Genomic DNA, 72,089 nt, shown 5'->3' with positions numbered 1-72,089 from the left:
CCCCAGTTGAAATTGTCATAGATAAAACCAGATCTCTATATTAGCTCATTTTAGAGTTTTGCGCATGCACATTAAGGGTATTTTACAGTCCACCCTCTAATGTAAAATGAGAAGCTCTGGCCAAGTACGTCCATGTAAAATTCTTAGAAGTAGTGTTGAACTGCAAGGAGACGGGAAGCCGAGCGTTGGTATCAGCGGATGAGTTCCGCCAGTGTCAAGGGGAAAAAGTTACTAAAAGCCCAACCGGAACGGTCCAGACCAAAACAAAAGCGTGTAAGAAACAGTTATTCCGAAGTAAAACGGATGCAGTAGGATGTTGAAGGCGCGTCCTGGCACTGTATTCTTACCGTAATAAAGTCAGCATGTGTTGGTTGTACTCAGAGCCCAACCCGGACAGACTGATCTCAAACTAACTAGGTCGATCAAACGGAATGAGGAGGCTGGAACTTCAACTTATTGGGTAACAGGTTAATGTCTGCCTGTGAAACAACAGGAATTGCTTTGCAACTCCTAGCCTCTATCACTGCCACCACTTTAATGAATCTGATGTAGAACTCATAGTATTGACTATAAATATCAGTGGACGTATTACTACCCATAATCTGACCTACCCAAACAACATCTTAAGCCCTGACCTTCTCCATTCACTGGATTAATTTGTACGTATACATGAAGGTCGTATTCCCGCTGAGTAGATGCTTCAGCATGTACGTGAGTACCGCGATAAACTGCACAATAAAGTCACGCAGATGAGGGGCATGTGTCTGGTACTGTTGTGACTCTGACTTTGCTTTCTGTAACCTGTTTTTACTTTAATGAGAGTACAACTCCGTCTGTTGAGCTGCCAGTGCACGGCCTTGGTTAATCTCAAGAAATACTGTGTAGATAAATACATGTGTTTTTCGGAAAAGAAATTCCGATCGGACGCGAAATGGAAACCATTGCGAAAATCAAAAATGTTTTATTTGCGATAGTTAGTTACACCTTCCATTCATTTCTCTACATGGTCAACACACCCACTTAGACATTTGTGGTAGCGTTGTACTAACATTCCAATGCCCTCGTCATGGAAGGCAGCCGCCTGTGTTTTCCGCCAATTCTCTACACTCGTCTAAAGCTCGTTGTCTGTCCTAAAGCGTTGTCTCATAGCCAGCGTTACATGTCAGCAGAGACGAAACTCAGAACAAGCCAATTACGGGCTGTATTGTGGGTGATCAAACACTTCCCATCGAAACGCTGCAGGAGCATCTTCATTGACACTGCAGAGTGAGCCCGAGAATGGTCATGAAAAGTGGAATGCCTGACAGTTATGTCATGTGGGCTCCATGACATCAGGTGAAATCTCTCACTAGGGCCTCAAACTTGGCGGGAGACATTCTTTTCTAGGCATCATTAAGTGCCCACTGTGCGCTCAGAATTGAAAAGAGCGACTTGCCGCGATTGACAAGCATACTAAACACTACCCAATACATCTGCGCTAAACGTCATTATGTTTTCACAATGGTTTCCATTTCGCGACCGATCGGAGCTTACTTTCCGAATAGCCCTCGTAGAGAGTCAATGAACCATCTGGTTTACGTTAATGTAGAGTATGGTGAAGTGGAGAGACTTTCATTTTTTATGTCAACCCATGAAATACGTGTTAAGATCGCTTTTGTCCTGAAAATTAAACTTATAACACAGTGGAGACAGATTTCTTGTAAGGAAGCAGAAATATAGGGCGTCAGCCTAGCCCGGTGGAATGAACTGTTCAGCATAGAGTCAGATGAGCGACGTAGTTGAAGGAGAAACAACTGTCAGCACGAAGACCATGCACTATGAAGCAAGAAGTCGTATTGATGATGCAATATTAGTCATCTGGTAAGTTGATCCTATGGAATGCGCCAGCCTCTACCTCCAAAAACCGAAGTTGGGACACCATACAGCAGTTCAGAGATTCTGGAAAAGCTGACTAGACAGAAAAACATGGACAAATGGCATCAACTTTGCCTCAGGATTACGGCCTTATATTCCAACATAACAATGGTTTCTGGTCTGAAGTGCTGCAGTGGATGCAAGCTATAGCCAGCCTGTCTCACTTATGTGCCATCTAATTTGCACCCTGACTATCAGATGTCGCTTGTTCTCAGCAGTATGTACATGTGTACGGCACCCAGAGCGACATAGCTAAAGACCACATGATGGAGTCCACGGGCAGTACATGTATCAGTTAGCCACTATCCATGCACTTCGCCACCACTAGCTGCAGGCTTCTACCTAGTCTAAGGCCTGTAAGCGATCAAATTAGCGCCTATGCACCACTGTGTGACATTGTTCTGCTGACATCCAACACTCTGATGGGCCGTGACTTCGAGCATGGGCCAGCTAGTTGTCCAGCTAGACTGTAACTGAGGTCCAGCGTATGGAGGACTGCGCTGGTTTTGACCATCGCCCATGGTGGGCGAATGCCATCGTCCTGTCATAAAGGAAACCACAATTTAAACTCCATCTATCCCAGAGTGTTGCACACTGCAGTTACAAAGCAGGCAAGTACCTGTTGTCCGCCGCAATAGGCATACTGCCTTACTTCGGAACTCAGCAGCTGTGCAGTTTCTGGCTGCTGCAGCCACCGTCACATGTTACCTGACTAGTGGACAACTACTGACGCTCGCCTACCTTCTCACTGACTAAGACTATGTCCTTGCAACTGACAAGATTATAAGACATTAATATCCAGGGATATTTTACAAATGTCCACATTCAGGTGACCTGCCAGCAGCCAGTTCATCAACTACCACAGGGGTGAATTCGCAACCCCCATAGACCGTTAGAATAAGTTTATATATTGATATTTCGTAAACAACATAACGTAGGGGTGGCGTGCTCAAAAAATGCGGTCATATTCTTCCATGTTAGAGAACTACCGCCATGAAAGTGTATATGCTCTTGGATAGTCTAGGCAAAGTCGTTTTTCGGTGTTTATTACCTGTTATTGGATGAAAATAACTGTCACTCAGTGCAGTTGAGATAATCGACATAAAAACGTGTGTATGATGAACATTCAAATCACACTATCACATACAGGTTTTCTGTAGCTGATGTCTACCGCAATATATTTTAAAATATACTAATCTGGTCTGTGGAAGTGGGTTTGTCAACAAGTTAGCTTAACAGTATATACAGATGTGGCGGATAGTTCCTTTATTCTGATTCTTTGATGGAATGTAGACAAGTGTGGCGTCACTCGCATCGAGTTCGTTAGTAATGTTAATTGCAGCCTACACAGGGGCGATAATATCCTGGTTCAGCTGTCATATTCTGAAGTTGCTGTGTCAAATTTGTAAATGACATTTCTGTGTGCTTCACATTGATTGCTAAACATCTCATGCAGTTCATGTCCCATATAAGGCCTACCAGGCCAGGTAACGACACTAAACCCAAAAAAATATTAATGCACTCTTATAGCCATTCTACCAACCACAGAGACTGACAACACTAGTGGTTAACATAGCTGTTGCTACGTTCCCCAGGGCTGCTAGACGAATCCGTCCATATGTTGCGAGGCCACCAGTGGCCTACCTAGCAGGTGCTGCCATCTGGCAAGGGAAACATTCACAGCCTCCCCGTGAGGGCACTCTTGAAAGTGAAATCTGTTTTCACACGCCCTTTTCAGACACCAGTAAAACGTCAGATACCACTCGTCATTGCAGCTCGCAGCAGCCAATCACAGGGAGCGAGTGTACCGCTCCCCATTATATTACAATAGGCATGACTGCTCATAAGCGACAGTCTTCAGCGAGCCTGCAGCTGTAGTTGCAACATGTGTTGAAGCTGAGAATCTCTGGGATGGTTTCTCGAAAGTCTGCATGGTATCTATGGACTCAATACGTAACTAATACACTCCCAAAAAGTCGACCATTCGCCTTCTATACTAGAGTCGTTACATGCTTGTTCCATTTTATATCGCTTTGCAACGTTAAGCCTGCCTAATTAGTCGAACTGACTGTTTCACATAGCACACTACTAATATTATATTCGAACGTGACGTGATTGTTTCCCCTACTCATCTGCATTAACTTATATTTCTCTACATTTAAAGCTAGCTGCCATTCACCACACAAATTAGAAATTTCGTGTAGGTCAGCTTGAATTCTTCTATAGTCACTCAATGACGACACCTTCCTGTAAACTATAGTACCATCAGCAAACAGCTGCAGGTTCCTACTCATACAGTCCACTAGATTGCTTATGTATGTAGAGAATAAAACTGGTCTTATCACATTTTCCTGTGACACTCCTGACGTTACCCTTCTTTCTGATGAAGATGTTCTGTCGATTACGATATACTGTCGCTATACAGCTATGTATCCTGGACACACTGCTACATACCCTCCATCAGGCTGGATTCACCATCAGTTTCAACAAGGGCTTTTTCTTCCAGACAGTTCTGGATTACCTGGAATATGTCTTCTCAGCATCAGGTGTCCGGCCCATGGAGAAGCAACTGGGCACCATCACTCAGTTCCTTGTCCCAACTACGGTGAACCAGTTTCAATAGCTACTTGATAATATTGGGTATTATAATAAATTTATCCTAACGGTAGTTACACTCCTTTGCGTGCTGTAAAAGGGTGTACATCGGGAATGATCTTCTGAGTATCAGCAGGCATTCGTGGCAAACTTTTCATCATGGCCACCGATGCCTCTAATGTCAGAATTTGGCCTTCTCTTTCACACAAAAGTTGAACGACGGACAAACTAAATCCGTTACCTTCAAGATTCTGTCCCCTACTAAACATGGCACTCACTGAAAAAGAACGAAGCCCTCGCCATTACCTTTACCTTCAAGTAATTCCATCGCTACGTGTATGGACAAAATTTCCTTCCTCAAAGAGATTACAAACTGCTGGTCACCATTTGCCGCCCAAGTACTGGTCAAGATATAGCCACCTGTGCAATGTTGCACTCTTCTCCTCCTCTTGGCATATCAAATTCAACACGTCAGTTAAGTATGGCAATGCTAAAGTCCTCTCTCACCTTCCAGAAGCCGATGACACTTTCTTTGATGGCGGTCCAGAGGTCTGCTTCCAGATCAACGATATTTCTCAGTAGGTTGTCAGTTGGTTGCCTCTCCACACCTGTATCGTATACTGTCGCTATACAGCTATGTATCCTGGACACACTGCTACATACCCTCCTTTCCATAGACACTATCCTATCCCAAGTGCAGCAGTTCCATGAATGCATGGACCAACTGTGATGATGAACTTGTCTCGCCGGAACTCAACCAACTTGGAACCTCCGTTTGTAGCTCTCATTACACAAATGAGACATCGTCACTCCCACATTGTCATGAGCAAACGCATGGTCCATTAACAGGTATACTGGGAGTGTGTAGAGTGAGCTACTACTTCTTGGCTGTGCTCTCGACCACAAGTACCAGGCAGCTATTCCTCAGTCATGTTTCCCATGGTCAAAGCCATCAGCCCCATGGAACAGGCTTGACCAGGATTTGGGGGAACCTTTCTCAGGGTTTACTGGGTCGCCATGGAGGACACTCTCTGGTTACCCCTATGTTTCCCACACACACAGTACAAACTTAACGAACTTACAGTCCACATACTGTAGCACAATTTAATAGTGGAAGTTCTTCTTTTGTGGTAGTCACGGAAAATGGCACTCAATAGTAGCTGTAAGTTTGCTTTCTTTACAACTACTGTGGCATTCTGAGTGCCTCTCCACCCTGCATGCAATGGGATCGCTGAGCCATTTGTGCACATGTTCAAGGAGAAAATGCGTAAGATTGCAGCTACCCACCACCTTGAGGATGCCCTCGTCCCTTTTCTTACTTCTTATGAGTGCATACCAAACAGAGTGGTGTCACTGACGCAGCTTTTGTATGGCCATCTAGTGTGCTGTGTTGTTTCCCTCGTCGTAATCCGTGGGCAGGATGCCTTCCCAGCGACTGGAATCACTTCATAAAGAGGTCATTTCTCCATCGATTCCAAGGTGTAGTAGGTGGACTTATATTTCAGGAAACAAGATGGTCATGTCAAGGTGTAATAGGTGGACTTATATTTCAGGAAACAAGATGGTTGTGTCTTGAGCGGGCAATGCTATGTATATTATCGACACCTCTGACAGCTCGACATTATGGTAAGACTGGAACTAACTCTATTCATTGGTGGACATTATAATATTACAGTGGCAAACCATATTTAATTTTTCTTTCATTCTTTGGAATAAATTTATTGAATTTGATAAATTATTAATCCTTAAAAATTCTTCACAATTTGGCTGTCTATTTCTGGTAATATTTATTTGTTCTTGAAAGTATTTTATTTCCATTCGAATATTGTAGTAATCATAACTATAATTATAATTAATTTAATTTTAAAATATGAAATCTAGATCCTGAATTTTCATCAATTAAATGAGGAATAATTTATGGTAATATACTATTCATTTCTTCATTTCTTTAATGCATAGTTTCATGAGTTGTATCCAATTCTTCATATAACCTTATTATATAATTATCTTTAATTGATTTAGATGTATTAAGTAATTATTTGACCTTCATATCTGGTTCTACCTTAATCTTTATTTTATATACAACATATTTTCGAACTGATGGTAAGGCTTCTTCATAAACCTCTGCTTATGGATTTTTTATTTAATAATTAAACAATGCAAACCTGGTTCATGTATAAAATTTATGAATGTAAGTGTAGGTACAAACTACCACTTCATGCCGTATATTTCTTATGTATTTAATTCTATCTTTGCGTTACAAAGCATCTGTCAAAACAACATGTTATAAGATATCACAAATGTCTTTTGCTTTAAAACATAGAGTGATTTTTTCATTAGTAGTTATCATAATGTATAAGTTTGTCATATATATGATGTAACATCGACTACATTTATATATAATAAAATTTATTAGATTTTAGTTTTTTGTTCTAATAATTTTTTTCTTAGCAAATGGAAAGTGAAAATAAAATCGTATGTCCATTTAGCAAACAAGAAGAATATACTCTCAAAAAACAGAAATTGCAGTTACGGATATACCTCCAAAAATGGATGTTCTTTATTGTATAAAAAACAAACAAATTGATTTTGGAGAAAGTGAATGAGAACATACAAAAGAACTTACTAAGAGCTTCAACAAAGAAACATTTACTTGTGATACTTGTTCTGGTACCGCGTGCTGCAGAATTTGAATCCCCGCCAGATGTCATGGACGTTGAAGACCCATAGACGTCTCTGTACCATCGCGCCCTAAGCTGTGGCGGTGCGCGCCTCCTTGCCCACATTTAGATTGAGGGCGCCACAGTGGAACACTTGGTTGCAGTGGCCAATAGCGGCGTCCTCGATCTAGTGCTTAAGCGCCTGCCTGTCGCTCAGCCTGCCAGTCTAACCTCGCGTGAATCTCAGGACATATCACCTTGCATTAAACAGTGTATACACCTATGTGTTTTCTTTATGAGTGGACAAGGTTGTCTATTTTGGTTCGTGACGCTGTTGTCTGTTCATGTTGTGTTGTGAGGTCCTTCATTGGTCATGTCCGTCCTTCCCTTGTTGTGTTATTGTTCATGGGCCGCTCAACCGGTCCCGCCGCGTTTCTGTAAAAAAAAAAATGGTTCAAATGGCTCTGAGCACTATGGGACTTAACATCTGAGGTCATCAGTCCCCTAGAACTTAGAACTACTTAAACCTAACTAACCTAAGGACATCACACACATGCATGCCTGAGGCAGGATTCGAACCTGCGACAGTAGCAGTCGCGCAGTTCCGGACTGAAGCACCTAGAACCGCTTGGCCACCACGGCCGGTGTTTCCGTCACTACAACCCCGTGACCGTTCTGGTCACCATTACACCATTTGTCAAAAAGGATTTAAAAACTCTTAAGAATACATTAGGAAAATAATTATAAGCAACCAAAACAAAAAAGAGAAAAAGTTTCATTTGTCAGAAACATACAGAAAGCTATTATCATATAGTAGAATGTTTTTGAGGAAATTTTGTTTATTACACATGAAAACCTACCAATAAGTACATTATGAAAGAATATAGCGAACCTATCCGACATCTTATTAATTTTCATTTTATAAATTTTTAATTATATTAACATCTACTATGGTACTGGGAGATGAAGCAGCTTGCACAGGATAGAGTAGCATGGAGAGCTGCATCAAACCAGTCTCAGGACTGAAGACCACAACAACAACAACAACATCTACTATATTCTTTACACTGTTTTCCCAAATTAAAATTGTGTAATTTTTGTAATATCCATATGGTGAAGTGTTATTTCTACTTTGTAATGTGATATGAAATGTAATACCAGAATCTGAATCAATTTTATTACAGTCTGTAGTATAGAATTTGTCTTTAATTGATCAAATTAAATTCATTTCTCTATATTGTTTTATTTTATCATCTAGGAAATTTTTATAATCATTAAAGTAATTTTAGATTTTACAAAAAAATTTTCATCTCGTTTAGATATTTTTATATTCTTTACTGCCTACCATATAAGCACACATCTTAACCTTATATGACCTAAGATAATGTTTCCACAATTATCATTTTTCGTGTTTCCTAATACTTTCTTGTTCACTTGTGTAATTTCATAAATATTATCCACTGAGTAAACACTTGTGTCACATTAGTTTATCATAGAATTCATATCCTTATAAAAAGCTTCACTTTTATGTCATAAATAAAAGAACATGTACCTGCATAACATAAAACAATATTTTCACAATATTTCCAATTAATTACATTATAATGAATGTCATACATTTCTATTTTCGGAATATCTATTATACTCATACCAGTAAAAATTTGGTAATTTAATTATATTATTGTTATTTTTACAGTTACTACAACTAGATATTCTGAAAATATAGTAATATGTTCATTATCCTTTTGAAATATCTTTCATATAATTTTCTAGATCTCTCATTATTTTAATATTTCATGTATTTCCAATATTTTCCTCATTTTCCCAATACTGAATTTGACATTAGCTTACAGAAATCGTTTTCAGATTTGTTAGCTGCGTTTTCTCTCATATCTATCTTAAATCACTATATTTTTTCAAGCAATCTGATTGTTGAAATGATAATATTCTCAGAATTTTTGTGAATTTTAGGTGAAGTATTGATCATTTTTTAAGATTCCTTAATTCAGAAGATTTTTTTTATTATTTAAAGCTGTTAATTTGTGTAATTCGTGTAATTTATTAAAATATACTTAATGGACTTCTAAAATAGAGCCATATTTTTTATCATCTGATAATTGAAGCATTTTTCAGAAATAAACTATTTTGAACCTAGCCAATAAATATCTTTGTATGGAAAAAATTGCGACCTTACATAACCATATGAATTAGTTGGACATAATCACGTAGTAAATCATATTCAATTAATGTCATTTTTAACATTTACTCCCATAATACAGTAGATGCTAAACATTACCAAGATGGATTTTGTTTATAAGATTTTTAAAAAAATATCAGCTGGTATCAAATCAGTTTAACTATATAATTTTTGTAGTTCATCTAATTTACTAACACTGAATTTGTTTTCAAACTAGTTTTGCATGATTATAATTTTCATCAGATATTTTTGATTCATTAAGTCTAGAATAAAAATATTGATTCTTACATAATTTTGTTTCTGTTAATTTTCCTTCACAATTCATATATTAATAAAATGCTTCACTATCTCTTTAAATAATTCTTTTTTAAGATGTGATGATAATTTATCAGTACTGGACGCTATAAATTTAAATGTATCTAAGGATCCAATTGTTAATCCATCCTCAGCCTCTTTACTAAATGAAATAAATTTTGGGTTATTATCGGACTTGAGTCTTTGTGTCAACTTCCTTGAAATTTTACTGTTAAATGAGAATGATTTCATTTTTTCTTCTTTAGTAACATCCTATTCACAAATAAAACACATATTTGGATTTTACCATTTACTTCATCTTTATTTGTCATTATCATTGGAATGTTTTGGTCATATATTTCAGTAATTTCATTAGATTCTTGTTCTTATGTTTCAACAGAAATTATTTGCAGCATCTTTGGCAATATATATTACAGGTTTTTAATTACCATTAGAGTATTTAATATAATAACTAAGTAAAAAGGAAACTTGTTTTTGATATTTGTTAACAGAAGCTTTTTCTGGATTTCATTGACAAGTGTTAACATCTTTTAAAAGATATTCTAAATCTGCATAAATTACGAAAGTTACTTGTAATTATTTATTATTTTTTAATTAAATGTTTAAATTATAATAAATCATTACAAGTACCTTCTGTAATTTATGCAGATTTCGAATATCTTTCAAGAGATGGTAGCACTGGTCAACTAAACCCAGAAAAAACTTCTGTGGGGATATATAATTTTCATTGCAATCATTTTCATGCTTGTCTAATTTTTCTTCTGACTGAAAATATTTTAAACATCTGTCACAAGAATAAATTTGTCCATTTTGTTCACTTGTTTGTGATCTAAGTGATCTAAACACACTTTATATCCAACAATAACGAGAATTATTTTCTTCTCGAATGAAAAGGTGATAAAATGTTTGTCATTTTTAACATTTTTTGTCTACTTAAGTGGGTACACAATAAATTAAATGTCATAAGTGTAAACATTAATTGAAATATTTGACATCTTTCCACATATTGGGACATTTGATAACTGATTACGAAAATTAATTTTCTCTTTTTAAAAAATTTCACCTAATGCTGATTCAATATTTTTGTATTTACTAACTGTATCTCCATCAAAATCTACTTGATATAAAGCTAATTTTCTAGAATAAGAAAATCTTTTTTATCTTAGTTTTTACAGTTTTTATATCTATATTTTCGTTTGATAAATCTATATAAGAAGAAACGGAAATTGTTTGCATCTATGAACACTTAATTCTGAACTATTTATGTAAAACAAACACCAACCAGATTTTTTCCTTTGTATTTTTGTCCATTTCAGTTAGTAGTTTATTTGTTGATTTTTGATAATAATCTTCTGGGGTAGTTGTTCTTAATAAAACTGCATTAATTCTTTTAAAATTAAATTCTAGGATTTTGTGTAGTCTTAAAAATTTCATTATAACTTTAACCACAAATATTTGTAAATTAAGTGATTACTTCTGCTTTAATTAGATTAAAATATTCTTGTGATTCAACAATATTATCAACATCATGCATTTTGTAAGTTATTATTCCAGATTTAAAAGCAGGATATTTTCTGTTAAATAGTTTAGGTAATGTAAAATCTCGTAGCATGTAGGAAGTTATAACTTAAAAATTTGAAGAGAAATGTTTTTTCTTTAATTTCTTGCTATTTATCCACTAGAAGCTTTTGAAAATAATTTTCATTTTCAGTATTATCAACATAACACTCAGACATATTAATAAAAAAAATTAATTGTTGTTTATTAAGTTTAAAATACTTTTTTAATATTTTTCCTTTCACATTCTTCACAAATATCTTCTAAATATTTTTTATACAATTCATTATCATTTTTGCTTATATTGTCCTAAGAGCTTTCACTAAGTGTGATTAATTGTTGTTCATTATGTTTAGAATATTTTTTAAATCTTTAGTTTTTCAGATATCATATGGTTCTTTTAAAGATTTTTTTATTCAAATCATTATAATTGTTAATGATGCTGTCAACTTAATTTAGAATAAGTTCGATAAATTTTTCTTTCTTAAGTTTGTAATAATTCTTCAAATTTTTTTTTACTTTTATATTTTAGTTCTCTCTTTGCTTCCACTTCAAAATAATCTATAAATACCATATGATCTTGTGTCTACTTACACTTGATAACCATTTTTCCTACTGTAATTTTATAAATCTGTACAACTCAATACATGATTTTCTTTATAATAGTATTCTAAGTTTTGAAGTGGCTTAGCTCTGGAGTACATTTTGTTTCACTTTCATTTATATAGACCAATCTCGATTCTTAAAATATTAAAATGTTTACAGTTGAAATGTGCGCGTGCGGTTTTACATGAAAATTTCAGTTGTTGGTCTATATAGACAAGGTTTAAGGAACTTTATTTATAAAGAAACAAATTTATAAGATTTTTTCAAGTAAAATGAGAGTTATGTTTGTTGGTGTAGATAACCACAAGCTAGGAGAACTTTTTTATAAAGAAACAATTGATTTGATTTTTTAATTTTTTAAGTAAATGAAAATTTCCTTCATGGATATACATAAATTTTTAAATGGGGGAAACAACAAAAATAAAATCTGGTTTTTAAATTTTACAATTTTTGGAAAATATGCTCTTTACTCCAGAACTCTCATTTATATACCACTGCTATTACCCGATAAGTGGTACATAGTCTTCACAGAACTGTCATAGTTGACTGACATCACCCAAGTTAAGGGCGCCTAATGCATGCATCCTTCCAATATACACCATAGTCTGGCAAACCAACCCCCTAGTCACGGTCTCTACAACATGCACTTACTACCTATCGAGACATTGAGATAAGCGACTTTGACAAAGGACACATCATTCTAACTGAGAACCTGGGAACGAATATCTCGAAAACGGTGATACTGGTCGAATTTTCACGTGCTACTGTCTTGAGCATCTATGGAAAGATGTAGAACTATAGTGAAACTATCTCTAGACACTAAATGGTTGGACGTCCACGAATCTTCACAGAACGTGGATTTCAGATACTTGTCTGCACTGTAGAGTAGGATAGATGGTGATCTGTGAGATTTCTGACGAAAGTGGACATTGGTGACACATGCATAAGTGTTACAGAGCATACTGAACATCGTACATCGTTGAATGTGGAACTCCGCACCAGACCATACCTATGTGTACATATGTTGACCCAACGATACCGTTAATTGCGATTGTAGTGTGCATGGGATCATCAGGATTTGATCGTTGGTCAATGGAAACGCTAGTGTGATCGCAGCCATCATCGAGCATAGGGAGTCTCAAAACGCGTAGTGCGCCATGGGGGCAGGCATATAGGAACAGTATTGTGTTATGGGAGACATTTTCTTGCGCTTATGTGGGGTCTGTGGTAATAATCACAGACACACTGAAAGCTGGGAAACATCTGCATCCCTTTAGGCTTGATGTCTTTCCCAACGAAGATGTCATCTTGCAGCAGTATAATTGTCCATGTCCGGAGCTGGGAATGTGCTGCATTGGTGCGAAGAGCGTAGAACGAACTCCCGTTGATGTCACAGCTACCAAATTCACTTGTTGTAAATCCCATGGAACCCATCTGAAGCGCTATAGAGCGATATCACCATGTACGCAAATCAAAGGCCCTTTATTTAAGGGAACTACATGATCTGCGCGTAAACATACAATGCCACATACCTCCACAATCCTACCAACAAACAGTCAGATCGATGACACACAGAATCAGTGAACTATTTCGTTCCAAAGACGGAAAACAAGCTATTAAGCAGATGGTCATAAACACTCCTGGAAATGGAAAAAAGAACACATTGACACCGGTGTGTCAGACCCACCATACTTGCTCCGGACACTGCGAGAGGGCTGTACAAGCAATGATCACACGCACGGCACAGCGGATACACCAGGAACCGCGGTGTTGGCCGTCGAATGGCGCTAGCTGTGCAGCATTTGTGCACCGCCGCCGTCAGTGTCAGCCAGTTTGCCGTGGCATACGGAGCTCCATCGCAGTCTTTAACACTGGTAGCATGCCGCGACAGCGTGGACGTGAACCGTATGTGCAGTTGACGGACTTTGAGCGAGAGCGTATAGTGGGCATGCGGGAGGCCGGGTGGACGTACCGCCGAATTGCTCAACACGTGGGGCGTGAGGTCTCCACAGTACATCGATGTTGTCGCCAGTGGTCGGCGGAAGGTGCACGTGCCCGTCGACCTGGGACCGGACCGCAGCGACGCACGGATGCACGCCAAGACCGTAGGATCCTACGCAGTGCCGTAGGGGACCGCACCGCCACTTCCCAGCAAATTAGGGACACTGTTGCTCCTGGGGTATCGGCGAGGACCATTCGCAACCGTCTCCATGAGGCTGGGCTACGATCCCGCGCACTGTTAGGCCGTCTTCCGCTCACGCCCCAACATCGTGCAGCCCGCCTCCAGTGGTGTCGCGACAGGCGTGAATGGAGGGACGAATGGAGACGTGTCGTCTTCAGCGATGAGAGTCGCTTCTGCCTTGGTGCCAATGATGGTCGAATGCGTGTTTGGCGCCGTGCAGGTGAGCGCCACAATCAGGACTGCATACGACCGAGGCACACAGGGCCAACACCCGACATCATGGTGTGGGGAGCGATCTCCTACACTGGCCGTACACCACTGGTGATCGTCGAGGGGACACTGAATAGTGCACGGTACATCCAAACCGTCATCCAACCCATCGTTCTACCATTCCTAGACCGGCAAGGGAACTTGCTGTTCCAACAGGACAATGCACGTCCGCATGTATCCCGTGCCACCCAACGTGCTCTAGAAGGTGTAAGTCAACTACCCTGGCCACCAAGATCTCCGGATCTGTCCCCCATTGAGCATGTTTGGGACTGGGTGAAGCGTCGTCTCACGCGGTCTGCACGTCCAGCACGAACGCTGGTCCAACTGAGGCGCCAGGTGGAAATGGCATGGCAAGCCGTTCCACAGGACTACATCCAGCATCTCTACGATCGTCTCCATGGGAGAATAGCAGCCTGCATTGCTGCGAAAGGTGGATATTCACTGTACTAGTGCCGACATTGTGCATGCTCTGTTGCCTGTGTCTATGAGCCTGTGGTTCTGTCAGTGTGATCATGTGATGTATCTGACCCCAGGAATGTGTCAATAAAGTTTTCCCTTCCTGGGACAATGAATTCACGGTGTTCTTATTTCAATTTCCAGGAGTGTATTTGGCTCATCAATTTATGTCTTGTACACTGGTGAGGAAAACGTAAGGACGAAAGTAACATTTGCGTCGTGTGTCAATCCCAAGTAACATAGCTCAATGAACCGATTGAAGTGGTACTGAATGGCATATTTCATGACAGTTGAATTGGTCGCCGAAGCACCATATCATGGCCCGCACGTTCACCGCACCTGACGTCCCCAGATTTCTTTCTGTGGGGAAAGTTTAAGGATATTTGCTATCGTGATCCATGATGTTGGAAGTACATCGCCATTCTGTCATGCAACGAAACATCTTGTAGTAACATCGGTAGAACATTACGTAGGAAATCAGCATACATTGCACCATTTAGATTGCCTTCGATAAAATTGAGGCCAATTATCCTTCCTCCCATAATGCCGCACCATACATTACCACGCCAAGGTCGCTGATGTTCCACTTGTCGCAGCCAACGTGGATTTTCCGTTGCCCAGTAGTGCATATTATGCCGGTTTACGTTACCGCTGTTTGTGAATGACGCTTCGTCGCTAAACAGAGCAAGTGCAAAAAATCTGTCGTCGTCCCTTAATTTTTCTTGCGCTCAGCGGCAGAACTGTACACGACGTTCAAAGACGTCCCCATGCTATTTCTGGTGCATAGAAAAATGGTAGGGGTGCAATCGATGTTGATATAGCATTCTCAACCCCGACGTTTTTGAGATTCCCTATTCTCGCGCAATTTGTCTGCTACTGATGTGCGGATTAGCCGCAACAGCAGCTAAAACTCCTACTTGGGCATCATCATTTGTTGCAGGTCGTGGTTGACGTTTCACATGTGGCTGAACACTTCCTGTTTGCTTAAATAACATAACCATCCGGCGAACGGTCCGGACACTTGGATGATGTCGTCCAGGGTACCGAACAGCATACACTAATGGTCAATAAAATTGCTACACCACGAAGATGACGTGCTACCGACGCGACATTTATCCGACAGGAATAAGATGCTGTGATATGCAAATAATTAGCTTTTCAGAGCATGCACACCTACAACGTGCTGACATGAGGAAAGTTTCCAAACGATTTCTCATACACAAACAGCAGCTGACCAGCGTTGCCTGGTGAAACGTTGTTGTGATACCTCGGGTAAGGAGGAGAAATGCGTACCATCACGTTTCCGACTTTCATAAAGGTCGAATTGTAGCCTATCGCGATTGCGGTTTATCGTATCGCGACATTGCTGCTTGCATTGGTCGAGATTCAATGACTGTTAGCAGAATATGGAATGGGTGGGATCAGGAGGGTAATAGGGAACGCCGTGCTGGATCCCAACGGCCTTGTATCACTAGCAGTCGAGAAGACAGGCATCTTATCCGCATGGCTGTAACGGATCGTGCAGCCACGTCTCGATCCCTGAGTCAACAGATGGGAATGTTTGCAAGACAACAACCATCTGCACGAACAGTTCGACGACGTTTGCAGCAGCATGGACTATCAGCTCGGAGACCATGGCTGCGGTTACCCTTGACGCTGCATCAGAGCCAGGAGTGCCTGCGATGGTGTACTCAACGACGAACCTGGGTGCACGAATGTCAGAACGTCATTTTTTCGGATGAATCCAGGTTCTGTTTACAGCATCGTGATGGTCGCATCCGTGTTCTGCGACATCACGGTGAACGCACATTGGAAGCATGTATTCGTCATCGCCATACTGGCGTATCACCCGGCGTAATGGTATGTGGTGTCATTGGTTACACGTCTCGGTCACCTCTTCTTCGCATCGACGGCACTTTGAAGAGTGGACGTTACATTTGAGATGTGCTACGACCCGTGGATCTGCCCTTCATTCGATCTCTGCGAAACCCTACATTTCAGCAGGATAATGCACGACCTCATGTTGCTAGTCCTGTACGGGCCTTTCTGGATAGAGAAAATGTTCGACTGTTGCCCTGGCCAGCACATTCTCCAGATCTCTCACCAGTTGAAAACGTCTGGTCAACGGTGGCCGAGCAACTGGCTCGTCACAATACGCTAGTCACTACTCTTGATGAACTGTGGTATCGTGTTGAAGCCGCATGGGCAGCTGTACCTGTACACGCCATCGAAGCTCTGTTTGACTCAACGACCAGGCGTATCAAGGCCGTTCTTACGGCGGAAGGTGGTTGTTCTGGGTACTGATTTCTCAAGATCTATGCAGCCAAATTGCGTAAAAATGTAATCACACACCAGTTGTAGTATAATATATTCGTCCAATGAATACCCATTTCTCATCTGCATTTCTTCTTGGTGTAGCAGTTTTAATGGCCAGTAGTGTACATAGCACACCTCCGTTGGGCATTTTGATCACAATAGTTATACATCAACACGATATCGACCTTTTCCGTAATTGGTAAACGGTCTCGGGTAATGTATCACGAAGCAAATACCGTCCGCACTGGCTGAATGTTACGTGATACCGCGTACTTATACGTTTGTGACTATTACTGCGCCGTCTATCACAAAGCGAAAAAAAGTTTTCCAACTAAAACATTTATATTTCTTTACGTACTACACGAATATGTGATAAAAAAGGGGGGGTTTCCTATTTAAAAAGACGCCGTTGATATCCGTTTGACCTATGGCAGCGCCATCTAGCGGGCCAAACATGGCGCCATCTGGTTTCGCCCTTCAAGCTAGACGAGTTTCGTTCTTTGTAGTTTTTTCGTTTGATGCTCATTTCGTGAGATATTTGGCCCGGTCAGTATCAATGGACCACCCTGTATATAACGAATTCGTTAGCTACTTTAAATAAGCAAATATTTGTTTCTTATCCCTTATGGGAATTATGTTTTGTATCGTTGGAGCACTTCCTTTACAGCGTGTAGTCAGGTTTTGGACACCAATTTGATGTAATCGTTGGCCTTTTGCGTTCCCACAGCATTTCTCAGACATTGTAAAGGTGTTAAAAGAACAGTGTTATACTTGATAAGCACAGATGTGTAAAATAATGAATTTGTTTCTTTAGTATAAAGTTTTCTTCATTTGACGTCAGACTAGTTTTTCACGAGGGATTGACACCGATCACTTTCACTTGAATATGTACCTTACGATGGATCATTATGTGCGTTTGTCATTAAGGCGTGCTTACCATATTACGCCGAATGGACATGATATCAAGGCAAGACCTACTGGAAAAAGCTCAGTCACCAAGCCCAGTCTTGCCTCTGTCTGGTTATTTGACTATTGAAAATTGACAGCAATGCAGGTGTCGAAATGAATTGATTTGAGATTTGTTTTGATTTCCAAGTAAACACGTACTGCTTTCTGTAATTTATTTTGAATATGACGCAAAAATCTCTATCATTTAGATATTTTTGTGCACACTCTAAAGAACTCTGAAATACAGCGAGTTACACCTTCTATGTAACTTTTTGGGTGAATGCTTCCGTATTTGGCACCCCTCTGGGTAAATGTTTGCAAAAATTCTGTATTTTGAACATAGCGAAAAAAATCTGAACATTCAGACACTTTTAACACCCTTTAGAGTTCTATGAAATAATGCATGTTCCATTCTTTACGTATTATTTCGCCAAATACGTATGTGTTTGTTCAAGCTGCCACTTTGCACAGTTCAGTCGACACTTTCATAATTCTTTTAACTTCATACGAAATATTCAGAGTGTTTGAATACTTTTGAACACAGCCAAAATGGTTATATTGTGACCTTGTTTTTATTTTAATGGTCTGTGAAGTACGAAGCTGTGATTAACTCCTTAGTTTTAATAGCACAATGTGACTGATTGTAGAAGTTTAGTGGAAGGGGTGGGGTAGGGGATTGGAAGAGAAAGAGTGGCCACTGGGGAGTAGATTTAGACAAATAGATAGTAGGCAGTACAAATTACAGAAACATCACATGTGTTCAGATATTATACATTCTATAAGGAAAATATCTGCGCCTGTCTCCTTTACAGTATTAAATAGTACATCATAACCTGGGATTTATACCTCTAATTGTATAAACTTATCTACTAGGCCACTCACAGGTATTACATTAAGCTGTACAGCTTTGTCTCACAAATTACCTGGTTAATGCTTATCGAGACCATTTTGAATGTTTCGGTGTTGGCATTGTTCGTCGTCAAAGGTCTATGACTTCCTACCATATTGAACTCCTATTGCAGTCTGCATACTTGGCCATCTCCATAGGTGACGGTTTCTGACTGCTCCAGCTGATGTGTAGTATCTCCGCAACGCAAGTGTCAGCCATGGAGACATTCTCTGTCTATGTTTCTTCTTTACTATTTTTTCGGATCGATTTCCGTGTTCGTTGTTATCTTATCTCACTTTCAGTCGTATGCTGTTCGTTTTGCTTGTTGTTCTTTTCGGATGCCTCTGTTTTGGCATGCTAACTTCGGCTTCGGCAAAGTGTATCCCCTACAGTACTCACGCTACACACAAGAACAGAAATACAACGAAGTGTTTCTCACAATACCTGCGCACGACAGTTCGCTGATAGTGTCTCTAAGACTACGTTTCCCAGCGTTGTCGCTAATTTTTGCAATTGCGTCTATCGATTCCACGTCTGACGTTTCATCCGTTAATGATAACGCCGACTCTTGGTTCGGATCTATACTGACCGATTTTATTATATTTTTGGATTCATCGTCCTTCGAGGTATCTGTCCTTCAGTAGTCATCACACACTTTTTTGGGGTGATACACAGTCTTGCATGTCTTCTGACGTCATATTTATAAAAGCTAACAGCACAACAGCAAAACTAAACTGCTACTGACGTTTTTGGACAGTAATACCAAAGTCTCTTGTTTTATTCTAGGAATCCACTACAATTACTTTCTGGGGGAAACATCTACGAGTAGGTCCACTCTGACTTCTGAGTCCAGCAGAAAAGATACTTAAATATAAAAGCAACTAAATTCACATGCAAATCACGTAAGTTGCGTTGCGTCGAAAGGATTGTACCACGCAAGGTGACACACAACATTTATTTATTAGCACCAAACGTTTCAACTGTTATTTTTTCAAGTTAGAGAGTGAGACGCTTAACGTATTACGACAACGGATCTTACTTTTGACGGATTTCAGAGCAGTTCTATAGGATTCAGGTCTAGTTGCTATTGTAGCCGTAGGTCGGGAATCATTTTCTTGAAATTCTTCTCAGTTACATGGTTTCTGTTGAATAATCATAATGTGCTGGAAATGGAAATGTGAACTGGGAACCCTCAGGTCTTCTCAGCTGGGTCCGCAGTTAATTAATTATTTAGAGTGGCCGCCCGACTAAGTTGGGAAAATATAGTTATAAGAAAGGGAATTAATAACTGCTTCGATCCCCGTTAATTATATATAATTAATTGCCTCCAAAAGTTGGTCAGTTAAAGTCAAATTATTCATGAAGTAGATAACTTCCGGGTGAAAGTTAACAGGAGGTTAAGTCTCGAGACAATATCCTAAATTCTCACTTACAAACATAAAAGGACTTGGTCTACAAGAATTGTTGCGCTTAGGAAAACGCCAGACTGGATGTATTACGCTTATTATAACAACGAAGGGGTTTGAAGCCATTTTGACTATTTTTCGACTGTGACTGTTTCAAGAAACATGTAAAGATTTTTCTAAATTACCGCTACCAGTCACAAACTTTCTCAACTGTTGTATTACATATTTATTTAGTGACATGTTTCGAGGGAATACCTCATCTTCAGTTTAAATGGCATTACAAAAACAACTTTACCGTAAGATAACACTGATATTACATAGTCTTTTCGTAAATGCTGTGGTCATTTTTCTCCTTCTGGCGCGACAGGCTCTTTGTGATGCGCTGAGGTGTTTCCATTTCCGTGGCTCTCTTGGCTTTCTTGGTCACTGTTCACAAACTGTCACTAACATAACAGTAACTTAGAAACACGATCACAAACAATTCTGTATTTCGACCGCCATCTTTCCACTGCCATAAAGAATTATTTGTGAAAGTGTTTCCAAGTTACTGTTATGTTAGCGACAATTTGTGAACAGTGACCAAGAAAGTTGTAAAGTTGTTGTTGTAATGCCATTTAGCCTGAAAATCAGGTATTCCCTTGAAACATGTCGCTAAATAACTAAGTAATACATTAGTTGACACAGTTTGTGACTGGTAGCATTAATTTAAAAAAAAATCCTTATGGACGAAGGGGTTGCCTTGGAAACAGTCATCAACTTCTGACGATTTATTTTCATAGAAAGAAACAATTCAAATCACCCCATAAGAAATTATGTTAACTTAAAGTGACCGTTGCGTGTATTTACATACTGGTATCATTCAAACCAAAAGTGTATTAGATACTTACGAACATCATGAATTTAATTCATACAAAATGGGGGAAAGACATGGTAAATTCACAAGCTCTGTGTTCACATTAGAAGAATACAGACTGTAGGAGGTCAGCTCTTCACCATGTAAGTACACAAGACGTGGTCCGTGCCTTTCAGCAGATAGAGGTGGCGGTTAAAATGAAATGGCACCGAGCATTCACACACATGCAAGGCAATACACAAACGAATCACACACGAGGGCATGAAACGCTAGTGAATTTTCTGAATAATTAGCCAATAAATTAAACTGATAAATACGTGCCATAATAGGAAAAACCAAATAAAAATTAAATGATAAATATAAGGAGCTTAGGACACTACGGACTCATGCGTTCACGTAGCCTATGTGAAAATACCAAGAACTCGAACACCAAAGTTTAACATAATAAACGCACACGAAAACATTTAACTACACTGAATATCTACTGTCACACGTGGTCACCATAGAAAATAAAATGGTATAGTCATGAGGGCACATGGAAAGAATTTATGACTACGTGTTGTGCCATACAAAAGCAAATGTGCGTAGTTATTCGTAAAATTGAAACGGAAAAGTTTTTACAGAAGAAATGAAAATACATTCACACGAGAGTACATTCACACGCACATTCTAAACTAACGAAAACTATTCTCTCAAAATCTCGCCGTATCGTAGTGGAATGCATTCTCGCACCACAAGTTCTGGCACAGCATAGTAAGTCTCAGAAAAACTTAACAAAAGCAGAAAAATACAAGTTCTTACTCTGAATGAAGTATTAATTATGATTCTGGTACTACGGCTGTGAAATGAATTGAATTAGAATATTCCAGATAGCCTGAAGACTTTCACACTGCACATTCTATGATGTATTCCCAAGTCTCGTTCTTAAAGTTGCGATGTGCCCTCATCAACCGCCCAGTGACAAGTGCTTTAGCATACTCCCCGAATAACGAACCCCAGGTAAGCGGAACTCACCAGAATGGTTCCTTACACACCCAACGTAACCACTGTCGAAGGCACAAACCTCTTTGCCTTGGCTGAACCCACTAAGTCTGCCACCCTGTGTCTCCAGTAGATAAAAGATTGGTGCGATACTAATACTATTGAAATAGAAAGAGGGTACCCACATTCACTCACTCTTTCGCACAGAAGTTAAGGAAGGAAGGGAAATGTGGGAGCACAAAATATAAATAATAGAAATAGTACCAAGGGCTTGCATGGAACATGAGTAACCATGCATAAATATGTTACAGGGATGTATAACAGATAGTCTGCATCGCTCCATCAATTTATCATGAGATAAGCATGTCCCACTTCTCAGTTTTGTCAGGGGTCAGGCCAAGAAACGCACCGATAATCCGAGATGCCAGTAATGAATGAAATAATATTAAGTCCGAGAAAGGCTACATGAAACGTCTCCGATTGCGACGTTTCACAATAGAATAAAGAATGGTCAGAGCCCATTAATTAACACAGGAAATTCGACTTACTTTGTCCTTAGGTACTTCAAAATTTTAGCCGTCCATCTGTACATAATAGTCCAACAATTTCCTGTTATAGACACAGACAATAAAAACTTGTCTGGCATTATTGTCTGATAATACTCACCGGATACAATCATTTTGCAATAATTATTCAAAGTCTGACTGGTTTTAAAAAAGAAGTTACTGGCTAATTTCATTAGATGCTTAATGTTTATTAAAAATCTTATATACTATCCTGATTTTACAAGTAGGTTGTATCGTCCGCATATAATTACACGTTTATTCAGGCAGCTTTTTATTTGAAATTCCATGGATGGAACATAATTTCTCTGAGTTTCTTTGCTAGTCTGGAACTCCTGTATTGTGTGACTAACTCTGCGAAGGTTTTTCAAAGACGGTTTCCTTTGTATTATCCATTACATCGCGTAAACTTCTGTGTAACAATACCTGTATCTGTATCATCAATAAAATATTAAGTGTGTGAATTTTACTTGCTTTGCTTTGGGATAGATGCACGATTCTTGTTGAACTTGGCGTAATGCCCCTCATTCCACTACTTCTTCACCAATGATTTGCTTCATATTTGCTTGTTAACCCTAGAATCGCCAACGGAACATGTTTGTCCCATTGGAAAATATTTGCCCCCTCAGCCTGCTTTAATTGTTTTATGATGTGAATGAGGGTTCATGAGTGTCAATGTTTCTTAGCGTAGTTCAATTTGAAAGAAAAGTGAACAATGTCAGTTGTACAGGTTTTGAGAAACATAGTAAATACCTATAATCACAGACGTGAATATTTTGTCCCACTGAATAAATTAAACGCTGCAGATTGCTATAAATTGTTGGTAGTGTTTATCATGTCCGCTCCTACAGTGCAGATATTAAACTGTAAGTGTAGCATCATTGGCCGAATAAACATTTATATAAATAGAATAAAGAGGCACTGTGATGTACAGCAGCATGGCTGAGAGAATAGTAAGAATTGAGAGAATAGTTCAAAAGAAAAAGCTAGGCAGTGCATAGAAGAGTCAGTTTTGAAAAACTTTAGTCAGATTAAGTTTCACCTAACAACCTCCTGTGAAAAAAGTAAAATTATTAAATCTCTGAAAAATAAATGTCCTGTTGGAGTAGTTGACATCTCTAATAAGATATTAAAACAATGTGGAGCATTTACAGCTGATGTTCTGAGTCATATAGCTAATGCATCACTAACTCAAGGTATTTTCCCAGACAGGTTAAAATATGCCACTGTCAGGGGGAGACTACAGATGTCAATAATTATTGGCCAGTATCTTTGCTTACAGCATTTTCAAAAATCTTTGAGAAAGTAATGTACTCAAGAGTGGATAGCGATCTCAACAGTAATGGCGTAATATTTACTTAGTAAAATGTCTCCAATAGGAATTTTCTGTGACTTGTCCAAAGCATTTGATTGTGTGAACCATGACATGATGTTACAGAAATTACAATTTAATGGTATAACTGGAATAGTGTATGAGTGATTTATGTCATACCTACAGATCAGGAAACATAAAGTTTCTTTATATGGATGAAGTGATTTAAATAAGTTTGCCACTTCACCTAGCTGGGGTGAAATTACATTAGGTGTTCCACAGGGTTCAATCATGGGTCTCCTTCTTTTCTTGATATATAAGAACGACCTTGCTTCTTATCTGAAACAAGAAGCTGAACTGAAATTGTTTGCTGATGATACAAGCATCATTACTAATCCAGTAAAAGGAACTCCAGTTGAAAAGGGTACAAATAAGGTCTTTGGAAAAGTCATTAATGGTTTTCTGCAAATGGGCTTACTTTAACCTTTGAAAAAACGCAGTACATTCAATTTTCTGCTGCAAAAAGTGCAGTTCCTTCAATAAATGTAACACATTAACAGAATTCAGTAGACAAGATAGAGAATACAAAGTTTTTGTCTGTACATATAGATGAGAATCTGTATTGGAAAATTCATATTTTAGATATTCTAAAGCAACTAGGTTCAGTAACTTTTCCGATCAGAATAATTGCCAATTTTGAGGATATAGAAATTATTAAGCTAACATACTGGCATACTTTCACTCTCTGATGTCATACAGAATAATATTTTGGGGTAACTCAACACTTAGACAAAAAGTATTCACTGCTGAAAAGAAAGTGATCAGAATAATGTGTGGGGTTCGTAGTCGCACATCTTGTAGGCATCTTTTTAAAAGATTGGGAATTCTTACAACAGCCTCTCAGTACATTTACTCACTGATGACATTTGTTCTCAATAACATCGACCAGTTTAAAAACAACAGTGACATTCATGATTATAACACCAGGAAAAAGAAAGGTGCTATAAAATTGTAGACAAAGAAAGTTAATGAAAAAATTGAATAAGGCATTATCGAGGCTGATTTGGTTGATTTGAATGGTAGCCAGTAATAATATCGGTATAAGAATTTTATACGAAAATTCTGAATCCGTGTTTCCCACTATCATATTGTCAGAGTGAACAACCATCCCCTCATTATATAGATAAAATTTACAAAAAGATAGTAAAAAATACCAGAATGTAACTGAATTGTAGTCAGCAACGAAATATAAGGTACAGATATCAAATACATTTGTCTGTCATAGTATTGCAACTTCAGCACAAAAACATCATTGTTTTTCAAAAAACAAACTATAAAAGTTTGCTTCTCAACTAGAAGCAGACTTTGGCGTATTTTCGCCCATGGGGTTGATAAACGGAATATGCATCACGAATCAGCAGAGTATAGTGTGAAATGTCCAGACTGTAATACCTATTACGTTGGACATACAGATTGACAACTTGAGATCAAGTTGGGTGAGCCTGTAGCTTTGGAGAGGCGGGAGTTAGATGAGAGAGCTAACTTCACTGTCCACATAGTTGCGAATGGACACACCCTCCCCTCTCTGAGGTCATGTGTCAAGTTGTTGCACAGTGCTCAGGATGGCAGATTCATGGACCTCTTATAGGAGATGGAGATATACTGCCATGTGACGTGATCTGGCTCTCACCTGCTCAATAAGCAGGTGTCGGTGAAGAGCAACCTGTTTTGGGGCAACAGACATCACGAACCAGGGAGGTGCTTAAGAGCTGATTTCTTTTTCTTTATTGTCATTTCATTCCCCTAAATGGGGGGGGGGGGGGGGACAAGGAGGCAGCTGTGGTGTAGCCGTTGTTCAGCCTACAGATTGTTCATAATAATGGAATGGTTCAAAATTTAGAAAGGTGAAAAAAATATGAGTACTGAACACTTCTGGATGACAGTGATGTGTAGAGTTGGCGTTTCATGCCGAGCATCGAGTTGACGAGTTACAGAAGATGATGTTGATGTGGCGTCTACTTGATGACCAGCTTCAAGTAAGTGGCAGACAGAAGGGATTGTGGTATCACTGTGGAGAGTAAAACTAAAGATGAGGTTAGAGAGCTGGCATGAAGCTGTGGAGAAGGAGAAATTTTGTTTATGTGGTAGTGAAAGGGTTCGTTATGGAAGGGATTGAGGGTGCCAGGTGGTTGTAGGGTCTCCTCAAGTGTAGGATGAAATATGTTACACAAGGGCGTCTGCTTATGAGAAGAGGATATGGCAGTGGTTTTGGGAATATGTGGAAGTGGCATATAAATGAAATATGGAATGGGATGCTAGGGTGGCCTGATAAATGATGTCTGAACTCTCAGATGGTTGATACTTGGAAGGATAGTGGTGATGAATCGGATGACGACTTCAGCAATAGGAGTAGGATGTAGTGAGCAGTTTTGGTGGAGTGGTGTGTCAATAGGACGGATTGGGACAGTCAATTCAGGTTTCGTGGGTGTGGGTGTGGCTTTAAACTTACAGGAGTAGATGTGATGGGACTGATTGCAAGTGTTGCAGGTGCATGCAGTCTTCAGGCTGAGACAGGTGCAGTGGAGCAAGTGAGAGAATTATTTCATGCGGAAGTTAAATGATCGTTGTAGATGAGGCACTTGTGGCAACAGAATGCTTGGGCTTGGTATCTTGAAGGTTCAACGTTATGTTTGCGGTGATAGATAAAATCCTGAAGGAGGTGATTTATGGTTGAGGAATCTTTGAAAAATATGCAAATGAGGTACGTAAGACCATAATGATGATGAATTCGAAGAGTTTTTCGGATTTTTGAGTTAGGATTGGAATTTAGCTCCCAATCAACTTTCCCCACTGTGATCTCAGGGTCCACCATCTTGACCACAGCAATAAGAGGCGGCAGGTGGCGTGCGGTTGCGATTCTCTGGATCATGGTGGTTCATGGTGGGTTGAGGGGGACAGGGAGGCATGTGGAGCAAAGGTGATGAGACGGACACGTTTCAGTAGGTGAGTTTGAAAATCAGGATCAGATGATTTGACGAGTACATAGTCTTTGAGGGGTATGATTCATAACATGGTGAGTGTTGGAAGGTATTTTATTATTTCGAGGCAAAGTGTCTTAGGATTGCAGCATCTGACCTTGGGATGTGATAGGAGGAAGGAATGTGTTGGAGTAGATATGTGGGGTGAGCTGGGGGAGGACTCCATAGGTTCTGGTGTGTGGGTCTGGTGGGGCAGCAGTTGGCTATCAGGGATGGGTGGAGTACCTGCACTGGGTGGATTCCAGAGATAGTTTCATGATGGGAATTCGGAGGATATTGTCTATGGAGTGGGGTGGAGTTTACTACGACTTTCCTTAGTTGTCTTAGCTGGAGCTGGTAGGGTTGAAGCTCATACAGATGTGGTTGGTGTGACCACAACTGTTGCATATGTTATTGGTGCTGGTCCGTTTGTGGTTGGAGTAGCTGTGGCCGTTGCTTCTAGACGAAATGACGACAGTGGCAGCAATGGAGCAGCAAAAGCAGGAGCTCCTGGCACTGCTGGCTGGTGCAGGTCTAACATATCTGACGAGAGTGGCAGTGGTGGTGGCAACAACAGTGGCAATGGAGATACAGTATAAGTTGGAGGGATGACATCTGCAAATGACGAGGGAATTAATGCGCAATGTTTCAGATTGGGAAGAGGGATGGTGTCATCAGAGTAGTGGGGAATGAGGGAAGATGAGGAAAGTGCAGGGGGGAAATTGAATAGCGGGTAAAGAAGTAGGTGGAGGTGGAAATGGAGTACAGATGTGAGTAAATGACCAAGGATGTCGTAGTTGTAGGTTGATACATCCATGGATGAGGGTAGCGAGAGTGGTGGCTAGCTAACGGAGGTGAAGGCTGGCAGCAAACACTTCGGCTGTTGATCACTGGCGATGTTCAGCGGCGAGGAAAGCACTGGCAGTAATGACGATGATGGGCGGTGAGGTCTTGCAGTAATGATGATGTGTGGCAGTGAAGGCAATAACGATGACGAGCAGTAAAGACTGGTAGTAATTGCGTTGTCTCCCAGTGGAGACGATGACGATGATGATGAGGATGATGGACAGCAACGGGACGGAATCGGCCACAAACATGTCTCTATGGAATTTCATCTCTGAAGGCAGCTCAGGCAGTTGTGATATCTCAGGGGGGAGGGGTTCCAGCCCTCAGACGTTGAGCTAATATGGGAATTTAAAAAGACTGCAATTGGCATTGTAGTATGTGAGAACACAACTTATTAGTGAATTGTTTTGTCTTCCATTTTCCCAGTGTGCTATAAAATAATATATCTGTTTTACCACCAAACAAGTAAGTGACTGTTCACTTTAAGAGTATTGTAAGTTAGATATAATGGAAGCTTCCTTTATCATCTTTCCGCAAACAGCGTAACGTCATTGTTGCTATATCATATGTTTATTTATGAAATTTTACGTCAGTAGGGGGCAGTTGCATGTTTCGTTAAATGTACCTGGTTAAATCAGCTTTTTCGTATTGATCTTCATTATTTTACTGTGATGTTAACAGTATTCATAAAAATTATTTCTGAGGACTTCTATAATTCTTTCACATTAAATATGTAATGGATCACTTAACCACTACGATATGAGTGCTATTCTTGGCTTTAGACAACCGCCCCAGTTTCCTTCTGCTTCTGAACCAGTACGTTCATATGGTGACATATACTGCTGCGAGTTTATTGGATTTTAACATAAATTGTGGGTTGACTAGTATGGACGGATGCTGTTCGATAACATGGTGCTTACCTTATTGTTCTATACAAACTAAATTAATCCGTATTCCTTAATTGCTTGGTATTTTAGCGCTGAAGGTGGCTATTTACAGCCGAAGTTTAGATACGCAAGAGTAATGAAAATCAATGGGATTGCGACTCATTGCTGCTTGCCTCTTCTTCCTTATCAATGGTCACTGTGTACAACGGTACACTATGGAATCAAAGTTTTTTAATAGGTACAAATGTTTGTTGCAGTGGCTGACAAATTTGGAAAAGTGGAGTGGTCTAACTTATTTATGCTATGCGTCTTCGTACTGTTTAGTGTGCCCATGGTCAGTACCTTTCAGCTTTTTATCTTCAGCAGCCAGGGTGTATAAGTGAAGTGAATGATCTAGGTTCCTCCTCCAGAATTTTAGTGGGTCTTGGAGGTATACTTGGAATGAGATGCCTTGGAAATTGTATTGCACATGGACATCAAACATTTGGTAAGTATCCATACATCCTACATTTCTAGGGTAAGTGCCATTACTAGTCATAAGCGACAATGCAAAGCAGTATACATTCCGTTCATCAAGATTGTGGCCATTAGTGCATGCCTCTTGGCAGCAATATCATATGACGGATGAAACTGAACCCCCGGCACCCAAAATCAATATATTAAATACATGTGAGTATATATCGTGGTGGAGTACATCGCTGAGTACCTTCCTGCACCCTACTTCGTGCATTTCAGACTAATGGCACAGTATGACCCACTTCGTAAAAGTTTTAAACCAGGCCAGTATTGACTCACCCCACAGTAACACACCATTAGCCCCCAAAATTTGGATGATGCTCTTTTCCTCAACTGCATCACAGCACACTTTCTAGTGATGTGTAAGTGCAGAGTACAGAGCTGCTTTATGCTTAATGGCTGGTTACCGTGCGTCGTTAATGTATCCAGGGTGCTCTCTCTGCAGAACAACTTGGAAAGCATTAAGGGTAGTGGCAGAAACTCGATAGTATGTATTCGTGTAATCAGTGTGGACCAATGAGGCGGTGACCCCAAATGAGCCAGCAACCACACAATGGTCCAAAGAGACTGAAGGACCTACTTTGTGATCTGTAATAATGTGATATTGTGAACTCTTATGACGATGTTACGAGATGGTCCAGGAGACAGGGATTATGGCCTAGACTATGGCAAACGAGGAAAGGCTTTATTGCTGTTCCATCATGTCAGTGACTGACAGACTTGGGCGTCATAAACGAACTGGGCACATCATGACACGGGCACATCATCCTCAGACAAGCCTGACTGTGGCTCATATGTTCGTGACTAAACCATCACTGACCAACAGGTAGGCTATGGCATACCCAGCTGTGAGTTCATAATCGATGATGCGCTTGGATGAAGCATGATCAGCCGTAGGTGTATCATCATTGTCAACAATGGGTCAGTTGTTGCAATTGCAGGCGCCAGCCTCCTTAGGTATATCTCATCCTTATCAGCTGCAATGAATGAAAATATATCAACTATCACCCATAATTAAGTAAAAATACGTTATGATGTCTGTAGACATCTGCCCATGTTCAAAATTATCCGCATTCATATCAGTCGGTGGAACATTCTTCAAAGCATTATTGGCTGCTATCTCTAGTAACTTCGTCTCCAACACAGCCAGCAGTTCAACACTCCCCTGGCTCAAGGCGATATTCTCACTGAGTGTACCTAGAAACATACAAGAATATCTAAAATTTGCATGAATGCAGTTGTGTTGAGTAACAAGTGTATCGTTATTATTGAACTACTCACGTGTTCACCACTTCCTGAGTGCAGTCATAATCTATGAACTAATGCTGGAGAATGGAGAACGGATCTCAATTATAAGCTGTGTCGTTGAGTGGGTTAATTTGTTCTCTCGCGTGCACCTATAAATAGTAAAGATAGTTTCACTTTAGTGCTGCATGCAATTGTGTGGATAAGAAGCATATTATTATCAGTATTATTATTGCACAGGAACAGAAAGAATTAATAATCATGTATTTGCTCCTTGATGACTTGTGTCAGCCCCAATGGGCTCACGGTGGAGAAAGATGTGGCCTTAGATATGGTTATCTCTGGCTGTATTATCTGAACATCATCCGAATTAATTTTAGTGACCATCTGTGGCATTAAAAGAAATATTGTCGGAGTCAGCAGTACATCATAAATTACCATAGTGATGATGAATATCCTTCCGACGATTCCCTGAGTGTCTGTTAATGGTAGACACTCTATCAATGTACTCACACACCGGTTGCACCCAGCTGCTGCGAAGATGCTATCTGCAGAGTACTACCCACACTGTTGCTGGATGGTAATCTGTAGCTGCCTGGACAGACATAATCGCTGCTACTGCTCTGTGCCGAAGTCTGCTTTGCTGAACGGAGACTGGGTTGTGACGCTGTTGCACATGCACTTATATAATAAAGGTTTGTGATATAGAGATCGTACTGATGATTTCGGACGTCCACTCTCCAGATTAGTTGTATACCTCAGTTCACGTATTAAATGAGAGGCCTACGGGGTGGATAGGAATCGCTTCACCATACATATTGAGGGGGGTTCTAGGATTGTGACCCCGATACTCAATGAACAACACAGGCCATATTTAACGAATACTTACCTGAACCCTTCAAAACCTATAAGAGAATGTGAAAAAATTGAAAAGAGAAACAGTTTAAAATAAAATACAGTATCGTTTCTTGATGATCTAACTTAGAATTATTTGTTCTTTATCTGAGGCCAACATAAACTGAGGTGACATAAGTCATGGGATACCTTTTAAATATAGTGCTGGACCTCCTTTTGTCTGGTGTAGTGCTGCAACTCGACGTGGTACGGACTCAACAAGTTGTTCGAAGTACCCTGTGGAAATATTGAGCCACGTGCTCTTTATAGCTGCCCATAACTGTGAAAGTGTTGCTGAAACATGATTTTATGCACACAGTGACCTCTCGATTATGTCCTATAAATGTTTGATGGCATTCATGTCAGGCGATTTCGGTGGCCAGATCATTTACTCAGATTGTCCAGAACGTCCTTCAAACCAGTCGTGAACCATAATGGCGCTGTGACCTGGCGCATAGTCATTCACAAAAAGTCCATCGCTGAATGGCTGCGAATGACCTACAGTGCTCGAACATACCCGTCTCCAATCAATGATCGGTTGAGTTGGACCAGAGGCCCAGGATCATTACATGTAAACACAGCTCACAGCAGCTTGCACAGTGACTTGTTGACAACCTGGATCCATGGCACCGTGGGGCGACCGTCCACTCGAACCCTTCCATCAGCTCTTACCAACATAAATCAGGATTCATCTGACTAGGCCACGGTTCTCCAGTCGCCTACGCTGCACCCCGTATGGTTACGTGCCCAGGAGAGGCGCCGCAGGCGACGTCGTGCTGTTAGCAAAGGCACTCGAGACGGTCGTGTGCTGCCATAGCCTATTAACGGCAAATTTTGCAGCACTATCATAACGGATGCATTTGTAGTACGTCCCGGATTGATTTCTTCGGTTATTTGACGCAGTATTGCTTTTCTGGTAGCAGTGACAACGCTACGCAAACGGCACCGCTCTCGATTGTTAAGCGACGGGCGTCGGCCACTGCGTTGCCTATGGTGGGAGGCAATGCCTGGAATTTGGTATTGTCGGCACACTCTTAATGCTGTGGATTTCCGAAGTGGAATTCCCATGCGTCTAGTTCCATCTGCCATTACGCGTGCAAAGTCGGTTACTTCCAGTCGTGCGGTCATAATCACGTCGCTTCCGACCTTTCAACATGAATCACCTAAGTACTAATGACAGCTCCGCCAATGGCCCTGCCCTTTTATACGTTATGTATGCGATACTACCGCCATCTATATATGTGCATATCGGTGTCCCATAATTTCTGTCACCTCAGAGTATATTCACCTATGTGCACACCGTACGTTTTCCTAGGTCTCCAAATAGCTGAGCAGCTATTATCTTGAACATGCCTTATTGATGGACTTCTGAAAATGTCACGAAACAAAAAAAAAAGCTTTACACAGCCTTTGACATAAACAATGCAGTCGCATTGATTGTAGATTCCGAGGGATGTCGCCATTTCTTCAAGGTGCAATCTGTGGTTATTCCACCGCTGACCGTGGTGATTGCCGGTTAACAAGTCAGCTGTCTGTCGGGTATTGGCCCTCTGTAGTGTACGAAATAGTATGGGTGAATTGGCGATGCTGAAGAACATCGTCAGTTATGGTCCACCAACAACTTTAAACACAAATTGTCTCCATTTGCCATAAAAGCCCCGCATATCTGTGATGACGTTCACACTTTGTGGCGCCATCGTTTAATGTCTCTGGTGTGAAGCAGCACCATCGCATATACAGGGTGTTTGTCTTAATATGAGACAACTAAGTATCTCGAAAGGACGCATCGCACGAAGAAAAGGTTCTACTTCGTTCAAAAATGGTTCAAATGGCTCTGAGCACTATGGGACTTAACTGCTGTGGTCATCAGTCCCCTAGAACTTAGGACTACTTAAACCGAACTAACCTAAGGACATCACACAGATCCATGCCCGAGGCAGGATTCGAACCTGCGACCGTAGCGGTCGCGCGGTTCCAGACTGTAGCGCGTAGAACCGCTTGGCCACTCAGGCCAGCGGTTCTACTTGAAATGTGGATATTAGTAAAGGGGCAATCTGTCTCTACTACAACTGGCCACTCCCTCTCTGGCGTGGGTGGTGTCAGCTTTGTATTTTCAAATAGGAAACCACCCTTTCTTATACCATTTTCGAATTCTACCCAAAAAATTCGTATCGTTTACTCAAAATAGTGTTTCCCATTCGTGATAGATGACGTTTTAATCGACCTATAGCAAGTGTACTTGTTTTGGAATTAATAACTGGTACACTTGATTCTACATTTCATTTACAATGTAAATGTAGAATTTTGTTTTCTTAGGGTTGATATTCATACTCTAACGTTATTGGTGTTGCAAATGTAGTTGTACAATACAAATAATGTGGCTACAGATTAACATTTCTGGTTACGTAGTTTTCTGTTCCCTACGGGGCCAATTTTGGTAAGTCCCCAAACCATCGGAATGCTTGATTTCGGTGACCGCCTTCGTACCCTGCCATCCAGGTGACGGGTTCCGGTATGTTTCCATTCAACCACTGTAAACTCTCACAGAAGCCTATAGAAGGCCACTCGCGGAATACAAACGACAACCCTTGTAATAAGGTAAAATGTCCACGAAGTGACAGTGATTGGCGCACCAACCATAGGTACTCACCGAAACCATTCAGCAAAATGGTGGCTGGTAATGAGGCTCACTGAAATCAAACACATCAGTGGTCGGAGGCAAGAGGGCTCACCGATATCAAGCATACCGATGGAAACAGAGAACTATTACATCCACATGGTTGTTCCTGGATCATGGATATTTATAACTAGACACTGCAGTTGTTAGGCATATTGTATTCTACAACGAAATCTGCAACACTAAAGTCAATTTCGAATACAAATGTCAACCGTTAGAACACAAAGGTTTATATCTACATCATAAAAGAAATGTAGATTCAATTCCACCGGGTCTTAATTGCACATTTAATATTTGCTGACTACAGCTCGTCTACCACAAATGGAAAACAATTTTTTGAATAAACTATACGTACACAGTAAAATTGAAGGGTTCCCAGGTGAAAATTTGAGCTCACAAGGGAGATGGTTAGGAGGTGGTCAGTCGTAGCGCAGGCAGATGATTTCTATACTAACTTTTCACCTACAACAATTTTTTCCATACGCGGCGTCGTTGTCGAATTATTAGTTGACTCAAGTTAAAACAAACACCCAGTGTGCTAATCGCTGTACAATTCCTGAGAGGAATACAATTAATAACACATACATACAACAGTAATATGTATGCTGCACTTCTTGGAGGGAAAGGTTTTATGATTAAAATTCAATATGGATATCAATAGGCCTCGTCCTGTTACTCTCATTTCGCTTCAAAGAATTAATCATGACCGCTGGTGATAATTCTTTAAATTTCCGTAAGCTACCATACATCGAAATTCACTGCCCTCATAGAAATCCTGATGATTGTTGTTATTGTCACTGTCGCATTCGTATAGTGGATTATTCTATGGGTAATATACAGAATACAGTAACACTTTTGCTTTCGTTATGCTACAGTTGTCGTTTACAGTGGAATCCTCAATCACATTTCCTCTCATGGCTGTCTGCAGCTCCTAAAAAACGGGTCAAGGTGAACATACTTGAACAGATGTCTTAACCGATCAGAAGTCATTGGTGTAACACGATACTCAGAGAGACCCCAAGATTGGAAAGTTAATGAAAGCTCAGCTGCAGAATTTAGCACACAAAAAATTCTCATCTGGTACAGATATGTGTGGTACTTTCCTCATCACTTCAGCCAAAACAATGTTTCCTTCAGCTGTTTGAACTTCTTCACTGTACTCATTATTAACTGTAGCACTTCGGACTAGAATCAGTCACTGTCTGGCGTTTATAATGGTGTATTTATTATCTTTAAAGAACTCCATGAAATTTTGAGAGGGATGCACATGTGAAACTGATTACCTAACGCTCCATCAGTGGATAATCCAACGTTTTGTAGAAAATTCAGAACATTTGTAGAAGATTTTATGCAGAGACCAAAGTTCTTGAGTGGTGATTTGATTCCAATCTTTCCTTTGTGGTCATTAAATGTCTTTCGTTTCATATACTATTTCTTGAAACAGAAGGGAGAAAGCACTATGTCTAAATCACGATATTTCTGCTGGAGTGCTTCCTTCAGTCTTTATAAATGTTCCTTCCAAGTATAGGAAACTGCTCCTTGAAACTGATAAATCATCTTGATGCTGAATAAAAATTCTTATCTAGCCATTATTATTGAACATCACTATAGCAAATGGTGTGTGGGAGATGTATTGTGGATGAGTGGTTTGTTCAAAATACTTAAATGGTGTTATTTTGAATGATGTTAGTCTGAGATTTCAGTTCTATCGACTCGAGAAACAGTTAATTCTGATGTGTTATCACCCTGTCCTTCAGCTGCAGAGTAGAGTACTGACTGGTGTGTGGGCTGATTTTGTACTATACATCCAAAATGCTGAAGACGTACCACTACTTCTTCTCAAAATTCAATTAGGTTGCTGTCCTGGCCGGCACTGTTCAGCCTGAGATGTTCTAGTATCTGAACAGTCACTAAGAGATATTTTGGACTGATCGGCTACTCAACGAGTTTGTATACTGGTCCCATTGTAGGAAAAATCTGTGGATAGTATGTACTGATCGGTCGTTGAGGTTTGAAGCCCAGCGCGGGTCATGTCAACAGGAAGAATATCAGCTGGTTCATCCGACTTTGAACGTTTCGCGATATTATTAGCCTAAACTTGACTCTTCGAGAAACCAAGTAATGACCCTATTACGCGTTCCTGGCTAGATATGTTGTATGTTATGTCGTTTTTATTTCCCTTTCAAACGTATGTTTGCACAAAAGACAATACCTTTTACATATCGTTTTACAATATTGTATTTAGAACATCTTTGTCACGTATGCCAGGAGGAATCTTCACAACTTCGTCACCTCCTACATAAAGTTCAATTTTTCGCCTCAGTCATGTTTGGATTCCTATTACAAGTTTCCAGCATCCAGTCTAAGTTTTCATTAATAGAAAATGCTAGAATATTTATTTATTTAGCTTTATTGGCTAAAATTCTGTCTGCAGCATGATACTCTGCGAAACTTTTTTTATAGAGCATGCTAAATTACGCTCCTTGTAGCCATCATCAAGTAGATTAATTGCTTTATAGCCAACAATCAGATGCCTTTTAATTTCATTCCAGGTGAACAGAAGCTGTATGCAGGGATAAGGAGTTAGCTGACAGTTTGATGGGAGTATCACCACCACCTCTGATGTGCTTCTAAGCACTTATAGCACTCAGCAGTCCGAGGTATGTGGAGCCTCTTATATATCTGATTGGGACCATCCACGCAACTGTTTTACGATGATGCAAAGCCAAACAATTTCACTAAGGCCTTGATCTTATGACACCTCATGAAATGCAACACGAGACACACATCTTGTTCCTCTGTGTAAAAACTCCCTGCTTTGTTGTCCTTTAAGACGGAAGTTCTCACGTTTGTCCACTGCTCTTTGACCAGCTCAGAATGAAAGACTTCTCAAACACAGCTTTCTATTTTGAAATACGCATCGTATTACATACTTTAAACTTCAGCTTGCATGGATGCGCTTGTTAATATGACTGCCTGTAGTATTTAGAAGTCCATTGCCACGTATATCAATAGGTCTTATCTTAATCGTATGTTGTTAAGGTCGATCGCACTTACCTGTAATTTATAGAAGAGCAACTATCCATGTTTATGAACAATGTTGATTGAATCAGATCCACAAGTGGCTTTCAGTGATTCAGTTCAGACACTTCACCATACTCATTGTTAAATGAGAGACTGTTGAGTTATGGTTTATTCCATATCGCTTCATTACTAACCTGAAAAAGCTTATTGCAAAATCCACTTACATGGTCGGTGTGTTGTTGGGATACTGATAAGTTCCAGTGTGCAGCAATTCTTCAAACACCCACTCGACTCCCCCTCCAGTCTTTGCCTTCACAGGATTGGTCCAGGAAAATTTGTAATACGTAGCTATGACTGTTACAATAATTTTCAACCCTTTATTCTAGTATGAGTATTCATGGTATCCATGACATCAGCCTAAATAAATCAGCCAAACCTCACATTATGACTCACCTGCACTGGAACGTTCTGCGAGCAGGCCTCTGGAGTTCACGGATTGCGGTCTCCATTGTTTAACAACGCATCTTTCTCGGAGGTTCAATATGATTGACTTACTTAGTTCATGTGATCTGTATTCCTAGCAGTGGCAGATGTTATTAGTTGACATAATAAGTCTATGGCTTAATTTGGACCATCAGAATACGAGGGTTGTAATTTAAATCGTGGCAACTATTTATTCACAACCGATACAAAAGAGTTACATGTTTGCACCTGTTACTGTTCTTCAAAGTAGTCACCAGCGTTGTGTAGGGCCCGTTACCAGCGTTGTGGAATGCGTAGTATACCGTTAGCAGAGCCTATTCTGTTGATGCTGCGAATGGAGCGGTCTACTGCCTGTCGAATCTTTGGAACAGTTCTTAAGCGAATGCCACGAAGTGGTTCCTTCATCTTTCTAATCAAATCAAAGTCACGAGGACTTCTCTTCTTTCACCACCATACGCTGCCATGTGTGAAAACCTTTTAATACTTCCTGTTACTGGTCTAAACATTTCAGTGAAATGTGGTTTATACTCCAGCTGTCCCACTCTTAAGACTCATAGTTTAGACGAATAGCTCTCCGCACTTCAACGACTCTGCGTTTTGTCGACATGCTGTCGCGTACTGATCACATTTCGAGATACTACACATCTTATACAGAGATACACACGCTTTTCTTAAGCTCGTCAATTATTTGATTTATTGCATTGGGTTCATTGCCTTTTTCTTGCGCTTTCCTTCCATGATATTTACAGGAGGAGATTTTTACCCCTGCTAACGTTTTAGGACATTACCATTCACTAAAAGAGTCTGATTTATGTCTGCTTTTGTTGCCCCATTGTGTGATTGTACTCTATCATTGGACAACCAAATCTGAGATCCACCTTTTGTGGTTGCTGTTATCCAGTTCCATTGGGTTGATTGCTTGCTCACATCGATGGATTCCATTAATGAGCTGGTTCATCTGAGACTCGCCTTTTACAGCTGCTGCCTTAACATCACTACATAATTCCGTTAATTTTGCATTGATTGTCTCGATAACTCTGTTGCTTGATAAACGTATGTTTGGTTTCTGCTTTATGCCATCAGAATGAGACCATTGCATACATGTAAATTTCTCCATAGTCTACAATATACTGAGGAAATTACATTTTCGTACACTGGGTTATATGCGGAATCTCATCGAAGTTTCGGCTGTATCAGTCTTCATTCAGGTTCCTCGTTTTATCAATAACTAAACAGTTATACTGCAAGTTATTCCAGGAATCACTGCATGTGGTGATGAATTCACTAAATGACATGTCAGCATGAGGTTGGTAAATATGCTTTAAATTCAGATTGTCCTTCCTGAAGTTGGTAAGAAGATTCGCTTTATCCCTGACCAACTCCTACATGTTAAAAAAAAAGGTTCAAATGGCTGTAAGCACTATGGGACTTAGCATCTGAGGTCATCAGTCCCCTAGACTTAGAACTACTTAAACCTAACTAACCTAAGGACATCACACACATCCATTCCCGAGGCAGGATTCGAACCTGCACCCGTAGCAGCTGTGCGGTTCCAGAGTGAAGCGCCTAGAACCGCTCGGCCTCAGCGGCCGGCCCTACATGTAACTTCAATATGTCTGGCTCAAATAGAAGATACCGACTTCTGTGTGGCAACCTAAGCAGACGTATTTCTGGATCTCATTCTTGTTTTCCACTGTGACGTCTTGAAATATTTTGGCTTTATTTTTGCATATGGTGTAAGATTGCTACTTCCGCTGAAAGTGGAGTATGTTTCTTCATCGATACAACTCTTGGCTTTATTTTTGCATATGGTGTAAGATTGCTACTTCCGCTGAAAGTGGAGTATGTTTCTTCATCGATACAACGCAGTATCTCCTTGCAATGATTGACATTTTGGCTGAAATACGGCTTGTGAAGAAATGTATACATAATCAAAGTGGACCCGATCAGTATGTGCTAACTCTGTTAAAACAATATTAGTCTTCCCGTAATCTGAAGGTCCAGCAATTAAAGCATGTTTATTACCAGAAAGTGATAAGCCATTCTTTTTCTGCTTGTTTCAGATTCCAGCAGCATTGCAGGACCATTCGGTTACCACAAGACTCCTTTGATGGGGATGTTTTGTCCACTCCGTCATGTCGATGATTGCGTGCTCACATTGGCATGTAGTGTACTTTACAGAGTACACACACCTGTAGCTCTTAAAAATGTATTTATAAACACTTACAAATTGCTAGGTATATGAAAAGCTAAAACACGTTCGCAGTTCTGTGAATGTATCTGGCATACTTGTCACATATATTTATACTTCCACAGAAGCACAACATAAATCATACTCGTCACGCTGAGTGATGGTTTCTTTCTATGGGCAGAGAGCTTGTCAGGCTAACTACAACAATATACTCCACAATATCTCGTAGGATCGGTGGACATACGACTGTCAGCTTACGTTAGTCGGCAGTGCACGACATACTTTACAGAATAACTAGTGTATATTAGTTCCTGAAACATCTGTTCCTACAGATGTGTGCTTTCTTTCCTGTTAAATATTTTAATTGCACCATGGAAGCGTCCTGCTCAGACCGTATGATCTCCCAGCGTTACTGACGGCTAGTGAACTTCACTGTGAAACAAAGCAGAACTATGCGTAGATATACTGCATAGTGAAAACCATTTATCTGTCGATAATATCATTTAAGCTTCACAAGTTTGCGGACTTTCAAGTACAAGTACCAGATAAAACTCAGTATCTGGCATTGTACCAACACTAATCTGTTTACAGCTAGTGTTGCTTGAAATATAGCCATCATGAAACAACATAATTACCATGTCATGTGGCTGCTTCTTCACCTCACTTCCTAAGTACCTCGACAGCCTCACCCTTTGCCAGTTCTCTCACGACAGCTAAAACTTTTTATCATTTGCTATTAATGTACATCATTTGTAGCAGTTATGCAACTTTAAAAAATATTTGTTATCATAGTGTATATAGTGTTCTCTACTGCTAGTTCATTGTCAGAATTAACAAGGGTATGATCATTTACAGATCGTCAGTGCTCGTTGTTAACTTACGTGATGGCAGTAAGTGTGTAGTGCATGATCTGTCTTCTGGTGTGTGCGTCACTACCTCGCTATTGAGGGAAAACAGTGACTGCACAACTTTGGCATATTCAAGAAAATGACGTTCAGGAAATTCCTGAATGTTTTGATGATCTTCTTAAGGACTATGGCTTCCATCATCATGATGATAATAATTGCGTACTGCATATTACATGATCGAGTAGGAGAAACAATATACTTTCTGTGATGTGCTTTTGAAATTTTGTATGGTCCTGGAAGACATCGCAGCTAGACTGTTGTAGATTATTGGACATTTCCTATACAGCTTATACCTTTGCTATGTGATATTTCTCACAGATTTAACTTGCTACCTCAAGAGTTTAAATATGTTCTTCTTTCTACACATGAGCCCAGCAATAAACATTATGAAGAGAATGCATGAAGCAGATTGATGGTCCTCCTGCTGTGAATCTGCACTGCGTCGCACCTAAAACGTAAAAACAGATTTATCTCTACTTAGTGTACATTTTTGGTAATAATACATGTAGACTTGGCAGATTAGCAAGCATATGTTGTTTCTAAGATGCTATACACTAAACCACAATCTCTACATTTTACCATTAACTCTTATTTCATACTTTAATGAAGCAACTGTGTATCTCTGTCCACCCATTTTGAATCCATGTGCCGTGTGGTCAGGCAGGATTCGCTTGTCTGTCTCCGAGTAAGCTGTGAATCTGCGGCTCTCAACATATGTCCGTATCGGACACTCTTTTACATGTTTCCGATGATTTGGGATGCTGCGTCGTAGGTAGTGTTGGCGGCGGCAGCGTCGACACCGGAGGTGGCGGCGGCACTTTGGGAGAGGCAGCGATGGCGTGGGGAGTGGCCGCGTCAATTGCGGCAGGGGTGGTGGCGATGGCGGTGGCGGTGGCAACAGCAGTGCTAAGAAGCTATGGGCAGGACATTGGGGGTGTGAAATAACAGTTTTGTAATAAACGCATGCAGTTTTAATTATATTTTTGTGTACAAATTTCATTGCGTAATGGCAGCACAGAATGCTGAAAACTGCTACCTTCTTGACGCCTTCCATTTGGCTTGTATCACATCAAGCCAATGGGTGGTATTACCCACGTAGGAATTTCTTCATTAAACTGAGCCTCTACAGACTTTACAGGATCTACAGTTACACACTTTGGTACAGAGGGAATACTGACATTGATACCCTATCCTAACTGGTACACAGTAACAATATTTTTAATTATGTGCGACAAACCCATAGTATGCCAGCGGCACCGCGCCTCTGTAGTAGTCAATAATACACAGTACATATCATCTAAATTCACAAGACTTGAATGTTGTAAACGTATATTTGTGCCCCTAGTGTTAATCCTAACACTGCCTCACTGTACTATGGTAACCTTCTGTCCTAAGATTTGAGCTTCTGTTGGAGTGTGGGATAGACCATATTCATCCTTAATCTTATTCATTATATTCCACTTCATTCCAAACAGCAACTACCACTCATAATATGAATGTTGAACATTGGTATTGTTGCATTGCACTTTTTGAACTTCAGTCACCACAAAAAAGTCACAGTCCGGTAACATTCCTACATTTACATGTTCACATCCTCTCATGGTCCCGTTATATGTGCTGTTGAGCAGTTGTGCTCTTGAGGGAGTTGCCTGCAGTGCTGTGAGTGAGGTAGGTCCAATGGTTGCTGCCGCTGCCGAGGCAGTACAGTGTAGTCGAATGACACCAGGTCCAGCAAATAAGACCATCTATGAGTTGCTGCTGCTGGGGCACAGAAAAAAAGGAGTGTCCACTCCTAGAGGCTCCATTACACCCAGATCAGGGGCGGGCAACACTGGAACAATAAAAAAACATAAATATAATACAAAAATAATAACAATACTGATAACTATAATTATAGCAGATACTTACTTTCAAGTCTGACAGCCTCTCTTTTCTCTTTGGCTTAGGGCACTGGCTGGTCCCCACTAACACGTCACCCCTTCACTATGAAGATCAGATTTCGAATGAGGCCAAGAGAGGTGGCGCAGTCGTTAACACATTGGAATCGCATTTGGGAGGACGACGGTTCAATCCCGCGTCTGTACATCCTGATTCAGGTTTTCTGTGACTTCTCTAAATCGCTTCAGGAAAATGCCAGGATGTTTCCTTAGAAAGGATACAGCCGACTTTCTTCCCCATCCTTCCCTAATCCAATGAGACCGATGACCTAGCAGTTTGGTCTCCTCCTCCAAATCCACTCCCCCTTGAATGCAAGGCCGTTGGATTCGTAATAGACACATCAAAAAAAGTTTTGCATCACCCCGGTTCCCAGAGCTCCTGAAGATAAACGTTGAGTGTGGATTTTGTATCACAGACACAGTTACTTTGACTGTTTAGCGATGTCACTCAATCTGTCCAAAGACGTAAATAATCATGCATGAGCAGTGCCTATTAGAAGGAGAGGGTCCGATAGCCGATCATTTCTAGTCACTCCACCAGGAAGGAGTTACACGGCTCTTGTTGTCTGTAATTCAACCATGCCTACATGGTCAATACCGCGTTTCGATCGCGTGAGCATTGTTACTTTGTGCCAGGAAGGGCTCTCATCAAGGTAAGTGTCCAGGCGTCTCGGAGTGAACCAAAGCAATGTTGTTCGAACATGGAGGAGATACAGAGAGACAAGAACTGTCGATGACATGCCGCGCTCAGGACTACCAAGGGCTACTACTGCAGTGGATGACCGCTCGGAGGAACGCTGACAGCAACGCCACCATGTTGAATAATGCTTTTAGTGCAGACACAGGGCGTCGTGTTACGACTCAAACTGTGCGCAATAGACTGCATGATTCTCAGCTTCACTCCCTACGTCCATGGCTGGTTCAACTGGTCAACCACGGCACCATGCAGCGCGGTACAGATGGGTCCAACAACACTCCGAATGGACCGCTCAAAATTGGCATCACGTTCTCTTCACCTATGAGTGTCACATACGCCTTTAACCAGACAATCGTCAGAGATGTGTTTGGAGACAACCCGGTCAGGCTGAGGGCCTTAGACACACTGTCCAGTGAGTGCAGCAAGGTGGTGGTTCCCTGCTGTTTTGGGTTGGCATAATGTGGGGCCGAAGTAAGCCGCTGTTGGTCATGGAAGGCACCGTAACGGCTGTACGATACACAACACCATCCATCGACCGATAGTGCAACGCTGGCGGGGTGGCCGAGTGGTTCTAGGCGCTACAGTCTGGAACCGCGCGAACGCTACGGTCGCAGGTTCGAATGCTGCCTCGGGCATGGATGTATGTGGTGTCCTTAGGTTAGTTAGGTTCAAGTAGTTCTAAGTTCTAGGGCACTGATGCCCTCAGCAGTTAAGTCCCATAGTGCTCAGAGCCATTTGAAGGATTTTTGATAGTGCAACCATATCGGCAGCATGTTGGCGAGGCACTTTTCTTCATGCGCGACAATTTGCGCCCCATCGTGCACATCTTGTGATTGACTTCCTTCAAGATAACGACATTGCTCAACTAGAGTTGCCAGCATGTTCTCCACTCATGAACCCTATCGAACATGTCTCGGATAGATTGGAAAGGGCTGTTTATGGAGCACGTGAACCACCACCCACTCTGAGGGATCTACGCCGAATCGCCGTTGACGAGTAGGACAATCTGGAGCAACAGTGCCTTTATCAACTTGTGGATAGTATACCACGTCGAATACAGGCATGCATCAATGCAAGAGGGCGTGCTACTGGTTATTAGAGGTACCGGTGTGTACAGCAGTGTGGACCACCACCTCTGATTGTCTCACTGTATGGTGGTACAACAGGCAATGTGTGGTTTTCAGGAGCAATAAAAAGGGCGGAAATGATGTTTATGTTAATCTCTATTTCAATGTTCTGTACAGGTATCGGAACTCTCGGAACTGAGGTGATGCAAAACTCTTTTTGATGTGTGTATAATAAAGGGGAGGAGGGGACTCGATTCCAATTGGTTCAGTTTTCCTATTGATACAGAGGAGAAGAGTTGGAGGGGGGGATGTGATCAATTTCCCTAGGATAGTGGAGAGGCAACGACCTCCATTATAATTGGCACAGGTCTGTAACCTGACGTCGGAAGCCTTTATCAGTGACATTCATGTAATATCTTTATCTGAGCCAGAAAATATATTGATAACCTAGTCACACAACAAGATCAGATCGCCAGATAATTTCATGAAGTAAGTACGATACTGGGATAACTACCACTGACAAAAGAATAACACAGAAAATGAAGAAAAATAATCCCAGGAAGGAAAGTATCGTACGACAGTGGCAAAGCACTGACAATAAAAATAATTAAGGCTTTGATGGTAATACAGTTACGGACAAAACACATAACAAACACAGACCTAATTTAAATTACAGTTGTAACATATCTTAGTAGAAAAAGAGAGAGAAACCTACAAAATTTATTAAATGAACAAAATGTGTTTATTTTACATTGATTCTTTAGCATAAACAATTAATATGGGATATAAACTACCTGCCGTTTAGGAAAATTATTTCAAAAGTTTAATTTTCAAAGGTGTAGTATTAACGTTATACTTGAAAAGAAATTTTTAAAGACACAGTTTTTTGTTGTTGTGTTTTAACGAATATTACAGCAAAAAGAAATCGATGTGGTGTGAGAGTGACATGTGTATATATACACACTTGAAAATGATTCAGTAGTAAAGTTTTATTTCCTGTAGAAAATTAAATGCATTTCATAACAAAATGGCATTTAATTACCACAGTTCAATGGCCATTTAGTAATTAAATTACATTTGTTTTACATGAGATAAATTAAAAAATCTTTGGATGCAAATGACCATAGACGCTACAAACACTGTTTTACAACGAACTTAATCTCTGACATTAGCAATGCAATCAGACTACTATTTTGCATGTAAGTTACCATTTTGAAATTTTAATACGTTGTTTCTGTCAATTTGAGCTTCTATATTGCAACACTTGGTCTCCTCCACAGCGTAAATTCTATAGTTTATCACAATATTATTGTTGAATTGAGCGAAGCCGGCCAATGAAAAATACTGAGTGCGACACGTGGCTATTCTTTATTTTAACAATCGCTGTTCCCCTGTAGTCAATGCATACAATCGTTATATAATAAAAAGGCATTGAAGGACCGGAAAAGGGAAGAGATATTCGTGGCCTCTTTAACCACGATGCCCCACCAGTAAAGGAGGTCGCAATTTCTTATTTTAAGGCACACACGCAGAGTTACTAATTTTCCGCAATTTTTTCTGTTTCTTGGCCTGGAGGCCAAGAATCAAATTCCTTGATCTTTACAGCTACGGGAGGCCACGAAATTTTGCAAACCACTGACAACAGTAATATTTCCTTCTCCATTTTGTAACACAATAGTTGCATTCTGCTTTATTTCGAGAATACTCGAGACCAAGTGTAGTATTTTACAAGAGACACGCCCATACACCTTTGGCTGCCACAAGGAAAGTTTCGTGCTGCGCATACAGTGAGAGAGCACGCTTTTCGCTTAGTGGCTCTACTGGTATATACGTTTCGACTGAGTTTCAATTTTTAGCAATATCGTCAAGCAGAAGAAGGTGTAATTAGATGAATAACGAACACTTAACGAAGGTTTATTCAGCACTTGCACATACAAGAGAGCGGAGCGAACAGCCTCCGGACGGTCACAGGTTCGAATCCTGCCTCGAGCATAGATGTGTGTGATGTCCTTAGGTTAGTTAGGTTTAAGTAGTTCTAAGTTCTAGGGGACTGAAGTTAAGTCCCATAGTGCTCAGAGCCATTTGAGCCAGAACATTCCAGTACAATGATTCTTGACATTTTTGGATTCTTCTAGAATCTTCTTCTAGAATCTAACCGCATATAAAAATTAGAATTTTACAGTTCAGGTGAGTTTTGAACTCACGACCCTCCATGCAACAGTCTAGTATCATAACCACTATATCACGGTAACTGTGACTCTCAGCTTATTCTGCGACATTGCTCCCCCTTAAGAGAACAGCGTCTCTGTGTTACGTCCTCCTAGTCCGGGAATGAGTCATCGGTTCTGCATCCTCCGACTCCCGATGACTGATGTTCGCCCTGGCGGTGATCTTCTTAGATTTTCCTTTGCCGCTACGTTCTTCGTCACCTTTCCGCTTGTTCTCTGTCGCTGGAGCTTCGATTTTACCATGGGCTGCAGGATCCTTTTAGGGCTTCATTCTAAGGTCGTCGACCGTATCTCTGATCTTTCGTCTTCTTGTGTCGGAGTCGAAATCTTCAACTTCATAAGTAACAACAGACAACTGTTTTACAACCTTTTAAGGTCCAAAGTAGCACCTGAGGAGCTTCTGAGAGAGGCCAACCTTCCGAAAACGAGTGAAGATCCAGACGAGGTCACTAGGCTGGTAGACAACAGGGCGGTGGCTCGCGTCATACCTGCGGCGATCGTTTTCTTGAGCCTGTAGTGTGCGGAGTCGAGCTAACTGCCGAGCTTCCTCGGCTCTGGTAAACACCTGGCCGATGCAGTCGTCCACGTCATCAGTGTGTAACGGAAACACAGTGTCCATCGTCGTAGTTGCCCCAATCCCATGTACCAAGAAAAATGGCATAAATCCTTTGGTGTCTTGTTTGGCGGCGCAGTGGTTAGACACTGGACTCGCATTCGGGAGGACGACGGTTCAATCCCGCGTCCGGCCATCCTCATTTAGGTTTTCCGTGATTTCCCTAAATCACTCCAGACAAATGCCGGGATGGTTCCTCTGAAAGGGCACGGCCGACTTCCTTCCCCATCCTTCCCTAATCCGATGAGACCGATGACCACGCTGTCTGGTCTCCTTCCCCAAAACAACCAACCAACCATCTTGTTTGGCGGTGTTCTAGGCAAACGTCATGAAAGGTAGCACCTCATCCCAGTTGCTCTGCTCAACACTGACGAACACTGATAGCATGTTGGACAAAGTCTTAATAAGGCGTTCAGTAAGCGCGTTAGTTTGTGAATGGTAAGCAGTCGTCATGTGATGAGTAATGTTGCACCAACGGTTTATGTCTGTCACAAGATTCGATTGGAAAACCATCCCTCGATCCGTAATTAACGTCCTTGGAGCACCGTGTTTTAATACAATGTCTCCCACGATGAATTTGGCTACCTCGAATGCTTCGACTGTTTTCACGCTTTTGCAATGGCATAGCGTTTCAGACAATCGGTGCAAACAATAATCCATCTATTGCCACTATCAGACGTTGGAAATCGTCCGAGGAGGTCAATCCCAACACGCTGGAAAGGCGTTTCGGTTGGTGGAATTCGTATTAGTCGGCCAGGTGGTTTCCGAGGAACTGCCTTTCTCTTCTGGGACTCTCGACAGTGCGACACATAGTAACGGACACTCCTAAATAAACCTGACCAGAAAAATCTCTTGCGGATCATATCGTAAGTCTTAATAAACCCTAATTGTCCAGCCTTAGGTGTGTCATGGAATTTCTGTAGAACATCTAAGTGCATGTGTTTAGGAATAACTGGTAGCCATCTCTTTCTAAACGGATCAAAGTTTTACTTGCAAAGTAATCCATTAACTACCTTAAATTGCCCTTTCACATCCTCTGACCGATTAAGGCAATCATAATTTTAGATATCTTTGCGTCCTTCTTCTGCTCAGCACAGACATCCTGGAGTGAAGCGAGACAGTCACAATCTTCATCAAAGTCTTGATGGTCTTGCACAGGGTTTCCTAAAAGAGAGTTGGCATCTTGTTGTTTTCTTCCCCTATTGTACACTATGGTAATGTCATACTCTTGAAGACGTAGTGCCCACCTGGCGAGTCGTCCTGTAGGATCCTTAAGAGCTGTCAACCAACAAAGTGAATGATGGTCTGTAACAACTGTGAATGGCCTTCCAGAAAGATAATGTCGAAATTTGCACATGGCCCAGATCACAGCAGACATTCTCTTTCTGTAGTTGAGTAGTTCCTCTCTGTTTTTGTAAGTGTCCTAGAAGCACCATCCAAAATTTGCACCAGAACAGCACCGATCCCATACCCTCTGGCATCTGTGTGTGGTTCTGTAGGTGCTATCTCATCATACAGACCAAGTACAGGGTCAGTTGTCAGAGGTTTTCGCAGCACATCGAAAGAATCTTGTTGAGCACCACCGCAGATAAATTTAGCGTCGGCTTTTAACAACTGTTGGGGTGGCCTGGCTTTGATACGAAAGTCTTTCATAAAACGACGCTAATAAGAACATAATCCGATGAAGTTTCACACATCTCTAATACTTTTAGGAATAGGAAATTCCGTTATACATCTCACCTTTTCTGGGTCTGGCAGCACACCTTCGATTGAGACATGGTGTTCGAGTATTTTGATATCTTTTGTTCCAAAGAGACACTTTCGTGGATTAAGTTTCAGTCCGCCTCGTTGGAGACACTTATGAACGGCCATCAGTCTTTTTACGTGTTCATAAAATGTCCTTGAGAACACTATAATATCATCTAAATAAGAAAGGCACATCGTCCACTTCAGGTGACTTAGAAGATTATCCATCATCCGTTCAAAAGTTGCTGAGGCATCACGCAAACCAAACGGCATTACCTTAAACTCATACAGGCCCTCATGGGTGAGGAATGCAGTTTTCTCACGATCAGCCTCATTTACTTCGATTTGCCAGTATCGCGAGTACAAGTGCTTGGCTGAGAAAAACTTAGCCCCCTTCAGACAATCTAGTGTATCGTCAATTCGTGGAAGGGGGTAGACGTCCTTTTTGGTTATCTTATTACGTTTCCTGTATTCAGTACAAAAGCGCCACCTGCCATCCTTCTTCCTGACGAGAACCACTGTTGAAGACCATGGGTTCTTCGAAGACTGAATGATGGCATTCTTCATCATTTTCTCTAACTCGTCGCAAATTATTCGACATTCCTTTGCTGACACACGGTATGCTCACTGGCTTATTGGTTGATGGTCTCCAGTACAAATCCGGTACTTCACGGTCGATTTGTCTAATTTGCCCCTCACCTGTGGATTGAAGCATTCAGAGAACTTCTGAAGAATGGCAAATAACTTCTTCTGTTGTTCCTTAGTGATATCTGGTGCTAGTCGAGCTAGAAGATCTTGTCTCGTAGTGGTAGCGCCAATTTCGCCCACAGACTCGGCATGGGAGGTTTCTATGACGCTCAACTGTTCAGCAATTGACGGCTCAGCGTTTGCTACGCACATGCGTCTTGGAAGGATCTGCTGTTCTCAGTGATAGTTAACTATCCACAATTCACCGAATCCGTTATTAAAAGAGACGACAGAGTCTGGGATAAGGAAACTATTCTTCAGTGGTATGGTTCTCTTACATTCAGCTACAAGATTCATGGGCTGATGCATGGCATGACACACGACAGTTACCTTCCTAGCGCTGACTGCAGAAATGATCACTTCATCCAGCAAACATAGTCTCCCCACACTCGGATTCGCATCTTCTTGTACACAGTATCTCATCTCGTCTAGCATTATTTTCAAGCGACCACAGTCTATAATTGCCTGAGAAGCTTTCAAAAAGTCTCATACGAGAATGACGTCATGACGGCACTCTATTAAGACAATGAATTCTAATGGCTGTGTATGGTCTCTTACACCAAACTAATGACACATCTTCCTCGAGGTTTTACATATTGCCCATTAACCACCTTCAGCAGAGATGTTTTGTTGTCGACGAATATGGTTTTCAGCAACTGGCAACGATACTTCTCCGAAATGACTGAATATGATGCACCAGAATCGACAAGAGCTTGGGCCCGTCGGTCATCCATGAGGATATCGACGTAGTTTCCTATCATTTTTGTAGTGATCGAGGGTGGAGGATTTTTCTCTTCGGCGGCCCCATCTCCAAGGAAGGTCGCACCGCTTAGTTTTCCAGATTGCGGTGGCTAGGTGATCGGCTGGAGCTTCTAAACGACGATGGAGACCTTGATCGGCGTGTTGGGAAGCGTCTTCACCAGCGGCTAGCTTGCGGCGATGGTGACCTAGGTCGTCCTGCACCCACATCTTCTTGTTCATCTTCATCGTCCCGGAGTTGGCGTCGGCTTAGATCGATCTGCTGTCTTCTGGCGCGGGCGTCATCAAATATCCGCCGCCTTTCTCGACAATAGTGCACCACATGTCCCAGTCGTCTGCAGTGGATACATACTGGTTGATTATCTTGGGTCCACCAGACGTCATTCATCGTTTTAAAGGGAAATGTAGGACGAGAGATGGGTTTCAATGTCTGTTCCACTTTCTCCTATATGACCTCTTGAAGCGTCTCGTTTTTTTTTTTTTTTTTTTTTTTTTTTTTTGCTCGCCGTGAAATCCAAGTGTCTTCTGAACTTCCTCTCTCCCTATCTGACGAAGAACGCTTGTGAAATAAGTTCCTTCCTCCATGACAGACATCGATACGACATTTGGAAGCCGTTCAAACTTCTTGCATGTAATTCTCTGATGGATTGTCTTGGTATACTGGCACGAATTTATGAAGTCGTCTGCTGTCGAAACCTCCTTCAGGAGTAGGACTTGATACATGTCCTCAAAAACACCCTTCATGAGATGTGTAAGCTTACCATCCTCCTTCATTCTAGGATCCACTGTTTTACACAACTCCAAGAGGACTTGAATATAGGATGCTGTAGTTTCTCCTGGGCGCTGTGGCCTGCAGTTCAATTTATCTTTAGCCTTGCACTGCTGTCGTTGTGTGTCGCCGAAATACTGCGCAGTTCCGCCTGGAATACTTCCCAGCTTGTGAACTTCTCCTCGCTGTTCTCATACCATTGCTTTGCAGTGCCATCCAAGTAGAAAAATACGTTAGCCAAACACACGGTGTCATCCCATTTGTTGAATTTGACTATATGCTCATATGCCTTCAGCCACTTGTTTGGATTTTGGCCATCGTCACCAGAGAACCGGGAAGGATGTCTCACGTGGTGCCACATAGTTGCTGCCATCGTAACGTCCACTTCTTCTTCTGTCTCCGATAGATTGCCATATGTAGAATATGGCTCGAACTCGGGTTTCTCGGCACGTAAGCGGCGGCTCTGTCGTGGCCTCATGGGAGCCACTGTGTCGTCGATAATGTGCAGTATCACAAGTTACAATACCCGGCGCCTCCACCAGAATAATGTCACGTAGAAGAAGTAATTAGATGAATGACAAGCACTAACATTACTTCACGAAGGTTTATTCAGCACTTGCACTTACAAGAGCGCGGAGCGAACTGCCTCTGGCCAGGATACATACGGTATATGTACAGTTACAGAACATTCCAGTACCATGAGTCTTGACATTTGTTGATACTTCTAGAATGTAGTTGAACCGAATATAGAAATTAAAATGTTTGAATTCAGGTGGATTTTGAACTCACAACCCTGCAGGCAACAGTCTAGTATCATAACCACTACATCACTCTGACTGCGCTACTCAGATTCTTCTGCGACAATATTATCGGGCACATCGTTTCACGTGAGACCCAGTTCACGCTGTCCATGAGAAACTGCTCATGTGCAAACCCAGAGAAAACGTGTAGTCGGATAGGAAATCCACAGACCATATGTATGCTATCAAAGCTCAAAGGCTAATATCTGTACTAAAGATAGTACAACATTTATAAATGAAATGTTACATTCGAAGATGCTACGGGATAGAAAGAAGAATTGACGTACAGTTTGTCCGTATAAGTGGATAGCATTCAATATCAGTTTAGAATACTTTTACTGAATTAGTTGGCCATTTGAAGAGTACCGTATGATGAACGACAGGAAAATACCTTTTCTTTGTGACATACAAGATTTCACACTGTTTCTGTATAGGAAATTTTTGTTTAGCACGTTTTTTCAAACAGCGACAAGGCTTCTTCACAAGAACTTGTCGTGTTTTTCGCAATGAACTTCTCCTTCCGCCAGTGGGATAGGGGGAAGGTGCGCAATCGAGGAAGGCTGACGGAATCGCCATGTGTGCGCTCTTAGCGACTTGGGTGTCGTGCCCCCGCCGATACCATCTTGTCCTAATGGGATCTGTTGCTCGATTTCCCCCCAGGCAGAGGCAGGGGACGCGCTGAAAGCTTGCCTCAGCGTCCGCACCAGCCGCTCCGTCTCAAACGTCGTGCCGTATTGATTCCCGACTCCCAGAAACACGCCTCACTATCACCGACTCGTATTGAGATGTATTTACTTCCGACAGCCAGGTGCAGCAGCCGGGAACAATTTCAATAAAAAATCTTTCTTCAACCATTTGAAACTTAAAAATAAATCGACTGTGTTCTGGAAACAGACTTACACACGTGATGGATCCATGACAATATGGAACAAGCAGTTCCGGTAGTGTAATAAGATGGGCAGATTAATGGAAGATTCTCTGAAAATTTATCGCTCATAGTAACTTTAAAGATGATAACTTCATGTTTATCGTGTCATAATGGTAGCACACATTACTTAATTGCGTATAAAATCTCATACAAAATTCATTATACCACATATTATCGATAGAAAACAGGAATAACAGTATAAAGATCACAACAGAAACTTTAACTTCACCGTACAGAAATGATATAATTTAAATCTTGACAGATACATCGACAACCAAACTCCTATCACTCTACTATAAAAACTTCTTCTCTTATGTGTGATATCTAAGAGAGTGCTAACAACGTGTAATTTAGTGTCTCTCTGACTGTAATAAGCGAGAAGCGCAGTGGTGGAGACACTAGGCTCTATTATGGCTTATGATCGTCGTCCGCGCATTCACATTCAAGTTTTTCATCTTTCCCCAAATCGCTTCAGGTGAATAATTCTGTGGTCCCTTAATACTGCGACGGATGTCTCCTTTCTCAACCTTCTCCAAGCTCGTCGGTGACAACAATATAGCGTTATATTTCTCACCTAGGACGGCGTTCTGGAGCTACCTCAGAATGCTAGCGACTATAACATAAAACTCAGTTTTCGTTTAACTGAGAGGATTAAATAATTTGTGTTTCACTACCCTAACAGCCAAAATTTTCGATCCCCACTAAGAACTATGGATTTGTGATTATAACAGGGATTTCGCTTTCAGTGTACTATCATATCCGGTTCTATTACTAAAATGAGTATAAACATACAAAGACTAAGCGCCTCTGCAGCTTACTTGACTGGTTGTCCCCCTATACGGGCGCTGATGAGTATCCACAACAACACTAATGCGCCTTACATAAAAAGCTTCCACTCGAATGGGCCTTCGTCTTTCAGTAATCTGTGTAGCAATCAGTTCGCATTAGTTTCCAATCTATTGTGTGCATTTAGCAGTGTTTATATACACCTGAACATGTTAATACCATATTACTTCCTAATGGGACGCAAGCAGCCGAGTGGAATAAAAAATGAGCTGTAATTGTAGCTCTGCATCAGGAAGTCTGTTCTCGAATACAAATATAAATAAAAGTTGGTGTAGCTCAGTCCACAGTGGCGTGTAGGTACACTACCAGTCAAATGTTTTCAATCACCCATGCTAAAAACAGTATACCTTATTTCAACGTACGAACACAAACTGGATAGATCAACAAAATAAGTATTTTGTCTATTATTAAAGACACCACAATATGGTTTAGATTTCAGACTTTTCAAAGTATCCACCGTTGTCCTTCAGAACTGCTGCACGAACTCCTAGCTTTGTGGAGGTAATATTTTGTATGTTTCTGCCAATATTGCAATGCAACACGTCTGTAATTAATTCCATAGATCTTCAACATTAGATTACCACAGTTCTCTGATCTCTTTGTCAAGTTCATCCCGTAAGAGTTTAATGGGACTTAGGTCAGGTGACTGACCTGGACAAATCATATTCATCAGTTCTCTCCATTTCTCTTTTTTATTGACATACCTACAAAACTTAAAACTGTGTTTGGGATCGTTGTCCTGCTACAGAATGAATCCAATACCAATAAGTCTATTGCAACAAGGAAGTGCATTGCCGATCAGTATCCTGTGATAGCCTTCCTTGATTAACGTTCCACTGAGTCTCACAAGATCACCGACTTTATCGCTAGTAAAACATCCCACACCATGACCAACCCTCCATCACGCTTCACTATTGGCGTCACACACTGTCTCTACATACGTTCTCCACAAAGACGACGAAGTAACATTCGACGATGGCTTCCCAGTAGTTCAATATCAGATTCGTTCGTGAACCTTGGACCATTGCTGCACGCTCCAATTTTTATGTTTCTATGCGCAAACATTTCACTTTATCTTGTTTCTATAATAAAGGTTGTTTGAACATTACGCAGCCCTTAAATCTTGTTCACGAAGAAGGCGTTGTGCTGTTGACACAGCTATCGGAGTTGTTAGCATATTATTTAGTTGCTCGTGAATTTCAGACGCAGTACTAGTCCTCTAAATTTACCGTGTGCACATATTAACTGATCTTCCCTGTATGATGTTAGTCGGGGTCTTCCAGATCACGAAACAGTTGCATAGGCACCAGTCTGCTTAATCGATTGAAATGTATACACCACTGTGGATTGGGCTACGCCTTTTGTTGGTACTGTCGTACTAGAACAGTCTTCCTGATGCAGAGCTACAATTGCAGCACGCTTTTCAATTCCAATATTCCGATCCCCTCCAGTTAGGAGGTAATGTGGTATGAACCTGATCGGATATGTAAATACTGTGCTAGATGGCAGAAAACGTAATGTAAACTAATGCGAACTGATTGCTACACAGACAGTACAAGGAATGAGGCCTATTCGAATGAAACCGTCTTAGGTAAAGGAACGTTTGTGTGGCTGTGGATACTCATCAGCAACCTTCTATGAGAACTACCTGTCAAATATATAACAGAAGCAGTTACTCCTTACATATTTACACTTTTTTATTCTCTGAAAAAGGATATGATTGAATATTGAAACTTAAATCCCAGTTTTAGCCACAAATCCATAGTCGTGATGTGTGATCCAAAGCTTTTGACCGGTAGTATACATAGCACTGTTCACGCAAACTGCTGAGAATACTAGAGTTTCGTTATCTGGAAGACTCCAAGTAACATCACACAGGGAAGATCAGTTCATATGTCTACAGTGTAGTCCTCAGTGGACTCGTACGAAACCTGAAATTCACGAGGGAGTACATAATATGCGAGTAGCTCCAGTCTCTGTCTCAACAGTGCAGCGCCGTCTTCGTGAACAAGATTTAAAGGAGTGCATAGCGGGCAAAAACCCTTTATTACGCAACAAAATAAGGTGAAACGATTGCAATTGGCACAGCAACATACAAACTTGACTTCTCCAAAGTCTGCCCTATGTGGTCTATTTACTGCTTTTGAGTGGGACATAGTGTTGGTTTGCTCATTCTGCATTGGCAGTTACGGTACATAGGCTTCCGCCTGTATTGTCACACTTACGATATGGATGATTTGAACATATACATAGGTGTCCGAAACAAGTAGCCATCAATAAATACACTGAAGTGTCAAAGAAACTGGAGTAGGCATGCGTATTCAAGTACAGAGACATGTAAATAGGCAGAATACGGCGCTCGGGTCAGCAACTACTATATTAGAAAGCAAGTGTCAAGTGCAGTTGTGAGGCCGCTTTCTTCTGGCACAAAGGCACATTATCAAGATTTAAGTGAGTTTGAACGTGGTGTCGGCACACGAGCGATAGGACACATCATCCCCGAAGTAGCGATGAAGCGGCGATTTTCCCGTACGACCATCTCACGAGTTTACCGTGAATATCAGAAATCCGCAAAAACATCAAATATCCGACATCACTGCAGCTGGAAAAAGATCCTGCAAGAACGGGACAAACGACCTGTGAAGACAATCGTTCAATATGAGAGAAGTGAAACCCTTCAGCAAATTGCTGCAGATTTCAGTGCTGGGACATCAAAAAGTGAACCATTCAAGGAAACATCATCGAAATGGGCTTCCAGAGCCGAAGGCCCGCTCGTATACCCCTGATGACTGCTCAACACTTCGCCTGGGCCCGTCAACACAGACGCTGGACTGCTGATGACCAGATACATGTTGACTGGTCGGACGAGTCGTGTTTCAAAATTGTATCGAGCGGACAGACGTGTATGGGTATGAAGACAACCTCCTGAATCCATGGGTCCAGCATGTCAGCAGGGTACTGTTCAAGCTGATGGAGGCTCTGTAATGGTTTGGGGCGTGTGCAGTTTGAGTGATATGGGACCCCTGCTAAGTCTAGATACGACTCTGGCAGGCGACACGTACGTAAGCATCCTGTTCTGATCACCTGCATCTGTTCATCTCCATTGTGCATTCTGACGGACTTGGGCAATTCCAGCAGGAAAATTCGACACCCTACACGTCCAGAATTGCTACAGAATGGCTCCAGGAACATTCTTCTGAGTTTAAACACTTCTGCTGGCCAACAAACTCCCCAGTCATGGGAATTATTGAGCTTGTCTGGGATACCTTGCAACGTCCTGTTCAGAAGAGATCTCCACCCCTTCATACTCTTATGGATTTATGGACAGCCCTGCACGATTCATGGCGTCAATTCCATCTAGCACAACTTCAGACATTAGTCGAGTCCATGCCACATCGTGTCGCGGCACTTCTGCGTGCTCGCGGGGGCCCTTTACGATATTAGGCAGGTGTACCAGTCTATTAGGCTCTTCAGTGTAAAAAAGAAGATACTTCTTAAGGCAACTTTGGACTAAGCTACAACTATTAATTCCAAATAAAATGAAGCCTGTAGCTACGGTCTAAGGTGTTATTCAAGGCCGAATTTAGTTTTGAACTACTGAGTGGTACGTAAAGTGCCCTCCGCCACACACCGTTGGGTGGCTTGCGGAGTATCAATGTAGATGTAGATGTAGATGTAGAAGCCATCGTCGAATGATTATTCGTCGACTTTGTGGAGAACGTATGAAGAGACACTGTGGGACAACGATGGAGGATGATGCAGTGTCGGTCATGGTGTAGAGATGTTTTACGAATGATGAAGTCGGTAATCTAGCGAGAAATGATTTGGTCAAGACAGTTATCTGACTTAAGTCCCACTGAACTCTTATGGGGAGAACTTGACAGACAGATCAGAAAACAGAAGTCATGTAATGTTGAAGATCTACGGAACAATTTACAGACGTCTTAGACTGCAACATCTGCAAAACCGCTAGAAAACCTTATCTCCAGAATGCCAAGAGTTCGTGCAACAGCCAGCCGGAGTGGCCGTGCGGTTCTAGGCGCTGCAGTCTGGAGCCGAGCGACCGCTAGGGTCGCAGGTTCGAATCCTGCCTCGAGCATGGATGTGTGTGATGCCCTTAAGTTAATTAGGTTTAATTAGTTCTAAGTTATAGGCGACTGATGACCTCAGAATATAAGTCGCATAGTGCTCAGAGCCATTTGAACGATTTTTGTTCGTGCAGCTGTTCTGAGGGAAAAAGGTGGATACTTAGACTGTATTGCACGTTGTGATTCAGGAAGAAAATATTTATTTAGTTGGTCTATTTAATTTGTAAGATGTATTTGTAGTCGAAATAAAGTACACTCTAAGTAACAAAAAATACACAATATGAGGGAATTATTCAAATGAAACGGAAATCGATAGTTGTGATGTACATGTGTAGACAAACAAATGATTAAAATATCAGGAAAAAGAATAATTTATTCAAGGGAAAGAGCTTCACAAATTGAGCAAGACAGTATTGCTTTGGTCCACCTCTGGCCCTCATGCAAGCGGTTTTTCGGCTTGGAATTGGTTGATAGTGTTGTTGGATGTTCTTCTGAGGGATATCGTGCCAGATAAGTCCGCATTGTGGCGATTGCCCTTGAAGGAGGCGGTTAATAGAAGATATACTGACATATGCCGTCGTTCCCGCACATTCTCATGGGTCACTTATCACGGAATATGCGTTTTAGATTTTTACATTCTCATATTTCTGTTTTAAAGGTAATCCCAGTCAAACTACACTACATTATTTTTAAAAATCTTCGTACCCGGGTTCGTTAGTTATCCAGTCCGCTTGCTACTGTGATATCTCAGCACTGTATGGCTGCATGTTGTTTATTTCAGTTACCTGGGCGCCATGATCTTAGATACAATTAACTATTGAGCAAATGTGCTTGCTTTGGCCTTCATATATAAAAACACTATCAATCGGTATTCTACTACAATAGCGCAACAGTATTCGACTAGGATACTGCAACAGACAGTCATCAGCGAGTTTGGTCTACAATTGGAGAAAAAATATCAGTTGCAGCGTCCTCCTCAGACATGAATAATAGACACAGCATTAACTGCAGAAGGATTGGGGTAGTGGGATGACCCTCCAAGACAACAAATAGGTTTACCCACTGTGCTTTGACCGTAGAGTTCACTCGAAATTAGCTTTTGTTGCTCTGAGTAATTGAAAGCTATATCTGTTTGGTACTAGGTGACAGATATCGAATTCCAAATACCGAATTCAAACCAAAAATATGTTAGGCAGTTATTCCAGTTCGAGAACCGAATATTCGTTTCCAGTGCGCACATTCCTATGAAGCAGTTTTCGAAGATTTTAGAAAACTGTTGGTATCAAAGTGATTTTTCTTAATAACATGTAGTAAATTTTGTAGCATGCATTAACACAGAGAATAATGTAAATATTTTGTACCCACAAGTGTCTATATAGCAATACTCAGCAAACTTTGAAGTGAGACGAACTATAGTTTTGTGATTATCTTACTCTCGGCGCTTAACGTCAACATGCACGTGGGTAAATGATTGGTTTTCTCAGGATCTCACCTCACATTCCATTGGCAATTTTTTCTTCAAACTGGCCATCGTTCACAGGGAAACGTTTCATATCAGAAAACATGTTCATCTGTTGTATAAGTAATAGGGTATTCCGGCAACTCAGATATTACTGATTAACGTAATCTTCTTCAATGGATATATTCAAAGGGCAGCATATGAAGCTATGGATACACTGAGAAGTATACGAGGAATTGAAATTTATAGTAAGAAAATTGATACGCAGAGATTTGCCAATGATATCGCCGGGTTAAATGCAAAAGCAAATCAATTCAAGGCGATGCTGGCCCAGATGAAGACCGCCCTCAGTTCTTCCTATAATACGAAAATTAATACAGTTAAAACAAAAATCTTAGTGGGTGAGCGCTCACTTAACAATGAGCGACTGAAGACTGTCGAAACATTTGCCTACCTAGTGAGTAAAACGGCATCAGACGGAAGGTTAAGAAATGATACTGCAAGCCGAAGCACTAGATGTATTTCGTAGGTTCTAGGTCACTTTTTTCTAAGCTAGCCAAAAATTTCAGTATCTTGTAAAAAGTTACCTAGAGCCTACCAAATATATCTACTATAATCCATTTTTTAGGTCTAACTCATTTATTTTCAACTAAGAAACACTTATTTTAGTATCATTTACTTAATAAAATTCTAAAAAATGAGAAACTCTCCTTATCACGTTCACTTATTATTAAACAAAATTTCTCACTAAAGGTGAACATAAGATAATAAATAATATTTTCTGAAAAAAGGTGAATGTAAGAATACAAATAAAAATATATTCAGAAAAAACATAAATACAAATGCTTTTTATAAATTCTATTCTTTACATAAAATTTATGTAATTCTTTCTTTTTGAGCAGCCGTAAAATTTTTACAAACTGTTGGTTTTTCATATTGCTTGAGTGCTTTCTTGACTAATCTTCTACCACATTCACAAGTAAACTTAATTTGTGGTAGTCTCTTTTTACATTCTTTAGATACATTACAATATCCAACTATTCAATATTTATCCTTATAAAATTCATTAATATTCCTTTTATCTAGACTGTCACCACTTCACTTTAGCTGTTTGCTATTGTCCATTTAAAATATATAAATTTAATTGGAAAAATAAAACTGTAATTTATTTCACTGAGTGAATTCCCGATCGTGAAATTCATTATTTTTATTTTTAAATGTCTTCATTCCTCTATATTTCAGTTCATCTGTCCATCTTCAGTTAACTGAAAATACCAGTCAGCAATTAATTTGGAATATCTATGTGGTAAAATTACCTCAGACTCGTTACTTAGTTCCATCCAAATTTCTATCTCCATATCTGGTATTTAAGTGTTCACATCCAGTAACATCATATGAAACAACTATCTCTAACTCTCTTATTTTTTTGATCTCTTTCGAGACATTTACATTGTTCATCTTCTTGATTAGTTTCCATTTATGTAGAAAATTTTCCAAAATATGTCGTTTATCACCGTGTTGGCTCAAGGCTTTCTTGTTTAAATCAACAGTGCATATTTCAGGTTCTTCACTTCGAATCATACAAATTTTCCTGTACCGATCTCTGTTGTTAACAATCTTTATAATCTTCTAAGCTTATTCTGTTTTTAGTAATACATCTCTTAACTCCTTTGGATTTATTCTGTATTTTATCATCAATTTTATATGCATACATATTTGCTCATAAACCACAAAATTCTTCCATTGTTTTTCCATTGCATTCGTCTGTCAGTTTTCTTAAAACTTTTTGCTTTACTTGTGGAATATTGTACATATTATCTGTTGGATAATCACTTGTATCAAAGTAATCAATCATCGATTTTATGTCTTCGTAGAAATGTTCAGCTTTTGTACTGTACATATAACTGTCCATAACTTGATATCAGAACACAATATTTTCTCCATATATTCATACCCTTCTTCTATATGTCCTATTAGGTACAGAATTTGGTGGGTGCATGATTTGGCGGGACTAAAACGAACTTGTTAAAAAACATGTTTTATATATATAGAGTCCCTCATGCGCTTCAAAAAGAGTCCCTCATACGGTTTGTACAAATGGCAAATAAATCGTGTAGGTCGGTAGTACTCCCTGGAGTCTGGTTCCTTACCGAGCTTCTGCACCGCCAATTTCCTGCTTTTCTCGACGTCTTGGGTATCGTATAATTTTTGCAGCAATGGTTGAAGAGCCGCAGGATCCAAATTTTCGCATTCGAGTCTAAATGAATGATCTGCTCCGTGCGCATGTCATTCACCTTAGCCGCTTTGACGTTTATCATAGTATTAAGGCCGAGGTTGAGTTATTTCATTGAGAAATGAGCCTATAGCGTATGGATTTTCGATTGTAGGACCCTATGGATTCTTACAATTGATGTTTTGTATTGGACTTTTCATTCACGAGGAGCTGATGCGTCATTTGTTTGAATGTTACCTAAGCGGGCTGTCTATAGCCTACGGGATCGCCCTTGAGCTTCATAATGAGGTTCCAGGCTATTTTGCTTCTGTTTGTCACGTCCATCGTCTGCATGGTCTCACTCCATCTATTTTACCTCGTTTCTTTCAGCGTTCCCGTCAATGCAGTACTGCAACTTACAGTTTCTTCATGAAATGGGTTTTTCTGGTACAGTTTCTCATATTTAGCGAGGCGTTCCATGATACTTACTCATGCTTAACTTGTATACTTCTTTTTTTAAAGTCCTACTTCAACCTTTCTTAGAGAAGGACTTTAAAATACTGTATTAACAAGTTCGAGTGTTAACTCTGGAACATAAATACTTTTTACTTAAGTTTTCTTAGTACAGTTTCAATTATTTTCCTATCATCAAATAATTACTTAACACGCTTTTCCGTTTTGATAGTAACATCAAATTTTGATGCTTCTGACTCTAGTGAATAAGTATTAGTTGCTAATCTCAACATTTTTGCAAAGTAGCAGACGAACAGCGTAGTCATCATTTCCTTAAATTTTCTTTTCTGTTTTGATTACTGTGCTACAGCTTCTGGTTAAATGCTCTGAATACTTAATATGGGTGATACAAATTAAAGTATATCATGCTTTCAGAAACCTGCAGCACTATTTTATAGTTAATGTCACCGTATTATCTTTCCAAGAGGAATTTTACTGACCAAACATCTCCGAAACGCATCTGCGTAGGGGACAGTATTGTGCCCATAGGATAATGTACCTATGAACTCATGATGTTTTTTGGTCGGTATTTCAGTCAAGTGGCTGTTTTAGAATCACATGAAATAATACAAATTATAGCACGACGTAAGCAGTTACCGCCATTTATGACAGTTTTAGTTGTTGTTAGACATGATGGTGTATTATGTGCAGTATTTGTAAACGTTTCCCGTTCCACACATTTAGGTGCTGTATAATGTATTAAAGCTATCTGGAAGATATTTTTAATTCTTGAAGGACGAATTTTACGATTAGTAAAATGCTATATATCTCTAAAACTAATTATATAAGATGGGAACAGTTAAGCCATACCTCGTCTGTGGTACATCATCTTGCAACTTCAAACAGAATACGGTCTCTACCATGGAACATGCACTACTTACAAATGAAGTGAGATTCTTTACTATCGTAACAGATTTTTCCGTGTTGAAAACGCGAAGTTGTGTTAGTTAGCTTTAATTTCAAAATGTATCTAACTAGAATCTAGCTTTTGATACACTCCTGGAAATTGAAATAAGAACACCGTGAATTCATTGTCCCAGGAAGGGGAAACTTTATTGACACATTCCTGGGGTCAGATACATCACATGATCACAATGACAGAACCACAGGCACATAGACACAGGCAACAGAGCATGCACAATGTCGGCACTAGTACAGTGTATATCCACCTTTCGCAGCAATGCAGGCTGCTATTCTCCCATGGAGACGATCGTAGAGATGCTGGATGTAGTCGTGTGGAACGGCTTGCCATGCCATTTCCACCTGGCGCCTCAGTTGGACCAGCGTTCGTGCTGGACGTGCAGACCGCGTGAGACGACGCTTCATCCAGTCCCAAACATGCTCAATGGGGGACAGATCCGGAGATCTTGCTGGCCAGGGTAGTTGACTGACACCTTCTAGAGCACGTTGGGTGGCACGGGATACATGCGGACGTGCATTGTCCTGTTGGAACAGCAAGTTCCCTTGCCGGTCTAGGAATGGTAGAACGATGGGTTCGATGACGGTTTGGATGTACCTTGCACTATTCAGTGTCCCCTCGACGATCACCAGTGGTGTACGGCCAGTGTAGGAGATCGCTCCCCACACCATGATGCCGGATGTTGGCCCTGTGTGCCTCGGTCGTATGCAGTCCTGATTGGGGCGCTCACCTGCACGGCGCCAAACACGCATACGACCATCATTGGCACCAAGGCAGAAGCGACTCTCATCGCTGAAGACGACACGTCTCCATTCGTCCCTCCATTCACGCCTGTCGCGACACCACTGGAGGCGGGCTGCACGATGTTGGGGCGTGAGCGGAAGACGGCCTAACGGTGTGCGGGACCGTAGCCCAGCTTCATGGAGACGGTTGCGAATGGTCCTCGCCGATACCCCAGGAGCAACAGTGTCCCTAATTTGCTGGGAAGTGGCGGTGCGGTCCCCTACGGCACTGCGTAGGATCCTACGGTCTTGGCGTGCATCCGTGCGTCGCTGCGGTCCGGTCCCAGGTCGACGGGCACGTGCACCTTCCGCCGACCACTGGCGACAACATCGATGTACTGTGGAGACCTCACGCCCCACGTGTTGAGCAATTCGGCGGTACGTCCACCCGGCCTCCCGCATGCCCACTATACGCCCTCGCTCAAAGTCCGTCAACTGCACATATGGTTCACTTCCACGCTGTCGCGGCATGCTACCAGTGTTAAAGACTGCGATGGAGCTCCGTATGCCACGGCAAACTGGCTGACACTGACGGCGGCGGTGCACAAATGCTGCGCAGCTAGCGCCATTCGACGGCCAACACCGCGTTTCCTGGTGTGTCCGCTGTGCCGTGTGTGTGATCATTGCTTGTACAGCCCTCTCGCAGTGTCCGGAGCAAGTATGGTGGGTCTGACACACCGGTGTCAATGTGTTCTTTTTTCCATTTCCAGGAGTGTAATTTATTAGCTTAATCTGATTTCACTTACTGATTATTGGTGTGCAGTTAAAAAATAACAGATAGAGGATAAAATACGGTACTGACGAGATTATCTCAATTGCAACGATTTTAAATTTTAGTTGAATATTTTTTCTAGGTGCATGACCTTTTAGGGCCTTGGATCATGTTTTCACATTTGGAAAAACCGTAATTTTGCGGAGTAATATTTTTAATTTCAGAAAAAGACTGCAGCGTATTAAAAGTGACTATCATCGTTTCCAAATTGAATAAGAAACTGTATCAGAGTTCTGTTACGGCGTGGAGAGTCTGAGATGTGTACCAAGGTAAATCACTCTCCTCTGCTTGTAGGCCCAGTTACAGCACATTTAAGAGGAAGGTTATAGCCATCGTTTTTCTTACTCCGTTTCCTGCTATAGGAAAACAGTAATATTGTAAATCTCATTAGAAGAGTAATATTGACATCTTGAGTGACATTAATCTACGAGAGAGGTACACAACTTTAAAAGATGAACCAGCAGATTAATTCACATCTGTTTAGCTTGGTGTCGATCAATCCGCCTATGGTCTCTAAAGGAATAAGCCGAAATAGTCTTGTGCATTGTAACAGTATTTAATTCCTCTTGGAGCAGTCTATAACACGAACTAATACAAAAGAATGTTAACATCCTTAGCTTACCTTTCAGGGCTATAACGTGGTGAATGACACAGGTTTCCGTGATTTCCCTAAATCACTTAGGGCAACTGCCACTCTAATTACTACGATGGCCCATGGTGAACCATTTTTGATGTACATGGTGTCGGTAGTCGTTTGGTCGGTTGGTCTCCTCCCTGCCCCTAGTAGGTTTCAGTATCCGGAGGCACATGTATGTTGAAGAGAAACGTGGACCCCAAGGGGCTCTGCTGCTGGCTTCCAAGCTGAAGTTACGTGCTGGCAGCACCTTGCGATGTGATGTTGTCAGATAGCAGCCAGTTTTTTATTTAGTAGATGTTAACCAGCGAGCAGCATGAAGTTCATCAGGTGAAGGCCATCATCTCGAGTACATCTTCGACTAGTTCACAGACTGTGCTGAAGCATCTAGGACATAGTTTCACTACAGTATCGTAATCACGTAATCCAGTGCTATTACTGTGTACGCCATCGATCCGAAAGATCAACTCATGACGAGAGCTGGAGAGCTGAAGTATTTAAAGGGAGCTAGCGTGAGGCTATGATACGAAGCTTGGCTCGTGAAGACCGAATGAGTCCTTTTTATTCTGTCGATATCTCGCTATGTGTTCTTGTAAAAGAGACAGAGTTCCTTGCAACATGCCTTACGAGATAACGAATATGCCTGTCTTGCCTCCTTTGGTCTCCTGTCTTAGTCTCCTCTCTTCTGAATGTGTATTCTCATTGGATATACAGTGTCGTAATGTATCGTCGACCTAACCCATCTGCAACAAACTGACACGCTTCCAGATTCCGACGCTGTCTCTGGGATGATTTAAGTTTGCCTGTGGCAACGTGAATGAGTTTTAAGAAAATTTCATGGTTTCTGTCCCTTTGCTATTCTGCGCTGTAACAGTTCGAAGAAAAGTGAAACGCAGGGAGAAGTGAGCTCCATCAGCAATTAGTTAGATTGTCTGAGTATTTATATATATGAAATTTATGGACCCATTGTTATTAAATAATACCGTTTCTAGCATCTTAATTTTTTAGTAATTGGAAGACAGCTTGTACAGTACGAATTACGTTTTTGGAAGGCAACTAATGTTGTCTATATTATCTTCCCGAGAATCGTTGGAGGAACTGCCGTGATACTCTCTGCCATGCGCATGTTCATTATCTGCTGGCTGTGATGCCACAGTGTTTCAAGTCTTCTCTAGTACGGAAACACGAAGAAAATGCTGATTACGACCCAAGAAAGTAACCTGCAGTCATTAAATGCTACTGATGTTTCTATGCCAATTTCTGTACACTGTTATCAGATCATTACAGTGCGGCCACATTGAACGCAGCTGGCTATTGTTGCTGTTGGAAGGTATTCTCCAAACGCGGCGTTCCAGCCGTTGGTTCCGAAGTATAAGTGCAGCAGAAATTCAACTTCCATCAGTTAATCGGCCGTACACTGAGCGAAATATTTGACTTAATTTTCCTTGACCGTGTTCGGATTACTGTTACCCAGTATGTAAGCCACAATAAAATTTTTGAAGTCTTCTGATAAGTAATTAGCAGATTTCGTTGTCGGGAGACTATCTTCAGTATACTCTCTTTCAATTGTTCTGATAAGAATGTTAACTCCACCGAAAATTGTCAAGGATAAAATCTATCTCTGGAGAAGGCAGCGCTGCAAATATTCTGTGTCTGAACAACCCGATTTTCTCAAATCATCAATCTCAAAGTATTTTCACTTTCTGCACTAACATCAGTCAAAACAGAAAAATAACTTTCAGTTATCTCTTGCAAAATAGGTAAATCACTGTATGCTTTTTAAATGAGGAGTAGAATAAAATAATTTTCACTCCTAAGTAACTTTATTACAACGTAGTAATAAAATAACAGGTCTCGACAGTAAGACGTCAGCCAGAATACTGTTATTCATCTCATTACAAGGTACTCAATTAACACAACAGTTTCATTTATTATTTCATTAGGTTTATACTTCTTTATTTTTATTTTTATTTTATTTTTATTTATATTTTTTCTGCTGGTAATTCAGTTGAGTGCAGAGAGTGGCTACAGTCTTCGGCAGGATGTTCAGGATGTTAACAGTTATTGAAAATGTTTGTTGGTATTTCGTATCCACGTTCTTCTTTGTTTCGAACGTTCTGTTAATACTCTTCAACGGAGTTTTACTTTTTAAAAGCGGTAAGTGGGTTATTAATTTCAGTACTTTCCAAATAGAGCGAGTCTTATGCCACATATTTTCCACTCAGATTGTGTTTATGTTTACCTTTGTTTCTAATCAACATGTAGTACAAGTTTGAGAAATGCCACCATAAAACAACAAAAGATGCAGCCTTGGTAATAATCATTACTAGCTACTAGCTGCGGTCTGCAACCATCACCTGGCAGACATATTTCAGCATTACAGCAAACGATCACATGGGAAATCGCATAACGACAGTGCTACCCACTTTACAAGATTATTTTGCGAGTAATTCTAGTTTGATATCTGACTTACTACTGGAACTGTTACTTGCATATAAGTACATTTAATGTTCCTGGCATGGCAGATCCATCTCACATACAGTAACAGAAACCGCATTAGCGATTGTGTGTTTACGTTATGGAAGTTTTGTTGGAAGCGTTTCCTGTGATACTAAAATGTATCTCCCAGATGATGCTAGAATAACCGAAAATATTAGTTAATTAAGATTATTAACTAAGCAGTGGCCTATGAAGGTTTATCAAGACGTTTTTCAAATACACTGAATCTGCGGAGAAACGTTTATCTCCTTTTCTTTTTAAGTAGTATAAGTTCTGGCATTTGTAACTTCCGCTCTTCTAAGCACTTTTTATGTATGTTTATTGTAGAGCTTGTAGTGTTAGTAGTGCGCGGTGTTGCGCAATGTATTTCGGATACATTTCATATTTTAAATCCTGTGTGTTTGTATGGCTATTATGATTGACCTCACTCAGTCATTATTCCCAGATGTGACAGAGTGGGAGGAAAAGAAAGAGAGAGAAAGAGCGAGAACGAGAGACAGCGAGAACTGTAATTCTGTAACCAGTAACTGTAATTTTCTGGCTGCCATAGTTCACCTTCACCACTTAATGCTTCTTATCGGATATTCGACGTGAGCGTCTGTGTAAACAAAACTAAATTACGTAACAAGCTGGGTACCAACGCTTGCAGCGGGAAGCGGTACACAAAACCACGCGCTGGTATAAGCCCTCTGTTAATGCTCACGTCTTAGTAATACCAATTAAACATTGTGCCAAGTTTGTGTCCTCAAACGGGGGTTGGACCTTTAGTGGGGAGCTGTCCTTGTATCTGCTCACTAAGTCGTCGTTCCCTTCCTTCCACGTCAAGGATTCCGAGCTGCTAACTACGGAACAACCTCCGTTTGGTATCGTGCGGATGTAGTTGCGGAGGAAACTGTTACACAATTGCAACAGCGAAGATGTCTTCTCAAGAGATAACGAGCTACAGGAAGCGTATGGCTCCGAAAATCCAGTCACACTAACTTCAGGCGGTAGCAGTGTACATTCGCTGGGACACAATACAGCGTAGGAAACTTTTGATGTCCTGGTTTGACGGTGGAACTATTTTTGGTAACCCTGAACTGTACTTTTACTCATTTGAGGAAGGTCTACAAAACGCTATGCCATTGACACTTTTTCGTACTGACTCATAGCTAACAGTCCTTCAGAAAGAGAAGAATACATCTTCACAGTAGAGATACTAGACCAGAGAAGTCGATTAAGTGTTCTCACGAAGAGACGATAAGCGGTGTGATGCTTTAATCGAAATCCCGAGAAAAATCCCCTAGGATGTTTGATTAAAAGCACGTGACCGTATCAGAAATCTGATTCTCTGTAATTAAACTCCTTCTAGCACCAACGAAGTATTCCAAGCGACATGGAAAAAGGGGTAGGAATTTCCGTTTTCAAGGATGGTCATGTGACAGACGCACAACTAAAGCCAAATATCGGTAGTATCATTTTGTTGTAGAATTATGAATTATGGAATACATTATACGGTCGCGTGTAACTTTCTGCGGAACAAAATTCTCCTTCGTAGAAGTCAACATTTTACACAAACAGCAACTTTGTGTCACCAGGCTGCTCTCTTCGTTCGTGAAATTCAGCAGACAGCATATGACAGTAGACAAGATGGTGGTGCGGTTGTTGACTTCAGATCGGTAAACGAAACAGTTGCGCAGCTTTACCAAGTGATCAAAATACGAAATTGCGTAATACCGGACCACCTTTGTGAACGGATGGAGGACTTCGTAGCAGATAGAACTCAACTGATCGTTCTTTATATAGGGATATCATCGAACGTAAAAATAACGTCAGACGCTCACCAGAGGTTTTATTATTGGACCTTTACTTTTCTCAACACAGAATACATTAGTATTCTGCTGGATAACGTCGGCCGCACCGTGAGGATGTCTTAGATGCTGCTATTGTATACAATGGTGACTACATGCTGTAGTGTGGTGCAGGAACACCTGGACACTGTCTACGCTTTATATATGGACAAGAAGTTGCGAATAACTAGGAGGAAGCATCCATTACAATGTAGCGCATTAGCGGCTTGTAGTGAAACTACGTGCTTATGGAATACCGTCTCAGTTGTGTGGCTGGATTCGTAATTTCCTGTCATTGAAGTCACAGTTCGTAGTAATTCACAAAAAGTCATTGAGTATAACATAAGTGATTTCTGGTGTCCCCCAAGGCAGTGTTACAGTCCTTCTGCTGTTCCTTATCTATATAAGCTATTTAGGAGACAATCTGAGCAGCCGTCTTAGGGTGTTTGTAGTTGATGCAGTCGTTTGTCATGTAGTTCAATCCTTAGAAGATCAAAACCAATTGCAAAACGATTTAGAAAACATATATGAATGGTACAAAAATGACAACTGGCCCTAAATAATTAGACGTGTGATGTCATCCACTTGAGTGCTAAAAGGAAACCGTTAAACTTCGGTTACATGATAAATCAGTCTAATCTAAAGGCTGTAAATTCGACTAAATACCTAGGAATTACTAAAAATTTAAATGGAAAGAACACGTAGAAAATGGTGTGGGAAAGGCAAACCAATGACAGCGTTTTATGGGCAGAACACTTACAAAATGTAAAAGATCTACTAGAGAGACTGCCTACACTATGAATGTCCGTCGTCTTTTGGAGTAGTGTTACGCGGCCTGGGATCCTTACCAGAGAAGATTAACGGAGCACATCAAGAAAGTTCAACGAAGAGCAACGCGTTTTGTGCTATCTCCGCATGGTTGAGAGAGTCTCAAGGACGTGATGCAGGATTTTATATGTACACCATTAAAACAAAGGCGCTTTCCTTTGCAGCAGAATATTCTCACGAAATTTCAGTCACCAAATTTCTCCCCCGAATACGAAAATATTTTGTTGACGCCGACCGACATAGGGAAAGGGATCATCGTAAAAAATAAGGGAAATCAGAGTTCACACGGAAAGACATAGGTGTTCGTTTTTTCCGTGAGCTGTTCGAGAGTGAAATAATGGAGAATTGTTGTGAAGGTGGTTCGATGACCCCTCTGTCAGGCACTTCCTTCCATACCCACGGAGTGATGTAAGGAAATTTAAAGCGGGATGACCAGGCAGAGATCTGAACCAAGGTCCCTCATAATGCGATTCAAATGCTTTAATCACTGCATCGACCAGCTCGGTTTTGTTAATGGAATTAGAATGGCAATCGAAAAGCAACAGAATAGCAAATTTTGAATAAAATTCCAGCGTCAGTTACACTTTTCATTTTATTTTAGAAACCACGACCAAATTCGGCCCCGAAGACCATTATCCAGTGGGTATCGGGGGCGAGGCGTGCTAGTTACTGCTGTAGTCACCGATTACTGTTGGAGATAAAATGCTTTTTTTTTACATTTAAGCGTCCTTGGTATATATTTTCTCTACAATTTCGGATGCGGGCATACATCATACTGTGAACCCTAGGTATTTAAGACATTAACGGCTGTCATTGTAACGGGCGCCAGTTTGTAAGACCACAGCGGCTGGTCAGCTGTATGCTACACTCCTTTAACTTCCGAGAAACTGCGATTAACGGTGTGCACATGTTCCATTGCAAAGTCCATCCCCTCTCCCGCTTCCGCTAGAAAAAGAGGAGGAGGGCTGTGCAGCTGTTAAAGGCATCTGATAATTGTGTAGTGCCTCCGATTCTCTATGACTTCTAAAGACACGTGTGATATTCTGGCACATATTGCAGTGATGAAAGTATTCAGATGCAGATCAGGGTACATATTTTTGTGATTCATAGTGTTTGAGTACATATTATTACCTGTACATTATAGTTCTACGGAAATGGTATATTTTTTACACATTTTAATTAGTTTCTCGGGACGTGGGAGGCTGGGTTGCTGAAGTAATATGAATGAAGTAGTGGACTCTCTAGATAGAAACATATTAGACTGGAAACATTGTCAGGAATGTCAGTGGAAACCTTCATTCGGTTGACATAGTTTAGAGGCGAAAAGTGACGTGACCAAACAGGAACAGCCTACACCAAATCTTTCACAGTTAATTACAGTAACTAAATATTATGTCAGGTATTTCCAAGAATCTTGGTACAGACATAAAAATGTAGTGTTGGCGACAGTGTTTTCTTCCGATTTGCTGTGGACAGCAATGGAGTGAGGGACATGACGAATTTCAAAAAAATAGTCCAAATAGCTCTGAGCACTATGGGACTTAACATCTATGGTCATCAGTCCCCTAGAACTTAGAACTACTTAAACCTAACTAACCTAAGGACATCACACAACACCCAGTCATCACGAGGGAAGAATTTCAACAACTTAAGGAAACGACAAGACGGTTCCAAGGACCATATTACATGTGTATGGTCACACACTAATT

The 72,089-nt window shown here is 40.9% G+C and overlaps 1 protein-coding gene across 1 annotated transcript; it reads right to left on the bottom strand.

Annotated features, from left to right (window-relative positions):
* Positions 1-27,407: 27,407 nt before the first annotated feature.
* LOC126471030 (uncharacterized) lies at positions 27,408-59,464 on the bottom strand. Its single transcript, XM_050099095.1, has 3 exons — positions 59,426-59,464; positions 41,448-41,622; positions 27,408-27,652 (listed from the first exon to the last, which is right to left on the bottom strand). The coding sequence occupies exons 1-3, from the start codon at positions 59,462-59,464 to the stop codon at positions 27,408-27,410; spliced, it is 459 nt and encodes a 152-aa protein (XP_049955052.1).
* Positions 59,465-72,089: the final 12,625 nt, after the last annotated feature.

This window comes from Schistocerca serialis, chromosome 3 (assembly GCF_023864345.2).
Source record: "Schistocerca serialis cubense isolate TAMUIC-IGC-003099 chromosome 3, iqSchSeri2.2, whole genome shotgun sequence".
Taxonomy (NCBI): domain Eukaryota; kingdom Metazoa; phylum Arthropoda; class Insecta; order Orthoptera; family Acrididae; genus Schistocerca; species Schistocerca serialis.
The sequence above is the reverse complement of the archived record's forward strand: the minus strand, read 5'-3'. Positions and strand labels throughout refer to the sequence as shown.

What these genes read in the sequence shown, in the direction of transcription:
- LOC126471030 (XM_050099095.1), bottom strand. Translation starts at nt 59,464, where the DNA reads ATGGCCAGTTTGAAGAAAAAATTGCCAATGGAATGTGAG. An exon ending in AATTGCCAATGGAATGTGAG is followed by an intron (nt 41,623 to 59,425) that starts GTGAGATCCTGA and finishes TCCTGCCCATAG; the next exon opens with CTTCTTAGCACTGCTGTTGC. An exon ending in TCCCAAATCATCGGAAACAT is followed by an intron (nt 27,653 to 41,447) that starts GTAAAAGAGTGT and finishes CGTCATTTGCAG; the next exon opens with ATGTCATCCCTCCAACTTAT.